Here is a 60948-nt window from a genome sequence, read left to right as displayed (position 1 = left end):
CATCAGTGCTGCTATGCATATGGTTGTATCCACACGCACGTGTTCAAGTGGAACACGGTGAAATGGTCCACGTTTATCAGTTGGAGAGTGTAAACACCGAAGGACTGTTGCCGAATTCTTCCAAATACTGTGTGACAGTCACCCCCTCCCTGCCCCCTCCCTGCTCCCAGGAACAAAAAGACATTTGAGACATGTGGACGGGGAAGACAATCCATAGCGCTCCGGTTTCATAAAGTCCCTGTCAGGCGGAGCGGCGCACTGTTTTTACGCATACAGCCTCCAGTCCTGGGAGGCATTCAGGAGCTGCTTGGTCGCTGTGTGATACCCTGCCGTGAAAGACAGGGCAGCGGCGCAGGCTGGGAACTGGATACCAGAGTCCAAATTATAAGATTAGCTGTTTTAAGTGTGGATAGAAGGACGTGCGATCCTAGAGATGCGAACCGTAGCTGCGTAAACGGTGACGCGTAGACATTTTGTTCTTGAAGTAAAACATTTTCAGTAACAGTGCATCGTATTTTTCGGTTTGAGTTTCTTCAGCTGCAGAAAAGAAGAAGACTTTCATGTGGCGTGGACGCGCACGGTCTCTCCTCGGACGTTTTTCGTAGAGCTGACCTTGACTTCTTTTTAAAAAGAGACGCAGAGGGGAAATTTTCTGTTTTTATTTACGCATTAACCCCACCAACTGTTTGGAGACAAGACTGAACAGGTTGCCGGAGGTAAGAAGAGGAGAGTCGTGCCTGAAAAGCTGGCTTCGTTTCAGCGAGCGATGGTTAGACAAGTCACACAAGTAGAGAGTAAACATTTTTACCCTTCTGTCTGTCTGTCCGTCCTCCTGCCTCTCTCTCTCTGGATTGTTTATGTCACCGCAAACAAACTCCTGGTAGCTGAAGTTTATTTCCCTGGTCCTGGTTCATTCCCCGCCTGCAAAAAGTCACTTCCAACAGCTCGAAGTTCGCCTTGAAAAATACCGAATTTGATATAATTTGAGTTTGAGTTGTAGTTTCTTTTATTTATGTATTTATTTATGGAGGGGTTACAAGTGAAAGAATCCAAAGAAAGCCATTTACACAGAAGCAGAGTCACATTTAATATCTTTGTTTTAAAATGTTTCGTGTAAACCTCATCCCCACCCCCAGCTCATCTAACTCAAGGGTTAACTGCATTAAATTTTAACGCCTGGAAAGAAACTCGCGGGATTTGACTGTCTTCCCCATCCACTCTCCCTTTTCTTGCTCAGGGTGCTGAAGGAGGCCTTGACAGGAGGAGGCGCCTCACGCGCTGTAGCTGCGCCGCTTGTAGATGGATTCTCCATGTTGGCTTCAGCCTCAGAGGAGACAGCCCGCTCTGAACGTGCGCGAGCCGTGACAACACCTTGTAAAACATGACGCATCGCAGCATAAGGACAGGCAAAAACATAAGCGACGCCCAGTCTGGATCAGGCGGCTCTCCTGCCCTCTCCGGCGCGCGCTTGGAGGCCGGTGCCAACGGGACAGCGGGTAAGGCTCCGTTCAGACTCATTAAGCTGCTTCTGATGGTGACTGAGGACTCTGAATGCGGTACAAGTGGATGTTTTATGCGTAATAAGCTCCTGTCCGGCCTGTTTGCTGTGATAACACTCAGGATTGTTTGATGTTTTATTTTCTTTCACTTTAGTAGCTTTTTTTTTTTTTTTTTAGCTGGAAAGCTCCCCGTAAGCACCTGCCAGCGGTTGTTCGGGCTCTTCTGGCTTCGGGTCACTGCGACCTGGATTCTGTTGGTGTGTTTACAAGGTGCGAGAGCGAGTGAACTGAGGAAAAGTATAAATCAGTGTTTTTATTGGCTGTATGTGCTTCCTTCAGGGCGAGATTAAGTCTGTAAAAGTTTTTTAAATCTGTAAAATTGATGCTGTTTTCTGCTTCTCACCATGACACCACAGTCTTTGTTCTTTCTCTCCACAAATAACAAGATTTGTCTGTTCCGATATGAAAAATGAATTAGATGATGACTGGCTGAGTCACACGTGTGTAGAAGAACTTTCATACATATTTACTGACTCAGTGATCTGCTGACTCACCTGGTCAGGTGATGTCACATACAGAAAAACGGACTACTGATAATCAGCCTCTCGTCTTTTCTCTTTCTTTCTCTTCTTTGTATCTCAGTGCGGCTGCATTTGATGAAGTCTATGTTTCTGTGAGCTTTAGGCCTCACCTGAGACATGTTGCACATCCCTCACAGTGAATGTAAAACACACAAAAACCTTGTTTTTCTTTGCCCCAGTTTGAAAATCTCCAGTTTGTTATCAAGTCAAACACAAGGGAATGACCCCTGCTTCAGGCATCTCACACAGCCCTGTCACACCACCACTGATGCTTTCACTTCCTCCAGTCAAAGGTCAGGGGTCAGCAGCCCTGCAGAGGGTCAGGTACAGCAGACCGACCTGCTGATGTGTGGTCTGCTTTGTTTTAACGGACATGGGGCTTTACTGGAGTCAACGTGCTGTTAGTTGGGCCAATGGCTATTTCTTTCATTTTCGCTTTTATTTATTTAAATCTGCAAAGTTATCTTAATAGTATAAGCAGTCAACTAAAAAAAGTCCTGCTGTCCCAAAATTAAAGGTGTTATTTGGATGAAATTAAACTGGGCTGTAGTTACACAACGCTTTAAAATGACTATAAACCATGTTTATGGTACTTGTTTGAGTCCCCTTACCACCTTTATCATTGACTTTGTTAGCTAGTTAGCATGAGAATGATGCTAGCTACAGTGTTTATGAGAATTTCCTAAAATGAAAGGTGTTCACGTTCATATTAGGATCAAATTAAACTGTAGTCAAATGAGATTCTGAAATGACTATAAATCACATTTATGGTGCTGACTTAGCTTGTTTGTGACAACTTAGCATTAGTGCTTTGTTTGCTAGTTAGCATGAGAATGTTGCTCACTGCTGTGTTAATGAAAATGAACAGCTCATTTTATTTATGTTTATGTAATATCATGTTAGCAAAATGGCACCCTAACACATGTTTTTTAGTTTCTCTTTATCTTCTCTACAAAAGCTGGTTAGAAAAAAATTAGCTCACAGCATGCTAGCTCATCTTCTGATTCTGTAAATTCCCAGTTATCCTACACAGTTGGTGTTGTTGATATCACAAGTAAGATTAAAAAAGAATAAAGATAAAAGCTGATTACTGAAGGATGAGCTGCAATGTACTGGTTGCTCAACAGAAAGCATCTCTGAACATAGTGACAGACTCCAGTTTAAGGGCTGCGTTCATTCCATGGCAACACCAACGCTGTACAACACTCCGCCATTAAAGTTTTCCAGATTAATGGAAACGTGTTAAAAGATGGATGTGTGGTGTGTGCAGGGAGCCTTGTTCAGCATTGGTGTGCAGTGTTACTCTGGTTGTTTTGTCCCAGCACTAATGGAAAGAGTGCAGTGAGAGAGATTGATTATGCAACCTGAAGTGCCACAGGGCAACTTCAATCTGGAAGTGCTTAGAGTATGCAGCAAACCACAGAGATCCCTTCAGGGCAAAATGAAGGAGGCATGATCTGACAAAAAGGAATTTCAATTTGTTAGATGTATTCGTCCAGACAAATGCTTCCCATGCTACTTCTGCTTCTCTGGACAGTGTTGTTTAAGTGCATGGGAGAAATAGTTTCTTTCTGTGATCTTGAAATTGTTTTCTTGATGTTGAGCACTTTTCTTCAAGTTGAAACTGCTTTAAATTGTTAAGAACAAAGCCATCGTTTATGCTGATGGAACATAAAGCTAACTTCTGTCCTTATCATCAAATCTCCCTCTTTAAAACAGCTTTTTCCTCACAATACAGAAGAATGTTAACTGGCTTGTGTTTGTGATACAATAAGCTGTATTCTCCAGAAATTAGCAGGTCAGATTCATTAATCATAGCTCTGGAGGGCTGCTTTGAACCATCAGGCCAGGTCATTAAACCCAGCCTGTCTGGGGCTCGAGCGGGCGACACGGAAACACTTTGGAGAGCGCCACTTCAGCCAGACACAAGACACACTAATGACCACGGGTGCGTGCATACATGTGTGTGTGCTTGAGTCCTTCCAATGGCCACATTTTCAACGCTACGCTCAGGTCCAGTTTGGAGGAATTAAGGCGAGCTTGTGAGTGGGAGAGGGGATTTGACTTCCACACTGTGCATCTGGCAGAAAATGTGTTTTCTGTCGATTCCTTTTCATTCCCTGTTCTCCCCTTGTTGCTCCTCTTTCCGGTCTTTCATGAGCTGCAGTCTTACAAACAGCAGAAAGTAAAATCCAGCCCTCTGATCATTGTTCCAACACAGCTAAAATGTGTTCCCATTTAAGGTGAGGCTCGCCCAGCCTCTCTCTGTGTGGCTTCTTTTTAAAACCAACTTAATCAGGTAGGAATTTGGGCTATTAGGGTCATGGACTGTGGGGGAAACGGGGGAAAGGAAGGGGAGTGAGACGGTGAGGACACATGTGTGGTATCTGGAGGCTGTCTTTATCTCAGCTTTCATGAGAAAATGGGCTGCGTAGCAGAAGAAGGTGTCCGGTTTAATTTACCTGAACGGGTCACAAGATGCTGATAAGTCTGTTGCGCTCAGGGGTTCTTTGTGGGTAATTAGCGCTAACTGCACATGAGCTAAACTTTCCAGTGACCCAACACACTTAATCTTGTCTTGAGGCTGTTGGATATTGTGGAAGCTGACATGGAAAAACCTGACGGGTGATTATTCTCCAGTTCTGTAATCCTCATTCTCTCGTGGATTTGCAAGTTTTTTCAATACTTTCCATTTCTTCTCCCAAAAATAAATTTGCTAAAAAAAAAGGGGACAAAGAGAACTGTCTTGTTTAATCATCTTTTTAACCTTTAAACCTCCATCGTATCTCCCCGAAGTCTATCTCTTCCACCACCAGGAAGAGATAGATGTGTAGCTCTGTGGGATAAACTGTGATGGATATTTAACCCTTTAGATGATCTACAGAAGTTTTCCAGCATTTCTATCCCGTCCAGGAGGTTTACAATCCAGCCACTAAATGTAGTTTTATTCAGAGACTCTATCTGGTAAATCCACAATGATCCATGATAACAGCATTATTTATCACATTTCACCATAAAACATCACTATCACTACTATGTTGCTAAGAGACCTCTATTTAGACCTGGACATGATGATGAAGCCACTTCCTGTCAGACTTTCCACCAATCAGAGAGCTTAGATTGACGGTAACGTCCAATCAGGAGCAGCCAAAGATCAACCAGTGAGCAGAAAGTTCTATGTGTGTGTGAAAAGAAGAAAAATAATGCTCCTCTATGACTGGAATAAAGCCAAGAAGACGTTTCTGATGCACGGTGGCGCCACAAAGCAGCTGAGCTGGAGTTGGTTTAGTGAGGATAGCAGGTAAATAGTAGCAGGAATAACTGGAAATGAGGAAAAAGTGGAAACATGGAAATAGTTTCTGTTCTGGTCGGCTGTTATGCTGCTACATCTATTGATACATTCATTTTACATCATTTTAGCCTCAGAATCTAACAGCTGCTACACACTGGTTTATACTGGGATTAAAAGCTGCTACAGACTGGTTTATACTGGGATTAAAAGCTGCTACAGACTGGTTTATACTGGGATTAAAAGCTGCTACAGACTGGTTTATACTGGGATTAAAAGCTGCTACAGACTGGTTTATACTGGGATTAAAAGCTGTTACAGACTGGTTTATACTGGGATAAAAGCTGCTACACACTGGTTTATACTGGGATTAAAAGCTGCTACACACTGGTTTATACTGGGATTAAAAGCTGTTACAGACTGGTTTATACTGGGATTAAAAGCTGCTACACAGTGGTTTATACTGGGATTAAAAGCTGCTACACACTGGTTTATACTGGGATTAAAAGCTGCTACAGACTGGTTTATACTGGGATTAAAAGCTGCTACAGACTGGTTTATACTGGGATTAAAAGCTGCTACAGACTGGTTTATACTGGGATTAAAAGCTGTTACAGACTGGTTTATACTGGGATAAAGGCTGCTACAGACTGGTTTATACTGGGATTAAAAGCTGCTACACACTGGTTTATACTGGGATTAAAAGCTGCTACAGACTGGTTTATACTGTGATTAAAAGCTGTTACAGACTGGTTTATACTGGGATTAAAGCTGCTACAGACTGGTTTATACTGGGATTAAAAGCTGCTACAGACTGGTTTATACTGGGATTAAAAGCTGCTACAGACTGGTTTATACTGGGATTAAAAGCTGCTACAGACTGGTTTATACTGGGATTAAAAGCTGTTACAGACTGGTTTATACTGGGATAAAAGCTGCTACACACTGGTTTATACTGGGATTAAAAGCTGCTACACACTGGTTTATACTGGGATTAAAAGCTGCTACACACTGGTTTATACTGGGATTAAAAGCTGTTACAGACTGGTTTATACTGGGATTAAAAGCTGCTACACAGTGGTTTATACTGGGATTAAAAGCTGCTACAGACTGGTTTATACTGGGATTAAAAGCTGCTACAGACTGGTTTATACTGGGATTAAAAGCTGTTACAGACTGGTTTATACTGGGATTAAAAGCTGCTACAGACTGGTTTATACTGGGATTAAAAGCTGCTACAGACTGGTTTATACTGGGATTAAAAGCTGTTACAGACTGGTTTATACTGGGATAAAAGCTGCTACAGACTGGTTTATACTGGGATTAAAAGCTGCTACAGACTGGTTTATACTGGGATTAAAAGCTGCTACAGACTGGTTTATACTGGGATTAAAAGCTGTTACAGACTGGTTTATACTGGGATAAAAGCTGCTACACACTGGTTTATACTGGGATTAAAAGCTGCTACACACTGGTTTATACTGGGATTAAAAGCTGCTACAGACTGGTTTATACTGGGATTAAAAGCTGTTACAGACTGGTTTATACTGGGATTAAAAGCTGCTACACACTGGTTTATACTGGGATTAAAAGCTGCTACACACTGGTTTATACTGGGATTAAAAGCTGCCACAGACTGGTTTATACTGGGATTAAAAGCTGCTACAGACTGGTTTATACTGGGATTAAAAGCTGTTACAGACTGGTTTATACTGGGATTAAAAGCTGCTACAGACTGGTTTATACTGGGATTAAAAGCTGCTACAGACTGGTTTATACTGGGATTAAAAGCTGTTACAGACTGGTTTATACTGGGATAAAAGCTGCTACAGACTGGTTTATACTGGGATTAAAAGCTGCTACAGACTGGTTTATACTGGGATTAAAAGCTGCTACAGACTGGTTTATACTGGGATTAAAAGCTGTTACAGACTGGTTTATACTGGGATTAAAAGCTGCTACACACTGGTTTATACTGGGATTAAAAGCTGCTACAGACTGGTTAGATAAAGTAAGCCAGGCAGAGTAAAAATAGCAAATCTCTAAGTAATCTAAACTTTAAGGGTTAATGTGAGCTTGTCGGGGAGGAACAACCTGGTTTTGCTGCGTTGATGAGCTGCCTGCAGCTTGTCTACTGCATGGTCGGTGGAGGATGGCAGGTTTCTTCAGTGTTTGTGGTAAAAACATGATGATTTCTGGACCCTCAAAGACAGTCAAAACTAGTAATTACATACATTTACAAATGGTTCAGTTGATTGTAGTGCATTTAATTAATTCATTATATGATCCAGAGTGTAGTAACTGTTTTCATAAAACATAGTGTACTCCTATAGTTCAAATGGCAGAAATGACTCAAAACAAGAATTGTTTTTTTTTTCAATCCTCTTTTCTTGGAATTTACCCCAACAAAAAGTTAACTAAACACAGCTGGACAGAAGGTAGTTATCCTGTTATTGTAAACAACAACAATATGACTAACTACGAGCTAGAAACCATGTCCAACTACCCGGGGGACCGTTTCTGAGAATAAATGCTTGACTAAATGCTTTGTGACTGTGTTTGCACAAAGGGAAAAAAGAGAAAAACGTTTGGATCATAATAATAAGAAAAAACATTTTCTAGCAGATGGCTGAGATAACATTTAATAATACAGTAGGATAATTAAATGCTTAAAGGTTTAAACAGCAACAAACATTTGGCATTTCATTCCCACACCAGGTGGTAAAGATGAATCAGACAGCTTTATTTCCACAAGTTTTAAATCAAATTTATTATAGTCACTGAAACATTTGCTATAGCAAACTTTGGAGCAGGCTGGTGAAGGGTTAAAACATCAATTAATAAAGCCGCTTCCACTTGGAACAAAAAGTGACCTTTTATATGAATTTATGCTAAATACTTAGAAATATAAGATGCCGTTAAGAAAAATAATCTTCCTCACTGGGAAAAACACAGGCTTCATCATATTCATGTTGCTTCATGTAAATGTGTCTCTTTATATAAAACAACCTATGAAGGTTCTGAATAAAGTCTGGCTTCTCCAGCATATAGTTCTGCACCATATTGATATCCCACCCTTCACCCATCTGATCATACTGGCCAGACCGGAAATGATCCTCCTGCTGCTGGTTTGGTTTGTTGGGCCCACCATGATCCACAGAAGCTTTGGTGTTGAGGAGAAAAAGAATCAAGTTTTTGGAGAGGACAGGAAAGCGGGGTCAACCAGCAGCAGAACTCTGATCTAGGGATTGCTGCTGAGAAAGAAGAGAAAGCCCGGTGCGTCATGGGACGTCCCCCAGCAGCCTCGGCCTCTAGCACCAGGACTAAAGGATGGATCAGGATCACCAAGCCAGACCTGCTATAAAATCTATCAGGAAGGAAAGTTGGAAGATGATCTGAAGGTAGAGAGGAGGTCTGATACCTAAGGCCAGACTGGGAGCTGGTTCCACAGAGAGGGGAGAGCAGCGTTCTTAGACTTTAAAAAAGCCTTCGTTACTGTCAACCACAAAGTACTTAGGATAAAACTTAAAACAACTAAATTTCTACAAATAAGAGTAAAACTGGTTCAAATCTTATCTTGAATGTAGAAAGCAGTGCGTCAAAATAAATAATATCAAATCTGCTATACAAAAATGTAACCTAGGTGTACCACAAGGGCGATACTGGGGCCTTTGCTTTTCTGCTTGTATGTAAATGATTTACCTAACATCTGCAAAGATGCTACCTGCCAACTGTATGCAGATGATACTATCATTTATGTAACAGCAGACACTCCTCAGCAGGCTGCAGAATTACTAACTAAGCAGTTGGTTGGAATATCTCAATGGTAGCAGGAAAACTGCCTAACTTTAAACTATACAAAAACTGTTTCAATGTGTTTTTCTTTAAAGAAAAAAAACAGAAAGAGTTTAAAGTATATATAGACCAAAGGGAAATTAAGGAAGTTTCTGAGTTCAAATATCTTGGGGTAATTCTAGATTCTAAACTTAGGTTTGATGCTCATGTTAGGAAAATGTCCAAAACTATCAAGACTAATATAAACTGTTTCCGTATGATAAGGCCCTCTATATCTACCAAAGCAGCTCAAATGTATATGCATGCATTGATATTATCACATATGTCGTACTGCTCTATCATCTGGGGCCAGGCCTCAAAATCTGTCATGAAGCCTTTAATGTCATTATATAAGCAAACTCTAAAAGTATTTGATCAGAAACCAGTGAAGTGGCATTACTGCCAAATTCTTAAAAAAATACTACTTACTGAGTTTTGAAAATTTTCTTAATTTTTCTTTTGTGAAAACAATATATAAGTGTATGAATGGTCTTGCCCCTGATGTGATTTGTCAGTTAATACACAAATATAATAATGAAGGCATGAGAACAAGAGCTGGAGTGAGTGGGAACTGTAGAATGAAAAGGTGCAGAACCACTCTGGGACAATCATCGATCTCAGTCAAAGGATCACAGTTATGGAACACTTTACCACAGGATCTAAAGTCACTGTCAGACATGAGGCTCTTTTCTATAAAACTGAAGCATTGGCTGAAACAACAACACTGTGAACACTGAAAACCTAATTTGGACGTTTTTCCTATCCATGTATTTTACTTTAAATGGAACCTATAACTGGACTGTACTTTTACCTTTGTCGTTAACTTTTAACTCTGTTTATCTAGATCAAAAAGCCTAACCAGGGATGGGGGCTGTAAATTAGCCTTTGGCTAGAAGCCTTGTGTACACTCCATCTGTTACATAATGGGTGATAATGTTAAATTGTACTGTCCCTGCAAAAATAAATAAGTGGAGGTTCTGCCTCCCATTCTACTCTTATGATCCTTTCCCACTAGTACCCACTTAGCCCAGCCTGACACCACCCCTCTCCATTTTTTGATATTCCCATTATGATTTTCCTGGGGTGAGTAGATACATGTTTAGCACCTACTCTGTTGGGGTTCTGAAGGTATGGAGCGGCCAGAATTGTGCTGTGTCTAGATAGCAGGCCAGTATTGGCCAGAATCTGACGTCATGGAATGAGTCATGTGAGCGACTCACGACTGTGGATAACAGCACTGGTGGCAGCAGAGATGGCGTTTCAGAAACGATCACCACGGTCCAACCCAGAGGTGAAGACCTGTCTATGCTTGTTGCTAGTGAAAAAAACAAGACGGAGCTGGACGGTGCAACTCGTACTGAGGTTTTCCAGCAGCTGGTGGAGTTAATGGTGACTCACGTTGTTGTTGTTCCATGTGTGATGCAAACAAATGACTTTACAATACGTACTAGCAGCCTTGCTAAGACAACCTCGCCCACACTGAACGTGGCTTCAATTGCTGTTATGGGAACAATCGAAGTGGGGGTGACGTGGTGTCGGCTGAATTAGGTAGGGCTAAGTGGGTACTAGTTGGAAAGGGCCATAAGAGACTCTGGAACCACAAGTAGACCTGCAGTCTGAGAGCCAAGTGCTCTGTTGGGAATATCTGGAACTATGATATCTTTAATATAGAATGGAGCTTGGTCATGGAGAGCTTTATATGTAGGAGTATCATTTTAAATTCTATCCTGGATTAAACAGGGAGCAGATGAAGAGAAGCTAAAACTGAATAAACCAGAATTCTCCTACTGGTTCTCATCAGAACCCTCGCTGCAGCATCGTGGATCAGCTGGAGACTTTTCAGCGCATATTTTCCATCTCAGTCCCTAGATGTCAGTAATTCTTACTTTACAGTAGTTAAGTAGAGAAGCTGAAGGGAACTTGTTCTCCATTTCCACAAGGAGCTAAACCATAAATAAAGATTCACTTGTTAACTGAACAAACATTCATAAAAATCCACTGACATCAAATATCCCGTGCACGAATGAATCATTTCGCGTTCAACCGGTTTTCTACATCTAGTCACAGTTTTGGTTTGATATGTATAAAATGGATTAACCCAAAGAAGTAGTGTTGATCCAAATTTAAGTTCTACATCATGACCATTCCTTAGTTTCTGCACGTATTTAGCTGGTAGATGCCGCTGGATGACTGTAAACCAGAGCCATGCTCTTTGAGGCTTTTCCAGGTTGAAAAATGCTGACAGATTAACGAGGCACATGGTGAGAGAGGAAGAGCTCTGGGAAATTGCTAGTGTGTTAACCAATAACAGTAGAAGCTATTTGACTTATTTACCAAACACGCAGTGATTAGACAGGCACGCAGAGGCCAAAAACAACAGCAGACATGTTAAAACTAAAGGGGAAAGTCTGATTTGTATATTTGAAACCAGTTAAACAGAAAGAGATATCGAAATACCAACTTTAACATTATTGAGATTATATTAGTTCTTTGCATGACTGCATGCTCAGAAAGGTGGAGCTCTGAGACACATTAAAGGCAGAGCACACGTCCATGCATCTACCACTGTAATCGCTGCCTGTCAAAATGAAGCCATCAGGGCTGCGGTTTCAGGTTAATGGATGATGCTTTCATGGCCCATGGAAAAATGCATTTCACCGTGCTCTTTGGCATCCTGAAGTCAAACGTGTGAGAGTGGTAATCCAGGACGGTTCCACTTCAAACACATTGTTCTCCTCTGAAAGGGTTCACTTATCTCGGTGGATAAGCATTAGGCACGTTTCTTTGAGAGCTTAGCTGTGTAGTGAGACGAGGCTGCAGGGTCAGAAAGTAAAACATTCATCACTCAGATTTACAATTAGGCAGCCCATAAGTTTACCTCTAATAGGTGTTTCTAATCAAGTCCAGATTAAACTTTGCCCATGCACCTTTAGAAGTACCCTATACATAAATGTGGGGATGTTACCCAGCACAGGCTCATAAGAAACTTATTTATTTTGTCACAACAGTCTGTAAACGCATCATTGCTGACGACGCTATGACATTTTATAGTGAATTATTTCTGCACTAGCAGAATTAGCTTTTCTCTATTTGATAATGAAGAATGGCTTCTGTTTTTGGTGCCTGTCAGCTGGTGCAGAGGGCAGCAAACCAATCTTCCTCAGTAGATCTGACCGGTGATCCTGGTGGTGTCTTTTTCATTTTAAAAACGCATTGAATCCAGTCATGGAGAAGATAAATGAATCAAGATTTTTAGAAGCACGGTTGTCTGATTTGGACAGATTCAATGAGCAAACCCAAGGGAGTTTGTACGGCACATGAAAAGAGACAGAATTAATATGATTGATAGTAGCTGCAGAAACCAGAGACCATCAATGAAGGATGAAGCAGTGTGTTCGCTGGTCAACCAGGTTGACAACTCCAAGTCTCTGTGGTCAGATCTGCCTGCCAATGTCAGACCGTGATGGTAAATAAAGCCTTGAAAAGGTGCTGAGGGAACAGGAATCATTTGTTCTTCCACCAAGCTCGGTTGCCAGGACTTTCATCCACAATCCAATACATTAAAAGACATTAGAAACACACAACCGCAAATACTCCACTACAGAACATTTTATACATACATATATGAAGTATATATATGACCGTCTGCGGGTTGTGGAAATCTCCGAACCCATTGGTGGACACCCATGGAGAATGACTTCCGGACAGCTTCGAGAAGATTTTGGTCCATCATCCAGAGGCTCAGGAGGGGTAAGCAGTGCTCCATCATCACTGTGTACAGTGGGGATGGGGGCTGCTGACCTCGACTCGGGGTGAACCTGTTTGTGTTTAAAGACCTCCTCAATCCCACCAACACGTCTTCCGATGAGGAAGCAGAGTCTGGGGTAGCTGGTGCTAGCTCTTTCATCTCTGGGGTTGAGGTCGCTGAGGTGGTTAAAAAGCTCCTCGGTGGCAAGGCCCCGGGGGTGGATGAGGTCCGCCCAGAGTTCCCTAAGGCTCTGGATACTGTAGGGCTGTCTTGGCTGACACGCCTATGCAGCATTGCATAGACATCAGGGACAGTTCCCCTGGACTGGCAGACTGGGGTGGTGGTCCCCCTCTTCAAAAAGGGGGACCGGAAGGTGTGCTCCAACTACAGGGGGTTTACACTCCTCAGCCTCCTCGGTAAGGTCTATTCAGGGGTGCTGGAGAGGAGGGTCCGTCAGATAGTCGAACCTCGGATTGAGGAAGAGCAGTGTGGTTTTTGTCATGGTCGTGGAACAGTGGACCAGCTCTACACTCTCTTCAGGGTCTTTGAGGGGGCATGGGAGTTCGCTGAACCAGTCTACATGTGCTTTGTGGACTTGGAGAAGACATTTGACCCCAGGGACTCCTGTGGGGGTTACTCCGGGAGTATAGAGTGCCGGACTCACTTGTACGAGCTGTCTGGTCCCTGTACGACCGATGTCAGGGCTTGGTCCACATTGCTGGCAGTAAATCAGAATCGTTTCCAGTGCGGGTTGGTCTCTGCCTAGGCTGCCCTTTGTCATCGATTCTGTTCATAACTTTTATGGACAGAATTTCTAGGTGTAGCTGAGGTGATGAGGGGATCCGATTTGGTGGCCTCAGGATTCGGTCTCTGCTCTTTGCAGATGATGTGGTTCTGTTGGCTTCATTGGGCCGTGATCTTCAGCTCTCACTGGAGTGATTCACAGCAGAGTGTGAAGCTGCAGGGATGAGAATCAGCACCTTCAAAATCTGAGACCATGGTCCTCAGCTGGAAAAGGGCGGAGTGCTTTCTATAGATCAGGAATGAGGTCCTGCCCCAAGTGGAGGAGTTCACATATCTCGGGGTCTTGTTCACGTTCCTACCCTCACCTATGGTCATGAGCTGTGGGTAGTGACCGAAAGAACAAGATCGCGAATACAAGCGGCCGAAATGAGTTTTCTCCACAGGGTGGCCGGGCTCTCCCTTAGAGATAGGGTGAAAAGCTCTGTGATCCGGGAGGGGCTCAGAGTAGAGCCGCTGCTCCTCCATATTGAGAGGAGCCAGATGAGGTGGCTCGGGCATCTGGTCAGGATGCCTCCCGGACGCCTCCCTGGTGAAGTGTTCTGGACATGTCCCATTGGGAGGAGACCCTGGGGAAGACCCAAGACATGCTGGATGGACTACATCTCTCGGCTGGCCTGGGAATGCCTCAGGATCTCCCTGGATGAGCTGGTGAATGTGGTCAGGGAGAGGGAAGTCTGGGTTTCCCTACTTAGGCAGCTGGCCCTGATTAGCAGCAGAAAATGGATGGATGGAAATAAGTAAAACCTATGTGAGTATCTTTTCTGGCTGGTACACTGGGGAAAGATCTGGCTGAGCCTCTTGTTGTTGTAGCAGTCTGAACGTTGTATTAACTGGTTTCTTCTACTTTCTGAATGTATCCATACAGGTCACGTTTTCATCTTTTTAACAGTCAATTCTTTCCAGGAAGTCATGAAAACTGCTGATATTGCAGAGGACGACTGTGCCCTACATACCAGCTAACTCTCTTCCTCTGCAGTACATTAAACCCAGTTAGATGTTTATGATGACACATTTCACTTTAACAACTGGACCCAAATGCTATTGATTGTTTCATTGGTTTCCTCAAGCAGTATCTTCACAGTTGTCCTTCTCCTGGTAGATCGCCCATCTTCCCTGGTCCTCCTGTGTGCCTGACCAAGGCCTGAGGACACCTCCAGAGTCAGATGTAGTTGGTGGGTTAATAAACCACCAGGTGGGAGAAGCAGGGGTCGTACAGATTCACCTCGGCTCCCTGTGTGTGGGCTGAAACTGTTGGAGAATTGAGCAGAAATATCCTGTTTTTGTTTGAAGAGAAAGGATTATAGGAAAGACAAGCAGCAGACATGAAGTGTGTATGTGGGGGTTGAGGCCCAGCCTAACCTATCTGAACCGAGGCATGGGACCTGCTATCTGTTTCTCATTTTGCCAGCGCTCTGTGGTTTTCCAGCATGACAGCTCTCAGACTGAACACTGGCACTAACGAGCAATTACATCCGGGCGGGCTGGCAGGGATTATGGGATTATAGAGACCAGGCTCATTCCATCACTTCCCTCTTTTTTCTCTTATCTCTGCTCTCTCATTCTGGACTTTAACTATGTTTTTCTCATTTTCTTCCTCTGGACAAGAACCTATTTTATTTTTCAAATTCTCCTTTTATTATTTAAATGATCTCAGTCTCTTTATCATGTCTGCATCCTTGACTTTGTGGCTCCTTTACATTAAAAACACAGAATATTGTTTACTACTGATAAGTGAAACTGGTTTAGTTGCGAAGTAAAGGGAAGAAAACATCTTGAACAAGAGAGAACTGTTAATTTGTAAAAAGCGTTAACCCTTAATGCTCCAGCAGATCTTCCCGAGGTTGATCATCATCTGCAACGGAAATAGCTAAAAAAAGTGTTGGAGTTTAAGGGTTAAAGCAGAAGAATCAGGCTGCATGACACTTGGACGTCATATGAAGGTTAAATTGAGTCTTTATTGTTGAACCACATCATTTTAGTCAGATCAGGATGAAACCTAATTCAGCCTAATACCCTGAAGCCTCTTGCGTGCCACATTTATGTAAAAAGAAAAGCACCGAGTGACACAAGCTAAATTAAAAGCTAAGTTACTAAACCAGTTTACACACTGGAATCTCTGGAGCTGGTGCTCCGCCGGTGGGGGGACCTTCCTAGGTTTCCAGGTGTCTGGTAGCGATCAAGCGGTTCTCCTGGCATTCAGCCGCCCTCTCCTGCATCTCCTTTTACACCGCAGGTGTCTTTTATTGAGCCGACCCTGATTTACGATTCCCCTGTTTTTCTCCAGCTTCTACAATCAGGCGCCGCCAGTGACGGGTTGAAGCTGGAGGTCAAAACTTTTTACATACGTGTGTGAAGGCAGCGCGCCTCTAATGAAAGACCATTACTGTAGTATTAGAGAAGTCTGGCCTCAGGGCCAGAGGAAGGACCAGGGAGCTTTCTTTCTTTTCAACAGGGTCAGATTGACAATCAGCTCATATTTTCCATCAGATGGTAAAATGTCTCAGTTTCATCATCTGAGATGCTGTTAATCTTCTACTGGGAATAACGTGACCTGGGTCAGTTTATAGATCGTTGAATTCTGTCGGTTTTTACATTTTACACAAACCTAGGTTCTTTAGAACTGGACTTGTATATGGTATATAGTTGGTATTTCAGAGAGCTGGTGTCCCTTTTTTATTTGATCTTCTCTTTTAGAGCTGAAATACCAGTTTTATCCTCTATTCTACCTCAGAAACATCCCCCTGAATGAAATCTCCCTGCATTCCTTCCAGGCACTTACAGAGGAAGTTTCATAGCATCTCACACCAGTTGGAGTAAGCCAGCTCTTGCTTTATGGGCTCTTCTTGCTTCTGAAGAGTTTATTTGCTCAGCTAAGTGTGAAGAACTAGAATGCAGAGGACCAACCATGTAAAGGGGAGATGACATGAAGTCTGCTTTCCCTATTGCAGATGTGCAGAAAGCTTTAATCAGCCAGACAGCAGGAAAACTGCACATGTGTAGGGTGTTGCATCTGAAACCCTAACAGTCAGAAACACTTGTGTCAGTCTTTTAGCTCTTCGTTCTCCCTCTCTCCACCCCTCAACTCCCCTCCTACCTCATCTCCGAAAAGGCTGGAGGCATCAGGCTGTAAACAGCTCCAGAGTGCTGGGGTGAAATGAACCAGCAGACGTAGGCTCCCAGCTTAGTGATCTAAAATGAGCTAAACATTCCCAGCTGTGGCATTAGGGACTCTGAATTGCACCTCTCCAGAGACTCAACGAGGACCTACAGCCCTCCGTCCCGCTTTAAATCAGCTCACGGTTTAATGTCGTCACCATGGCCTTACAGCCTGTCTGTGATAGCCCAGTTTACCTACCCTTGTTCTCCCGGTCCTGGCTCCACTCTGCCTGGACTGGATGGCTGCAGCTGCAACCTGCTGCATAAACGCATCAACAGGTCTTATCGTGTCTGTTGTCAGTCTTCCATCTCACTGCACAGACAGAACTGCTGGGATTGTTAAATAAACATGTGCCTACGTATCACTGAGATCTACAAATGCAGCAGCATCGCAGGCTGCAGAACGTTCCAGCAGTGAGCCGTTCACTGCCAAGTTAAACAAAGACATGATAGATGCTGGAGGTAACTGGGCTGCGTTGTTTAACACAATCTCCATGTCAGATTTAAACAAAGCAAAGGTTTAAATGCTGAACTGATCAGATTAACAGCAAGGAGGTCAGATTATTCTCCAGCTTTTAGTTTCAGCATCTCTTTACTAGAAACTCTGAAGCACCGATGTGTGATCTACAGAAACCAGATAGGTATATAGTCTCAAATATTCATTCATTCATTCATTCATTCATTCATTCATTCATTATCTGTACTGCCATTATGGGTAGCAGGGAAGCTGGAGCCTATCTCAGCATTTAGCAGGTGAGAGGCAGGTACACCTGGACAGGTCACCGGTTCATCACTGGACCCTCAAATAGTCTCAAATCAATAAAGTTGCTGCTGTGGACTGTTGGACCTGGACACTGAAGGTTATTTTACATAGATTTCTTTACTATTAGCCATGCAGTTCCATGAGTGTTATTTCTTTTTTCGCATTAACACATAAACAGCTATGTTATTACTCATGCTAAAGTAAAAATCTGAGTTTTGCATCATCTCTGGGAAATAAGCTAATTATTCCCCTTTTCATATCACAATGGTGAAATGAATCCACGAAAAACTCACTTTATCCTCTTTATTTATCCTCATATATATAGAGAGAGAGAGAGAAAGAGAGAGATGATCGGGGTTGCCTGATGTTGACCCATTTTTGCCATGATCTTATCTATTAGGTCAGTTGCTGCCTCACTAAGCGTGATTGTGCTTATTGGGGCTTCGTACCCAATATCTGGATGGGGAGTTGTTGTTAACTCTCCCCTGACCTGGCGTCCTGGCTCCCCCTTGCCGTAGCAATTGTGTTGGAACGTTGAGCTACTAGTTGTTTGGCAGTGAGTGTTGATTGTGGGTTTCGAAGATTCCATATTTCCCCACATTCTCTGCATGTAACCCCTCTGACTAGGGTTACTGAAGTAGTAACATTCCAACAGAGCCTTGTTCTCACCTCTCTCCCATTTCCATCTTGTTCCAGTAGCCCAGTTCTCGCCAGGGTGCTCTGGTTCCCCAGCACCTGACGCAGACCTTGTTTGACCGGGCGACGCCTGAGCCAGTCATATAAGGTAGGCAGTAGTGCAGAGGGTCTTGCCTAAGGACCCACACTAGGTGTTGGTAATTGCCTGGGCCGGGATGTAGTATATGATGTACCATAGTTAATTAATAGTTAAACCATATTTAAAACATAGGTAAACAGTAGTTAAAACATAGTTAATCAATACTTAAACCATAGTTAAACAATAGTAAAACCATAGTTAACTATAGTTAAGCCATAGTTAAACCATATATAAACAGCACTTAAACCATACTTCAACCATAGTTAATCAATAGTTAAACAATATTTAAAACAGAGTTAAACCAGAGTTGAACAATAGTTAAAAAATAGTTAACCCACAGTTAAACAATAATTAAACCATAGTTAAACAATAGTTAAATAATAGCTAAAACCATAGTTAAACCATACTTAATCAACATTTAACCCACAGTTTAACCATAGTTAAACCATAGTTACATAGTCAAAATTGGACTAGTCCATGTTATGCATCACCCTGCATGTATGCAGAAATTGCAGCACGTAAAATGAAAATACAAACACAAAAAAATACAAATACAAAAAAGAGAGAAATTGAAATGAAGCAAACATACGAAAGTGGCTCACAAAAAAGTAAAAGAGAGACCAAAGGCAGCATTTCATTTTAAAGCTGCCAAAATTTTCTAGCTTTTTAGTGGAACTGGGACAGTGGCAGCCAGAGAAACCTGCAGCGTTTGCTTTCACCACTGGTAGCGTTGCAGCTGAAGCTCTTCCTATCACTGATGACAGTCCTCCTATCAATCCTGCTGGCTCAGCCAGCAGCGATCCACAAATTGATGGAGAAGATGACGTACAAGTTATGGTGAGTGACAGCATTTCTCCTTCCCCAATGACAGCACCTTTGCCCGAGCTGCTCGCTGATAGAGAGGCTGCTCAGCTACGGAAAGGAGCCAGTCCAAGTTAAAGTTAAAGATTTTCCACAAAATGAAAATGTCCGCAGATTCACAAGGCAAACTATTACACATTGATGAATAACAGCGAGAGGCTCAACAGAGCTTGGTTAGTTTACAGGGAAAGTACAGACTATGGTTTTTGCTTTTGTTGCCTTTTTGGAAAACAAAAATAGACCGTGAATCATGGCGGCTGTCAGTGATCAGCTGATCGGCTTTTGCTGCGTGTGTTTATGAATCAGCTGAGAAGGAGGAAACTAGCAGTTCATAATTCACACCGTCACATATTTAGTCTTGTTGTTGGCAGGACCTTCTGTAACACAGTAGCTGGCTGGTGATAGACAGGGTTTATACTTCAGTATGCGGGGGCGGGTCTAGAAAAGTCATAATGGGGGCCATGCAGGAAAGAAGTGTAAAAAAAAGTGAATAAAAGCTAGTAAGACAAGCAGCCAATGATGTATTTTATCAGCAGGTGTTTACTTTGGGTGATCCTGCTGTAGGACTTTTATCACTGCTGCACAAACACTAACACTTCAATGATAAAAGGAAAAAGCTGTTTTTATCCAGATCATCAGTTTTATCAGTTTCTTCATCAATGTCGGCTGTTTAACTTCAGTTGTCACATCTGCTGGTTTTAGGACAGAAATTATCACCATGGAAACGTTTGGAATGATGGGATGATGATATATGAATTCTGAATTATAAAATAGAACATGGTAGAGATAATGCAGAACATGTAGAAGTACATTACATGCTGCATTTACTGACCCTGGGACTTCTGACGTTTACCCAAGGGAAGGTCAGTTAACAGTAAATATTTGTAGCATCAACTCATTCTGGTAAAACAGTACAGTAAAATAGGCCGATTTCAGTCATAGACACGAATGGTGATTAATCATGATCATTTTGAAAGCTGTGATTAATTTGATTAAAAATTTTAATCATTTTGCAGCCCTAATTTTCACACATCCATGCTTTGACAGTTTGCATTGCATTGGCTTTAAACCCAATCATGGCACTGACATGTTTATTTATGCTTTAAAAGAGCTACTAAGCAATTACAAAAATAAGCACTCTACTGTATTCATGTGTTTTCTAGATGCCTCTAAGGCTTTTGATCGCGTAAACCACAAAAAGCTATTTTGCAAACTGAGTCGAGCCAATGTACCGAAATATCTCATTCGTTGTTTGTCCTATTGGTATGCACATCAGACCTTACATGTCAAATAGGACAACTGTGTGTCTGAGCCCTTTCTCGTTAGTAATGGAGTGAGACAAGGAAGTTTGCTGTCCCCAGTTCTGTTCAATTTTTATATGAATGACTTGTCTAAAGATCTGAACAAGTGCAGAACTGGGTGCATGGCTGGAGAGACTGTGGTCAATCACCTTATGTATGCAGATGACCTGGTGGTCTTTAGCCCTAGCTCAGCTGGTCTTCAGGAACTGCTTAATGTGTGTTCTGCATATGGTGAACAAAATGATGTAAAATACAACACTGCTAAAAGTGTCATTGTGATATGTCGCATAAAGGAGGACAGAGCTCTTGTGTTTCCTCATTTTAAATTGTCTGGAAATACTCTCACTGTTGTTAATACAGTAAAATATCTTGGACATATTCTGACTGATTCTTTATCAGGCGATGAGGACATGTATCGGCAGTGAAGAATGTTGTATGCACAGGCCAATGTTTTGTCTCATAGGTTTGGCTCTTGTTCTGTTGAAGTGGAAGTAACTTTGTTTAGAGCTTACTGTACCCCACTATACACAGCTCATCTGTGGGTGAACTTTAAAACATCTAGCCTATAAAGACTGAAAGTTGCCTATAATGATGCCCTGAGGCTTCTGTTAAAAAAGCCCAGATGGACTAGTGCTAGCGAACTGTTTGTGACTCACAGAGTGAACACACTACAAGCCCTTCTAAGGAATCTAATGTTTAAATTTATGTGTTGTTTGAATGCATCAGAAATAATTCTGTTGTTGACAAATATTAAATACAGTGCCATCCGCTATTTCTCTGATCTGTGGAGACACTGGTATAACTGCCTTTTAAAAGATTGAGGAACCTTTTATTTATTTATTTTTATGCCCATGTTGTACATGTTATTTGTCTGTCTGTTGTTTCTTTTTACTATGGACCACGAGTCCGCAATAAAGAATACTACTACTACTACTACTACTACTACTACTACTACCACTACATAGAAAATACATATAAGGTAGACTGGTAGATGCAGGGGCCCCCCAAATGACTGTTTGCCTGGAGCCCCCAAATGGCTAAGTTTGCCACTGGAAAAACCAATCCCAGCTACTTGCTGGGTGGTGATTTTAGCATGAAGCAAAGCGATGAGAAACTAGTTGCGCTGGGTGGAGGATGAGGAGAAAAGAGTAAAACAAAGGCCACGGCTGCTGGTTGCAGGGTTAGCAGAGCCACAAGCAGCCATCGAAAGCGAAAGCTGATTTTCCCACCTGCATGCAACCTCATAGCTTAGCTTCATCTTACTGCAGATTACCCCAGTAACCAGCCAAACCGTGACGTTTGTCCACACAAGTAGCTTCACAATCCAGGTTTAAACATGGCGAGGTGATGGTTCAATTGGCAGTTTTAGTGTCATGTAATGAAAACCACAAGCAATGACTATCAGCTCCTGAAGCCCTGGCTATATTTTCAGAACAGACCCCTACAAAGTAAATGAAGACTTGATCCATAATAACCAGGTTCATATTCAAATGCTGGGTGTCCAGGGACATTTATCTACCACAGAGAAGGTAATGCCAGTGTCAGAGATGTGTTTGTTACTGTACTTCAGTAAATCACAATAAAACAGAGGTGAAATGTGAAATTTCTACCCTTGTTGAAATAGCATAACACCATGCTAATATTGACTCTGTGCACACAGTTTGATCGGTAGATGCAGTTTCTGTAACACTAGTTGCCTTTTCTGTAGCTGTAATTGCCGTTTCTGTAGCGGTAGTTGCCATTTCAGTAGTGGTACTTGCCATTTCTGTAGCGGTAGATACAGTTTCTGTAGCAGTACTTGCCGTTTCTGAAGCGGTAGATGCAGTTTCTGTAGCAGTACTTGCCGTTTCTGAAGCGGTAGATGCAGTTTCTGTAGCGGTAGATGCAGTTTCTGTAGCACTAGTTGCAGTTTCTGAAGCGGTAGATGCAGTTTCTGTAGCACTAGTTGCCATTTCTGTAGTGGTAATTGCAGTTTCTGTAGCGGTAGATGCCATTTCTGTAGCGGTACTTGCTGTTTCTGTAGCAGTATTTGCCGTTTCTGTAGCGGTACTTGCCGTTAATGTACCGGTAGATGCCATTTCTGTAGTGCTAGTTGCCGTTTCTGTAGCGGTAGATGCCATTTCTGTAGTGCTAGTTGCCGTTTCTGTAGCGGTAGATGCCATTTCTGTAGCGCTAGTTGCCGTTTCTGTAGTGGTAGATGCCATTTCTGTAGCGCTAGTTGCCGTTTCTGTAGTGGTAGATGCCATTTCTGTAGCGGTACTTGCCATTGCTGTAGCAGTATTTGCCCTTTCTGTAGCGGTACTTGCCGTTTCTGTAGCAGTATTTGCCGTTTCTGTAGCGGTACTTGCCATTTCTGTAGCGCTAGTTGCCGTTTCTGTACCGGTAGATGCCATTTCTGTAGCGGTAGATGCCGTTTCTGTAGAAGTAGATGCCGTTTCTGTAGCGCTAGTGGCCGTTTCTGTAGCGTTATTTGCCGTTTCTGTAGCGGTACTTGTCGTTTCTGTAGCGGTAGATGCCATTTCTGTAGCGCTAGTGGCCGTTTCTGTAGCAGTATTTGCCGTTTCTGTAGCAGTATTTGCCGTTTCTGTAGCAGTACTTGCCGTTTCTGTAGCGGTTTTTCAGTTCCAAAAGCGGCGTGCTTGAAAACAGACCGCTCGCATGAAAACAAAGCACACACAATGCGATCATCGCGCGCAAGTACGTGATATGAGCGAGTAAATTAGTACCCGCGAGTTAAAACACACGTCGCGAGGAGGCATTTCTGCATTGCGAGGGAATAACACAGTATTTGCAAGCAGAGAATCACTCTCATGAGACCTCATCAGTCCACTGTGTTCACACATGTGGACCAAAGTCCTCGCAGCAGTGACGTGCTGTCACTGCATGCTCGGCTAAACAGTCCTCCCTCCGGAGGCAGAGACTGCAGCTGACGTGTCTTACCCTCTGATTGGTTGGTTTAAATGTTCACACATTTCTCAGCCAAGCTAGTGCGCTTTGTCCACCATGGCGGGAGCCCGGTTATTGTTTACATGCTAATTTAGTGGACAGAAAAATACGCAGAAAAAGATATTGAATAAGAGTACACATAGAATGCTCATTAATCGTAAAAAATTATGGCACAACAAGTACACTTCTAGAGACTATATTTAAAAGTTTCAAGCTATTGTTTTTGATTGCTATACCGCTGTAAAAGTCTCCTCTCCAAAAGGCAGCCAAACATAGTTGGAACATGTATGCATGTATATCACTCGGACTTCACTTTATTGCCACTTGGTAAATCTAGCTAGCTGCCCCTCAATAAAAACTCATAGTCTAATGTGATAAACTCTGAATCACCTAAATTAAACTGCTACTAGTTATTGGTACACATTACCAAAAATGTGGTGTAATGCAAAAATCCTACAATAAAGTGTGGTTTAGTTTTTTTTTTTTAGTTTTTTAGTAAGATGCTAAATTAATATTATAATTTTAAAAGGCAGATTTTTTTAGCAGATTTTACATGGAGAGGGGTTTTGTTTAAACCAGCGATTTACATACAAAGAATCCCCAGTGGGAAATAAAAAGTAATAGAAACAACTGTAGCTTAACATGCTTTATTTACCAGATAAACAGCACCTGTGCAGTGAATTTCAAATGACTTTAAGTTGGTTAAACTAGCTTTAGTTTTGCATAACTAAAGCAAAGCACCTTGACCCAGCTGGCATGTACTAGTATTCACGTTATTTTTAATTGCACTTTTTTCCAATGCATTTTAAACATTCAATTGTTATACCTTAAAAATGTCATGTTTGATATGTGCATCATAACACATATCTTCAACTATGCTTTCTTTTGTCAATAGCTCAAAACTTCTGTTTTTGGGTCGTGGCGCTGCTGAGGATCTGTCTTAGGGCAGATTCTGGTGGACTTGTTTCTTGTGGTTTAAATGTTTCTTTTATTTAGGGTCATGTTCTGGGCTTTTTGGTTTCTGTTCATTAGTTCACCAGGTCTGTGTTTATTCACCTCACCTGTGTCTCATTAGTTCCTCAGTGTATTTATACGCCTTGGTTTCAGTTGTTCTGTGTCACATCGTCTGTCTTGTTTCCCTACCATGTGATTCCTTGGGTTTCTTGTGTTTCTGTTTCATGGAATTAACACTTTTACCTGCATTCCGTCTGCCTCATGCCTCTCCATCCTGCATGTGGGTCCTCATTTCCACCGCACCGGGACAAATCAGGTGTATAAACCACAGGTTTGCTATTGTTTCTGCCTGTAGACCAAAACGAAGTGTCATGATCCACAACTTATTCTGCCTCTGCCCCCACCCCCAACTTGCCTGCGAACAAAAGTGTGAACACACTGAGCGAAATAACATCAGCATTTAGTGGAACATGTGGAAGTAGCTTCTAACGTTTATGCTGTTGCTTACTGTCCAGGAGAATCTCGGCTGGAGGGAGGTTCGAACCTTGAGGGCGTGGCCTTTCTGTGTGGAGTTTGCATGTTCTCCCCGTGTATGCGTGGGTTCTCTCCGGCTTCCTCCCACCATCCAAAGACATGATGTTAGGTTAATTGATGACTCTAAATTCTCCCTAGGAGTGTGTGAGTGTGAATGGTTGTTTGTCCCCTATGTGTTGGCCCTGTGATGGACTGGTGACCTGTCCAGGTGTACCTGCCTCTCACCTGTTAATGCTGGGATAGGCTCCAGCTTACCCCCATCCCATCATGGAATAAGCAGTACAGAGAATGAATGAACAATGATGACTGATTTAAAAAATATTTAACTTTATAAAGAACAGAAATTGTTTTACATATTCTTGAGTTAATATGATTTATATGTTTCTTCCAACTCAGTCTTTCATCTATCAATACACCAAAAAATTTTATTTCTGACACTCTTTCAAGTTCTATTTTATTTATCACAAGTTTCTTATTAGTGTTGATTGGTCTATTCCCAAATATCATATATCATCATTTAAATGTAATGTTAGTTTATTTACATCAAACCAACTCTTCAGTTTATTAAGTTAATTTCCAACAGTCTCCAAAAGCTCATATATTGTTCTGTTCTTCAGATAACTGATAAGCTAGCTGAGGGCCACTCCTCCAACCCCAAACATTTGAACTTTATCAATAATTCATGATCTACTTTTTAAAATCCAAAACAATCCCAGTGGTATGCTCTTTCTTTTCAGCTGTAATAGTTAACTCTTCCAGAACCTCTATGAGGGCTGATGAGGAGGTTTAGTTTTTTCTGAAGTCGTATTATTGATCATGTAAAATTCTGTGTTTAGTTATGAAGTCGTCCAATCTGATATAGAATATTTCTTCTAATATTTTAGACAACTGAGGAAATAAAGAAATTGCCCTGTAGTTGGAAAAGTTTATGTTTATCACGTGTTCCGATGAGGAAGCTGTAGGGCTGTCTGACACGCCTATGCAGCATTGCATAGACATCAGGGACAGTTCCCCTGGACTGGCAGACTGGGGTGGTGGTCCCCCTCTTCAAAAAGGGGGACCGGAAGGTGTGCTCCAACTACAGGGGGTTTACACTCCTCAGCCTCCTCTGTAAGGTCTATTCAGGGGTGCTGGAGAGGAGGGTCCGTCAGATAGTCGAACCTCTGATTGAGGAAGAGCAGTGTGGTTTTTGTCCCGGTCGTGGAACAGTGGACCAGCTCTACACTCTCTTCAGGGTCTTTTAGGGGGCATGGGAGTTTGCTGAACCAGTCTACATATGCTTTGTGGACTTGGAGAAGACATTCGACCGTGTCCCCTGGGGACTCCTGTGGGGGGTACTCCAGGAGTTTGGAGTGTCGGATCAGCTTGTACGAGCTGTCCAGTCCCTGTACGACCGGCATCGGAGCTTGGCCCGCATTGCTGGCAGTAAATCGGAATCGTTTCCAGTCCGGGTTGGACTCCGCCTATGCTGCCCTTTGTCACCGATTCTGTTCATAATTTTTATGGACAGAATTTCTAGGTGCAGCCGAGGTGTTGAGGGGGTCCGGTTTGGTGGCCTCAGTATTGGGTCTCTGCTCTTTGTGGATGATGTGGTTCTGTTGGCTTCATCGGGCTGTGATCTTCAGCTCTCACTGGAGCGATTTGCAGCCGAGTGGGAAGCGGCTGGGATGAAAGTCAGCACCTCCAAATCCGAGACCATGGTCCTCAGCCGGAAAAGGGTGGAGTGCTTTCTACAGATCAGGGAATGAGGTCCTGTCCCAAGTGGAGGAGTTCACGTATCTCGGGGTCTTGTTCACCAGTGAGGGAAGGATGGAGCAGGAGATGGACAGGCGGATCGGTGCGGCGTCTGCAGTGATGCGGACTCTGCATCGGTCTGTCGTAGTGTAGCAGCTTTTAATCCCAGTATAAACCAGTCTGTAGCAGCTTTTAATCCCAGTATAAACCAGTCTGCAGCAGCTTTTAATCCCAGTATAAACCAGTCTGTAACAGTTTTTAATTCCAGTATAAACCAGTGTGTAACAGCTGGAGTTTTTAATCCCAGTATAAACCAGTCTGTAGTAGCTTTTAATCCCAGTATAAACCAGTCTGTAGTAGCTTTTAAATCCCAGTATAAACCAGTGTGTAACAGCTGGAGTTTTTAATCCCAGTATAAACCAGTCTGCAGCAGCTTTTAATCCCAGTATGAACCAGTCTGTAACAGTTTTTAATTCCAGTATAAACCAGTGTGTAACAGCTGGAGTTTTTAATCCCAGTATAAACCAGTCTGCAGCAGCTTTTAATCCCAGTATAAACCAGTCTGTAACAGTTTTTAATTCCAGTATAAACTAGTATGTAACAGCTGGAGTTTTTAATCCCAGTATAAACCAGTCTGTAGTAGCTTTTAATCCCAGTATAAACCAGTCTGTAGCAGCTTTTAATCCCAGTATAAACCAGTCTGTAGCAGCTTTTAATCCCAGTATAAACTAGTCTGTATAAGCTGGAACTTTTAACAGTGTTTCAAGGGTTAATGTAAGAAACACCAACATTGTGACCAAGGATGGATTACTTCTCAGACTTTTTCCAGGAACACAGCAGAACCGGATGACCTCATGTTATGACCTCCTATAATGGCCTGGACGATCCTCCACTCTGCACATACTATATCTAAACATCTGCATCTGTAACATCTCTTATCACCTGCCCTCCATCTCCAGGGTTTTTGTCTTGGACCTCCACAAAGTGTCCTCGATACGCCTGGTTCCCCTTGCTCAAACCTCTGCCACAGGACCAGCCCAGAAGAATGCCTTTAACAAGTCTATCTCAGATGCTGCCTTTTGTTGGCCGACTGGGCCGTTTGCAAGGATGTATGAGCAGACAAGCCGACACTAGCCGTCGGTGCTGGCAGCAAATACTGAGGCAGCAACAACAACACGGTCCTCATGCTTGGAGGACATGATTTATGTGACACTTCGACCTGTTCGGGGCCCACAGAGATGTTTCTCTTTTACAGTATCTGGAAGGTTGTGAATGTACTGGCATCATATCGCCCGCATGTTGCGCTTTTTAGTTTATGTTAGTCTTTGAAAGGAGCATCTGGGATCAGGAACGCTGACAGTTGGTTTCTTCTTGTTCCTAAATTCCACTTTCTGTTTCTCCAGGTGGGACCAGATGGAGGGTTCGGAGGAAGGATAGACACATTACTTTTGTAATGTCAGCAAAGGCCAAGGTTTGTCAGAAACTTTCCTCCTTTTATACTTGTTTTTTACTCTTCTTCAAACTCCAGTTTAAACCAAACTTTATGCAACACTTTTCATACAAAAAGCAGCACAACATGCTCTACATAATAAAAACACATTTTGAATGTTCATATAAGACCTTCACACACAAGTTTAAAACAAAGTTCAATAACACACGTCATACTCTCTCACACACATCATCACACTCAGACCCACACAGCACACCTACAACTCCGCCCCTCCCCCACCCCTCTCTGCACCAACATAAACCCTGACTTCTAGTTTGTGTCTTCTTAACTGGAACATCAACATTAAAACATAACAGCCAGGGCTGCTGTGCAGGGCCCCACCAACCACACCGAGCAGGGCGACCTCCACGGCAACAACCTGCAGACCGAGTAGACATGGCCCCCGATGTGAAGGCTCCTCATGAGAAAAACAATGAAGCCAAAAAGTTAAAACAAGACAAAAATAAACCTAAAAGCAAGAAGAACAAATAAGAACCATGAAAAATAAACACACACACACGCACACACATATCTCTCTCTCTCTCTCTCTCTCTCTATATATATATATACATATATAGATATATGAAGCTTAAAGATAAACTAAAGAGGTCTTGAGCCTCTTTTTGAAAACGCGAAGCGTCTCTGCAGCCCTGCGTTTCTACAGCAGGACGTTCCACACATGAGGAAAATTCTTCTCTGAATATAAAACTACCATCTCTGAACACAACCTGCGAAGAGAGAGATGGGAATCTTTTTTTGTCTTCTTTTTGAATGAATGAATGAATGAAATGAATGAAAAATACTTTATTAATCCCAAAGGGAAATTCAATAAAGGTTGCACTTTGCTGAGGACGGTAAGCAAGACGATGAGTTATGTAGGTAAGAGTTACTAATGAAATCCGTCCAGACCAGGCTTTCATGAAACCCTGTCAGCAGCTGAGTTATAAACCTGCAGATGGACCTGGATCCAGGATGGAAACCAAGACTTATTTGACTCAGGTATTTTTGATGAAAGGGACTTAAAAAGACTGCTGTCTGACCTTTTTTAAAAAATTTCTGTTAAACATTTTCTTATGGCTAAATAGACTATTCTTCTGCTGATGACGGATGTTTATTTGTAATAAGGCTTAAAAGCCCATAAGATTGCCTTTAAAATAAACCTGCGCAGCAAGTCACAATCACAGTGGGCCGTTTTTGGAAACATTTGCTTTCTAATCTGAGAAATGAGACAACTGGTCCCACTCTGTATCTACAAATCTCGAATTAAGACTTAAATGAAGAGAAAACAACACGAGGGTCTAAAGCCAAAAGTAAATATACTAAACACAAATGTTAAATTCCTTTATGGAAGAAGCAAGAAACTAAAGACCACAAATGTTTTTATGGGTTTTTACAGCCACAGTAAGCAGCACTTTCCATGGCAACACGAAGAAATCCATGTTCAAACCCAGTTCCAATAGAGTTGGGACGCTGTTACAAAAACATAATTGATGATTAATGAATCCCATCCATCCACATTTTATCCCCAGTAGCAGATAACCAACATCTCAGAGGATGAAACGGAGACATTTCACCATGTGATGAAAATATGAGCTGATAGTGAATCTGATGCAGCAACACGTCTGGAAAAAGTTGGAACAGGAGCAACAAAAGGCTGGAAAAGTACCTGGTACAAACCAGAAACACCTGGAGGAGCGTGGACAACTAACCAGGTTACCTGGCAACAGGTCAGTAACATGACTGGGTATAAAAGGAGCATTTCAGAGAGGCAGAGTCTCTCTGATGGAAAGATGGACAGAGCTTCACCAATATGAGACACACTGGATCGAAAACTGGAACAGTTTCAGGAAAATGTTCCTCAGACTAAAGATCCAACATCTACAGTGCAGAATATCATAAGAAGATTCAGAGAATCAGGAGGAATCTCTCTGTGTGACCGTGCTGAACATCACCGTGAAACTACATTTTACACTGTGCTGAACATCACTCTGGAACTACTTTTTCTACAGTGCTGAACATCCCCTTGGAACTAATTTTTACACCATGCTGAACATCACCCTGGAACTACTTTTTACACCGTGCAGAACATCACCCTGGCACTACTTTTTACACCGTGCTGACCATCACCCTGGAACTACTTTTTCTACAGTGCTGAACATCACCCTGGAACTACTTTTTACACCCTGCTGAACATCACCCTGGAACTACTTTTTACACCATGCCGAACATCACCCTGGAACTACTTTTTACACCGTGCTGAACATCACCCTGGAACTATTTTTTATATTGTGCCGAAAATCACCCTGGAACTACTTTTTACACCGTGCCGAACATCACCCTGGAACTACTTTTTACACCGTGCCGAACATCAACCTCAAACTACTTTTTACACCGTGCCGGACATCACCCTGGAACTACTTTTTACACCGTGCAGAACATCACCCTGGAACTACTTTTTACATCGTACAGAACATCACCCTAAAACTACTTTTTACATCGTGCTGAACATCACCCTGGCACTACTTTTTACACCGTGCTGACCATCACCCTGGAACTACTTTTTCTACAGTGCTGAACATCACCCTGGAACTACTTTTTACACCCTGCTGAACATCACCCTGGAACTACTTTTTACACCATGCTGAACATCACCCTGGAACTACTTTTTACACTGTGCTAAACATCACCCTGGAACTACTTTTTACACCATGCTGAACATTATCCTGGAACTACTTTTTACACCATGCCGAACATCACCCTGGAACTACTTTTTACACCGTGCTAAACATCACCGTGGAACTACTTTTTACACTGTGCTGAACATCACTCTGGAACTACTTTTTCTACAGTGCTGAACATCCCCTTGGAACTAATTTTTACACCATGCTGAACATCACCCTGGAACTACTTTTTACACTGTGCAGAACATCACCCTAAAACTACTTTTTACATCGTGCTGAACATCACCCTGGCACTACTTTTTACACCGTGCTGACCATCACCCTGGAACTACTTTTTCTACAGTGCTGAACATCACCCTGGAACTACTTTTTACACCCTGCTGAACATCACCCTGGAACTACTTTTTCTACAGTGCTGAACATCACCGTGGAACTACTTTTTACACCCTGCTGAACATCACCCTGGAACTACTTTTTACACCATGCCGAACATCACCCTGGAACTACTTTTTACACCGTGCTGAACATCACCCTGGAACTACTTTTTATATTGTGCCGAAAATCACCCTGGAACTACTTTTTACACCGTGCCGAACATCACCCTGGAACTACTTTTTACACCGTGCCGAACATCAACCTCAAACTACTTTTTACACCGTGCCGGACATCACCCTGGAACTACTTTTTACACCGTGCAGAACATCAACCTCAAACTACTTTTTACACCGTGCCGGACATCACCCTGGAACTACTTTTTACACCGTGCAGAACATCACCCTAAAACTACTTTTTACATCGTGCTGAACATCACCCTGGCACTACTTTTTACACCGTGCTGACCATCACCCTGGAACTACTTTTTCTACAGTGCTGAACATCACCCTGGAACTACTTTTTACACCCTGTTGAACATCACCCTGGAACTACTTTTTACATCGTACAGAACATCACCCTAAAACTACTTTTTACATCGTGCTGAACATCACCCTGGCACTACTTTTTACACCGTGCTGACCATCACCCTGGAACTACTTTTTCTACAGTGCTGAACATCACCCTGGAACTACTTTTTACACCCTGCTGAACATCACCCTGGAACTACTTTTTACACCATGCTGAACATCACCCTGGAACTACTTTTTACACTGTGCTAAACATCACCCTGGAACTACTTTTTACACCATGCTGAACATTATCCTGGAACTACTTTTTACACCATGCCGAACATCACCCTGGAACTACTTTTTACACCGTGCTAAACATCACCGTGGAACTACTTTTTACACTGTGCTGAACATCACTCTGGAACTACTTTTTCTACAGTGCTGAACATCCCCTTGGAACTAATTTTTACACCATGCTGAACATCACCCTGGAACTACTTTTTACACTGTGCAGAACATCACCCTAAAACTACTTTTTACATCGTGCTGAACATCACCCTGGCACTACTTTTTACACCGTGCTGACCATCACCCTGGAACTACTTTTTCTACAGTGCTGAACATCACCCTGGAACTACTTTTTACACCCTGCTGAACATCACCCTGGAACTACTTTTTCTACAGTGCTGAACATCACCGTGGAACTACTTTTTACACCCTGCTGAACATCACCCTGGAACTACTTTTTACACCATGCCGAACATCACCCTGGAACTACTTTTTACACCGTGCTGAACATCACCCTGGAACTACTTTTTATATTGTGCCGAAAATCACCCTGGAACTACTTTTTACACCGTGCCGAACATCACCCTGGAACTACTTTTTACACCGTGCCGAACATCAACCTCAAACTACTTTTTACACCGTGCCGGACATCACCCTGGAACTACTTTTTACACCGTGCAGAACATCACCCTGGAACTACTTTTTACATCGTGCAGAACATCACCCTAAAACTACTTTTTACATCGTGCTGAACATCACCCTGGCACTACTTTTTACACCGTGCTGACCATCACCCTGGAACTACTTTTTCTACAGTGCTGAACATCACCCTGGAACTACTTTTTACACCCTGCTGAACATCACCCTGGAACTACTTTTTACACCATGCTGAACATCACCCTGGAACTACTTTTTACACTGTGCTAAACATCACCCTGGAACTACTTTTTACACCATGCTGAACGTTATCCTGGAACTACTTTTTACACCATGCCGAACATCACCCTGGAACTACTTTTTACACCGTGCTAAACATCACCGTGGAACTACTTTTTACACTGTGCTGAACATCACTCTGGAACTACTTTTTCTACAGTGCTGAACATCCCCTTGGAACTAATTTTTACACCATGCTGAACATCACCCTGGAACTACTTTTTACACTGTGCAGAACATCACCCTAAAACTACTTTTTACATCGTGCTGAACATCACCCTGGCACTACTTTTTACACCGTGCTGACCATCACCCTGGAACTACTTTTTCTACAGTGCTGAACATCACCCTGGAACTACTTTTTACACCCTGCTGAACATCACCCTGGAACTACTTTTTCTACAGTGCTGAACATCACCGTGGAACTTCTTTTTACACCGTGCTGAACATCACCCTGGAACTACTTTTTCCACCGTGCCGAACATTATCCTGGAACTACTTTTTACACCATGCCGAACATCACTCTGGAACTACTTTTTACACCGTACTGAACATCACCCTGGAACTACTTTTTATATTGTGCCGAACATCACCCTTGAACTACTTTTTATATTGTGCCGAACATCACCCTGGAACTACTTTTTACACCGTGCTGAACATCACCCTGGAACTACTTTTTACACTGTGCTAAACATCACCCTGGAACTACTTTTTACACCGTGCAGAACATCACCCTAAAACTACTTTTTACATCGTGCTGAACATCACCCTGGCACTACTTTTTACACCGTGCTGACCATCACCCTGGAACTACTTTTTACACCGTGCTGACCATCACCCTGGAACTACTTTTTACACCATGCTGAACATCACCCTGGAACTACTTTTTCTACAGTGCTGAACATCACCGTGGAACTACTTTTTCCACCGTGCCGAACATTATCCTGGAACTACTTTTTACACCATGCCGAACATCACTCTGGAACTACTTTTTACACCGTGCTGAACATCACCCTGGAACTACTTTTTATATTGTGCCGAACATCACCCTTGAACTACTTTTTACACCATGCCGAACATCACTCTGGAACTACTTTTTACACCGTGCTGAACATCACCCTGGAACTACTTTTTATATTGTGCCGAACATCACCCTTGAACTACTTTTTATATTGTGCCGAACATCACCCTGGAACTACTTTTTACACCGTGCTGAACATCACCCTGGAACTACTTTTTACACTGTGCTAAACATCACCCTGGAACTACTTTTTACACCGTGCAGAACATCACCCTAAAACTACTTTTTACATCGTGCTGAACATCACCCTGGCACTACTTTTTACACCGTGCTGACCATCACCCTGGAACTACTTTTTCTACAGTGCTGAACATCACCCTGGAACTACTTTTTACACCCTGCTGAACATCACCCTGGAACTACTTTTTCTACAGTGCTGAACAACGCCGTGGAACTTCTTTTTACACCGTGCTGAACATCACCCTGGAACTACTTTTTCCACCGTGCCGAACATTATCCTGGAACTACTTTTTACACCATGCCGAACATCACTCTGGAACTACTTTTTACACCGTGCTGAACATCACCCTGGAACTACTTTTTATATTGTGCCGAACATCACCCTTGAACTACTTTTTATATTGTGCCGAACATCACCCTGGAACTACTTTTTACACCGTGCTGAACATCACCCTGGAACTACTTTTTACACTGTGCTAAACATCGCCCTGGAACTACTTTTTACGCCGTGCAGAACATCACCCTAAAACTACTTTTTACATCGTGCTGAACATCACCCTGGCACTACTTTTTACACCGTGCTGACCATCACCCTGGAACTACTTTTTACAGCGTGCTGAACATCACCCTGGAACTACTTTTTTAACCCTGGAACTACTTTTTCTACAGTGCTGAACATCACCGTTGAACTACTTTTTACACCGTGCTGAACATCACCCTGGAACTACTTTTTCTATAGTGCTGAACATCACCGTGGAACTACTTTTTACACTGTGCTGAACATCACTCTGGAACTACTTTTTCTACAGTGCTGAACATCCCCTTTGAACTAATTTTTACACCATGCTGAACATCACCCTGGAACTACTTTTTACACCGTGCAGAACATCACCCTAAAACTACTTTTTACATCGTGCTGAACATCACCCTGGCACTACTTTTTACACCGTGCTGACCATCACCCTGGAACTACTTTTTCTACAGTGCTGAACATCACCCTGGAACTACTTTTTACACCCTGCTGAACATCACCCTGGAACTACTTTTTACACCATGCCGAACATCACCCTGGAACTACTTTTTACACCATGCTGAACATCACCCTGGAACTACTTTTTATATTGTGCCGAACATCACCCTGGAACTACTTTTTATATTGTGCCGAACATCACCCTGGAACTACTTTTTACACCGTGCCCAACATCACCCTGGAACTACTTTTTACACCGTGCCGAACATCAACCTCGAACTACTTTTTACACCGTGCCGGACATCACCCTGGAACTACTTTTTACACCCTGCTGAACATCACCCTGGAACTACTTTTTACACCGTGCAGAACATCACCCTGGAACTACTTTTTCTATAGTGCTGAACATCACCGTGGAACTACTTTTTCTATGGTGCTGAACATCACCGTGGAACTACTTTTTACACTGTGCTGAACATCACTCTGGAACTACTTTTTCTACAGTGCTGAACATCCCCTTGGAACTACTTTTTCTATAGTGCTGAACATCACCCTGGAACTACTTTTTCTATAGTGCTGAACATCACCGTGGAACTACTTTTTACACTGTGCTGAACATCACTCTGGAACTACTTTTTCTACAGTGCTGAACATCCCCTTGGAACTAATTTTTACACCATGCTGAACATCACCCTTGGAACTAATTTTTACACCATGCTGAACATCACCCTGGAACTACTTTTTACACCGTGCAGAACATCACCCTGGCACTACTTTTTACACCGTGCTGACCATCACCCTGGAACTACTTTTTCTACAGTGCTGAACATCACCCTGGAACTACTTTTTACACCCTGCTGAACATCACCCTGGAACTACTTTTTACACCATGCCGGACATCACCCTGGAACTACTTTTTACACCGTGCTGAACATCACCCTGGAACTACTTTTTATATTGTGCCGAAAATCACCCTGGAACTACTTTTTACACCGTGCCGAACATCACCCTGGAACTACTTTTTACACCGTGCCGAACATCAACCTCAAACTACTTTTTACACCGTGCCGGACATCACCCTGGAACTACTTTTTACACCGTGCAGAACATCACCCTGGAACTACTTTTTACATCGTGCAGAACATCACCCTAAAACTACTTTTTACATCGTGCTGAACATCACCCTGGCACTACTTTTTACACCGTGCTGACCATCACCCTGGAACTACTTTTTCTACAGTGCTGAACATCACCCTGGAACTACTTTTTACACCCTGCTGAACATCACCCTGGAACTACTTTTTACACCATGCTGAACATCACCCTGGAACTACTTTTTACACTGTGCTAAACATCACCCTGGAACTACTTTTTACACCATGCTGAACATTATCCTGGAACTACTTTTTACACCATGCCGAACATCACCCTGGAACTACTTTTTACACAGTGCTAAACATCACCGTTGAACTACTTTTTACACTGTGCTGAACATCACTCTGGAACTACTTTTTCTACAGTGCTGAACATCCCCTTGGAACTAATTTTTACACCATGCTGAACATCACCCTGGAACTACTTTTTACACTGTGCAGAACATCACCCTAAAACTACTTTTTACATCGTGCTGAACATCACCCTGGCACTACTTTTTACACCGTGCTGACCATCACCCTGGAACTACTTTTTCTACAGTGCTGAACATCACCCTGGAACTACTTTTTACACCCTGCTGAACATCACCCTGGAACTACTTTTTCTACAGTGCTGAACATCACCGTGGAACTACTTTTTCCACCGTGCTGAACATCACCCTGGAACTACTTTTTCCACCGTGCCGAACATTATCCTGGAACTACTTTTTACACCATGCCGAACATCACTCTGGAACTACTTTTTACACCGTACTGAACATCACCCTGGAACTACTTTTTATATTGTGCCGAACATCACCCTTGAACTACTTTTTATATTGTGCCGAACATCACCCTGGAACTACTTTTTACACCGTGCTGAACATCACCCTGGCACTACTTTTTACACTGTGCTAAACATCACCCTGGAACTACTTTTTACACCGTGCAGAACATCACCCTAAAACTACTTTTTACATCGTGCTGAACATCACCCTGGCACTACTTTTTACACCGTGCTGACCATCACCCTGGAACTACTTTTTACACCGTGCTGACCATCACCCTGGAACTACTTTTTACACCATGCTGAACATCACCCTGGAACTACTTTTTCTACAGTGCTGAACATCACCGTGGAACTACTTTTTCCACCGTGCCGAACATTATCCTGGAACTACTTTTTACACCATGCCGAACATCACTCTGGAACTACTTTTTACACCGTGCTGAACATCACCCTGGAACTACTTTTTATATTGTGCCGAACATCACCCTTGAACTACTTTTTATATTGTGCCGAACATCACCCTGGAACTACTTTTTACACCGTGCTGAACATCACTCTGGAACTACTTTTTACACCGTGCTGAACATCACCCTGGAACTACTTTTTATATTGTGCCGAACATCACCCTTGAACTACTTTTTATATTGTGCCGAACATCACCCTGGAACTACTTTTTACACCGTGCTGAACATCACCCTGGAACTACTTTTTACACTGTGCTAAACATCACCCTGGAACTACTTTTTACACCGTGCAGAACATCACCCTAAAACTACTTTTTACATCGTGCTGAACATCACCCTGGCACTACTTTTTAACACCGTGCTGACCATCACCCTGGAACTACTTTTTACACCGTGCTGACCATCACCCTGGAACTACTTTTTCTACAGTGCTGAACATCACCCTGGAACTACTTTTTACACCCTGCTGAACATCACCCTGGAACTACTTTTTCTACAGTGCTGAACATCACCGTGGAACTTCTTTTTACACCGTGCTGAACATCACCCTGGAACTACTTTTTCCACCGTGCCGAACATTATCCTGGAACTACTTTTTACACCATGCCGAACATCACTCTGGAACTACTTTTTACACCGTGCTGAACATCACCCTGGAACTACTTTTTATATTGTGCCGAACATCACCCTTGAACTACTTTTTATATTGTGCCGAACATCACCCTGGAACTACTTTTTACACCGTGCTGAACATCACCCTGGAACTACTTTTTACACTGTGCTAAACATCACCCTGGAACTACTTTTTACAGCGTGCAGAACATCACCCTAAAACTACTTTTTACATCGTGCTGAACATCACCCTGGCACTACTTTTTACACCGTGCTGACCACCACCCTGGAACTACTTTTTACACCGTGCTGAACATCACCCTGGAACTACTTTTTTCACCCTGGAACTACTTTTTCTACAGTGCTGAACATCACCGTTGAACTACTTTTTACACCGTGCTGAACATCACCCTGGAACTACTTTTTACACCCTGGAACTACTTTTTCTACAGTGCTGAACATCACCGTTGAAGTACTTTTTACACCGTGCTGAACATCACCCTGGAACTACTTTTTACACCGTGCAGAACATCACCCTGGAACTACTTTTTACACCGTGCTGAACATCACCCTGGAACTACTTTTTCTATAGTGCTGAACATCACCGTGGAACTACTTTTTACACTGTGCTGAACATCACTCTGGAACTACTTTTTCTACAGTGCTGAACATCCCCTTTGAACTAATTTTTACACCATGCTGAACATCACCCTGGAACTACTTTTTACACCGTGCAGAACATCACCCTAAAACTACTTTTTACATCGTGCTGAACATCACCCTGGCACTACTTTTTACACCGTGCTGACCATCACCCTGGAACTACTTTTTCTACAGTGCTGAACATCACCCTGGAACTACTTTTTACACCCTGCTGAACATCACCCTGGAACTACTTTTTACACCATGCCGAACATCACCCTGGAACTACTTTTTACACCATGCTGAACATCACCCTGGAACTACTTTTTATATTGTGCCGAACATCACCCTGGAACTACTTTTTATATTGTGCCGAACATCACCCTGGAACTACTTTTTACACCGTGCCCAACATCACCCTGGAACTACTTTTTACACCGTGCCGAACATCAACCTCGAACTACTTTTTACACCGTGCCGGACATCACCCTGGAACTACTTTTTACACCCTGCTGAACATCACCCTGGAACTACTTTTTACACCGTGCAGAACATCACCCTGGAACTACTTTTTCTATAGTGCTGAACATCACCGTGGAACTACTTTTTCTATGGTGCTGAACATCACCGTGGAACTACTTTTTACACTGTGCTGAACATCACTCTGGAACTACTTTTTCTACAGTGCTGAACATCCCCTTGGAACTACTTTTTCTATAGTGCTGAACATCACCCTGGAACTACTTTTTCTATAGTGCTGAACATCACCGTGGAACTACTTTTTACACTGTGCTGAACATCACTCTGGAACTACTTTTTCTACAGTGCTGAACATCCCCTTGGAACTACTTTTTACACCGTGCAGAACATCACCCTAAAACTACTTTTTACATCATGCTGAACATCACCCTGGCACTACTTTTTACACCGTGCTGACCATCACCCTGGAACTACTTTTTCTACAGTGCTGAACATCACCCTGGAACTACTTTTTACACCCTGCTGAACATCACCCTGGAACTACTTTTTACACCATGCTGAACATCACCCTGGAACTCCTTTTTACACTGTGCTAAACATCACCCTGGAACTACTTTTTCTACAGTGCTAAACATCACCCTGGAACTACTTTTTACACTGTGCTGAACATCACTCTGGAACTACTTTTTCTACAGTGCTGAACATCCCCTTGGAACTAATTTTTACACCATGCTGAACATCACCCTGGAACTACTTTTTACACATTGCAGAAGTAGCTATAGTACCCAGATTATGACTTTATCTGAAGAACATGCTCTTTGGTCTTCTGCCTGTTTTAGGTGTTGCTGTGGGTTCTTGTGTCTCTGCTGCCCCTGGTGGAAGCATCTCCTATGAGAACTACTGCTGCTGGTGTGGGACCAGATCCAGGCCATGCTGTGGGCCTGCTGGGAGGCCAGGAGGAGAGAGAGTTTCCTGTGACGCTACCAGAGGTTGTGGAGGACAAGGAGCCGGAAGATGACAGCGACCCTTACTCTACTGAGCATGCTCTATATGGTACCACAGCTCTTCTGAGAGTTGGATTTAGTGGCTGTCTGAAATAAAAAGGCTGTGAAATGGAATTTTTAACTCATCATTTCTTTCTCTGTCTGTGCTTTCCTTTCTATTTCAGAGCCCTTTGTGACAGGTGAGATGGCCGACCATCCCAGGATCCGCTGGTCGAGGCGTTCTCCACGCTCCTCTGACCCCACAGAACTGCAACCCAAGAAGAAGAAGAGGAAGAAGAAAGAAAAGAAGGCAGAAACGGGGAAAGGGGATAGGAAGGGTAAAAGCCGGCGGCTGAAGCAGAGCAGCAAGGAGTGCCATGTGGAGAGGAAACAGATGCGGGTTCGGGACCTGGGGCTGGGCTACGACTCGGACGAGATTGTCCTCTTTAAGTTCTGTGTGGGCTCCTGCCAGTCCTCCAGAACTAACTATGACCTGGCACTGAAGGCGCTGCTGGAAAATGGCTCGCTGCCTCTGCGCACTGCACGCAAGGTCAGCAGGCACCCCTGCTGCCGGCCAGACCGGTACGAGCCGGTCTCCTTCATGGACACCCAGACCACATGGAGGACGATCCAGTCCCTGTCTGCCGCTAGCTGCATGTGCATGGGCTGAAGAGACAAAGGACGGACAGAGTGGCCGGAATGTTGTATGGAGGAGGTAGGACTTGATCAGAGGGGGCGCTATCACGCTCAGAACACAGGAAGTCATGGAGGCCACATGTTGGGTGCAGCTGGACTATTAAGAGGTCAAAGTTAGAGACTGAGGCGGCAAATCATCTGGGGATCCCAGACTTGATGTGTTTTTTCCTGCAGGATACCTGGGGGGCCGGTTCTAGTGGCCACGGTGACACCATGTTTGGATTTTATGTGGGAGAAACCTAAAGGATGAAGCTCATGAAGGACTTTCTGCTCACAGCAGAAACAGAAAGCAGCTCTTTCCAGACTTCATGTTACATGGATGAACTCAGCCTAATGGATGCCATGCATCTTCACGTATTACTGTGTAAAAGTAAAGTATATTTATTTCAGATAAATTATTTATTTATTATGGCTTGATATGAGAGCTGTTTTCTAATGTAGATAGAAATCTATTTATTGCCAAGACTCAGATTTCATTTTGACATGCTCACTTACAGAATGTTGGTCTTTTCTTTATCTTTACGAGGAGCTGATGTTCATGTTTACACAGACAGGAACTCGGGACAAACACTGGGAACAGAAACAGCTCAGCAAGCCGCGTACGGAGAAAAACCACTGCAGTGTGTTCGTAACCCTCTCCATTTCATACAGACATGCTCCTTTTCTTTTCCAGAGCACATCACCATAACCTGTTTATTTCATTTAGTTTTCATTTCCAAGGCACATCAGGTAATCTGTTTTAAAATTTTATTTTTTCATTTTATTTATTCATAGTGCATATCAGGTAAGCTATTTTCTTTTTTCCCCAGTTATTTTTCTTTCTGGTGTCAGTTTTTTTAAATAAAAAAAAAAAATCATTGATGTAACTAAAATGTAAAAATCTGAATCAATTAAACACCTGAAAATATGTTAATGTGGTTCCAAAATTAAATTCAGTAACACCTTCTGTCACCCATCTATTATTATTATTATTATTATTATTATTTTTTTTTTTTTTTAAATTGCCTTTATTTTTGTATGGCATTATCCTAAAAGGGAATAAAGTTTTTAAAGTATGGAACTTGTTTTACTGAGTGGTAACTAACACCTTTCACTTTTCAGCCTGATTTAAAATGAAGTCATGTGGTGCCACCTGCTGGTGAGAATGAAAAGTAAACTGCTTTCCAACCCACCACTCACACACCTGACAACTTGTTTTTTCATGTTTATAAGTGCAGTTATAAAACACACCTTTATGTTAAATAGTAAAGTACATTTCTCTGTTACATGAACATGCAAGCAACATGTTAAAGTAGAAAAACTGACCCTTCACAGTGACAGAAATACAGTTTCACATCTACATTTCATGGGTCAGCATCACTACTGATGGCACCAATGGATTTATTTAGAATAACAAACTCACAGATATCACACAGTCCATTTGTACCCACAGGGTATAATATTCCATCCTGCGTTCCATATTTGGAAAGCAGCACCATAAACGTCCTGACGTCCTGTTTACACCCCAGCAACATTTAATTCAACACTTTTTCTTCAGTTTGGAAAAGATCCTCCATCTTCTCCAGCACCTGGTGTAGTTTCAAGCTGTCTGTGCAGGACCAGCACGTTGTATATTTGGGCCAAATATGATGATTTTCCAGGTGAAATCAAATAAATGAAAAACCAGAGCTAAACAGAAGTTCAGTCTAGGTGGTGGATGAACATCAAGATAAAAACATACACCCTCCTTCATTTCTACCGTTTCAGCTCCTCACCAGGTCTGAACATCTTACATCCTCCACTGAGTCACTGTTTGTTTCACATAAACTAAGGCTGAAGAGGAGATGTAGGGAAAGCTACAAGCCACAGATCAGCAGCTTGGAGCCCCCCCAGCAGCCACAGCTTTAAGCCTTTTTCTGATGTTTTCAGCCTCACATTTTTACCCTTTTTTCTTTCCAATGTTGCTTCAGGTCATTCAGGTCTGCAGCATCTGAAGGTCCCACCACAGCACCCCAGTATGGATGAGGTCTGGACTCTGACTGGACCAGGTCAACACCTGGTTCTGTTGTAGATCTGCTGCTGTGTTTGGATCGTTGTCCTGCTGCATATTGGACAGATTTTACAGTTCCTAACAAGTCATGCTTCTTCAGTCTCTTCTAAGTGGACTTTAACGTTAGACGTGCTAAATGGAATTGATGATGCAGCTCTTGGTGTTTTTTTTTTTTTTTTTTTTTGTAGTGTTGGATGATTACATGTCTAATTTTGGACTGAACTTGCTGGGACATCCTCTCCTGGAAGATTGGCAGCTGTCTTCCACCCATAAACAACCTTTCTCTTTGTAGAATGATATACTCCAGATAGTCTGGAGATGACCTTATAACCCCTCCCCGATTGATGGGCAGCAACAACTAATATATAATATGCTGTTAGAATCAATCAAGGAATCAAGGAATCTTTATTATCCTGTGAGGGCAATTTGTTGTACAGCCAGCAGTAAAAAAAAAACAATCAGTCACAAACACACAAATAACACAACGTATTTAAAAAGACTATAATAAAAATAATAAATAATAAATAAATTAAAAATTAAAACTCCCTGTTCAACAGGGCAATGGCTGCAGGGACAAAAGAATACTTGTGTCTGTTAGTCCTACATCTTGGTAGGATGTACCTGCGCCCTGATGGAAGCAGCAAAAATTCATGAGCCAACAGGTGGCTTTGGTCTGTAAGGATTAAAGAGCCTTCCTGAATGACCTCAGCTGCTGTGCTTGGACTGTTGGACTAATGACCTGAATGACCTTTCAGCCCTGCATCAAGCCTCTGGTTTGATGCAGGGCTGAAAGGTCATTCAGGAAGATCCATGCAATTTTCCCACATAGTCTAACAATCCCCTGTAATCTGTTCTTGTTCTTGAGAGAAATGAGCCGTACCAACATATAAAAGAGAATAGAGCAAAAGTCCCTCAGAGGCATTTTACGGACTGACTGGAGCTTGATGAAGTGAACGTGCACGTAGCCATGTCCACTCTTCTGATGTGCGCAGCTCTGCTGGGTCCAGGAGAAGCTTTCTCCTCCATGTCCTGGTTCAAATGAGCCTCCTCTTCCTCCTCGCAGCCAATGATTGCAGTGGAGTGGATGCTGAACGGGTGAAAGTTGGCCAGAGCGGTGTCGTACTCCCACGCTTGACTCACCACAAAGTCTGTAAAAGACTTGTTCCTGACTGGGGCCTGGTGCGCCAAGTCCGTCCTGAAGCCAGCCGTGCGCAGCGACGCGTAACTGGTGTCGCTGCTGTGTAAAGATGGAGAGTAGTATTGATCCTCCACCAAGTCACTTCTGTCTCCACGACCGTCCCTTACCCAGGCAACTACCCTCTTTAGCCTCTCACAGCCCTTCAACAGCAGATTTTTCCTGCATAAAATGTACACCCAGGGGTCCAGTATCGGGTTGAATGAGGCGAAGCGGATTGCCATCAGGTCGCTCTTGTAGTCAGGCTTCCCACCAGCAGAAATGTAGGCAGGGTCGTATAGCTGATTGACAAAGATACGCACCTGTCAGACAGAAACAACAGTTAACACATTGGGAAAATATGTCTGGAAACTACTGTGAAAGATTAGGTCCTTACCACTAAAGGGATGGAGCAGACCAGGAACACGATGGTCATGAAGATCAAGAGCCAGAACATTTGAATCTCTGCTGCAGATGTGACTGATGGCAGACGGGGGAATCGGCGGCGCGAGCCGCCGTGCTCACACAGCTCACTCCTCACTATCCCGGTCCTCTGGTTCATTCCGACCAGAGACCTACACACCGCCAGGTTACACAGAACCGTCACCGCGATCAGCACCAACATCGCGCTGCCGTACAGAAAGGAGTAACAAGCTCCGACAGGATCCATCGCCCTCCAGTCCAGAAAGCACCAAGTTCCGGGAAAGTGTCTGACGTGCTGACCGAAGCCAAAGCTGGGCATGATGCACAGCGCGATGTTGACCAGGTAGGTTACAAGGAGCGCAAATCTCGCCATTGTTCGGTCTACGTGCTGGGAGTAGAAATACGCGTGGTTTATAGCCATGTAGCGTTCCACGGACATCGCACAGAGGATGGACATGCCAGCGGAGCCGAAGAAGAGCATGGAGAAGGAGAAGAAGTGGCAAAGCAGCGCTCCTCCAGGCCAGCGGTTGGCCACATATGTGGCGATCACTACCGGGCTGGTGAAGCAGGTCCCCAAGAGATCCGTGATGGCCATCCCGCAGACCAAAGTGTAGAAAGTGGTTTCCTTCTGCTCCTTTTTGGAGACGCACAGCACAACTATGGCGATTAGGTTTCCTAGGACTCCAACAGCGAACATGGTGGCTGAAGTGACCAGAGACTTGGGCTCGAGCCGAAGCGCTGGGAGAGAACTGAGATTGTGGCCGAGGGAGAGACGCAGCAGCGGTTCGGAAACATTCATGTCCAAGTCTCCGAACGCAACAGTGTCGTTGATCATTATTAAAGTCTGAAGTACACCAGCGTGGAAGCGGGGAGACATAAACGTGAAAATGGGTCGCTATCCAGAACAAACCATTATTTGCAGTAACAGAAAGACTACATGGGCTGAAGACTGAAGTAACTCTCCAGTTTCCTGCATGTGAAGGCGCGCGTGTTTTTGTTGCCACCGCAGGAGCTGCGGGTATTGCAGCTGGGCGCTGATGTCAGGAGAGTGACGCACGGGTCGGAAGCGTTGCATACAGGTTTCCACTGATCCCACCTCTGCAGTCAGCATGGATTCATTGTCCAGCTCACTTCCACCTCACTGGCATAAATCTGCAATCATGTAGTAAAAAATGTATAAGAAAACCCCTTTCTGTCGATTTTGTTGGTATATTTTAGAAGGGACAGATAAAATACTTTCTGAGGAAGGTGTAAGGTTTCTATGATCATTAGACACACCGAACCCAGAAAAAGAAATCAATAAGATAATCTATGTACAACCCCAATTCCCAAATCGTTGGGACTCTAAAATGTGTAAATAAAACAACAAATTCAATTTATAAATATCATCCATCCATATTTTATCCCCAGTAGCAGATAACCAACATCTCAGAAGATGAAACGGAGATGTTTCACCATGGGATGAAAATATGAGCTGATAGTGAATCTGATGGAAAAAGTTGGAACAGGAGCAACAAAAGGCTGGAAAAGTACCTGGTACAAACCAGAAACACCTGGAGGAGCATTTGACACCTAACCAGGTTACCTGGCAACAGGTCAGTAACATGACTGGGTATGAAAGGAGCATTTCAGAGAGGCAGAGTCTCTCAGATGGAAAGATGGACAGAGCTTCACCAATCTGAGACAAACTGGATCTAAAACTGTGGAACAATTTCAGAAAAATGTTCCTCAAACTGAAGAGCCTCCATCTACAGTGTAGAATATCATCAGAAGATTCAGAGAATCAGGAGGAATCTCTGTGTGCTGGGGACAAGGCTGGATGCTGGTGATCTTCTGCATTAAAAGCAGACATGATTCTCTACTGGAAACCACCGCATGGACTCAGGAAGACTTCCAGAAACCACTGTCTGTGAACACAGTTCACCCTGAAACCCACAAATGCAGGTTAAAGCTCCATCATGTAGAGAATAAGCCAGATGTGAACAGGATCCAGAACCAGCTTCTTCCGTCTTCTCTGGACCAAAGCTCATTAAAAATGGTCTGAGGCAAAGTGGAAACCTGGATGAAGATGTGAACTAGTTTGTGGAAAGCATGGACGGCGTGTCCTGCAGACTAAAGAGGAGAGGGAGCATCCAGCTTGTTATCAGTGGACAGGTGAAAAGCTGCATCTCTGATGGGATGGGGCTGCATTAGTGCCTATGGCGTGGGCAGCTTCCACATCTGTTTAGAAGAAACTATTGGAGAGCGGTCCAGAAAGATGGATTCTGCTGTCTCATACAGCCATTTGTTGTACTTTAAATGACCCCTTGTATAATGATCATAATGAGACATTTCCTCATACGGAGACAGACAAAAAGCAATATGCTGGTGTTATGAGGAACTACACAAGTAGGTTGATTAGACCAAAGAAATGATCCTCTTTGCTGTGGTTCAAAGATGTCATGAAGTTCAGCACCGAGTTCAACAATGTGAGCTTCAAACCCTCCTCTTCCTCACCTTTAACCTTTTGGTTGGCATTAACCACTGATGACTGATTAACCAGCGTGTTTAAGCTTGATCTGAAGACAAACCCTTTCCATTAAACCTGCCCTCTCTTCAGCTTCATCTAATCAATTTATCTTATCACATCCAGTATGTGACTGAAAAGGCCTGCAGTGTTGTAGACGAGGACTCGCTGTGATCACAGTGAAAATGTTTCAGCCTCTGAAGCCCCTCAGACCGCCGGATGGAATGTTTCCGTCTGCACGCGGCCGATGAAAATGCCAAACAAGACTTATTTCTGGCTTTGCTTTAAACACATTAGCCTTTTCTTTTCTTTCCTTACCTGAACCATGACATCTGTTCCACAGCTTGGACAACACCTGCTAATGTTGCTGCTTCCGTCTATCCACATGGCTCCAGTGAAAAGAACTAGTGGAATATTAATTTTTCACCATTAAATCTGAGCTTGAACCAGTTTATTATCCAATCGTGGATGATTCAGATGGATCTTAGTAGTTAAACATGAATGTGTGGTCAGTTTTATGTAGAAAAATCTTCAGCCAATCCGATAGTTATTCAATTCAATTCAGCTTTATTTATACAGCACCTGTTAACAACAAATTCATCACTTTTACAAACAGTCCAATTTAGTCCAGTTCATTTTATTCCATTTATAAGAAATTCAATTCAATTCAGTTCAATTCAATTCAATTCAATTCAATTCAATTCAATTCAATTCAATTCAATTCAATTCAATTCAGCTCATGCACATGGCAACACACAGTGCTGTACATGATAAAAACAAATTGTGCATATTCAATACAAGATTTAAAAGCCTTCACATCAAAGTTATAACATAAAATAAAAAAAAATCACCCCTCATACTTGTACACACACAGTTGCACACAAACGCACACACATACAAACCATGCGTCATGCACACTCGCCTCGCCCACCCTGACCCCATTTTGTACAAAGATTAACGGCCATTGCTAATAACTGTCTCTGAACTTAAAATAAATATAAAAGTAGTAAAAAAATGCAAACATCTGGCTCAACGATGCTGGGAGGAAACGAGATCTTGGGGATCCAGTAACACTGGAGGCCAGCCCACCCATGACCATAGAGGGAGCCACCACAGAAACCACCCAGGTCAGGGCAGGCACCACACCACAGGGCTGCAGGCAGAGCTACCGGTGTGGAGGATCCCCAGGAGGAAAGCACTGGAGTTAAACAGTAAAAACAAGAATAAATAAACTTTAAAACAATAAGAACCGATAAGACTGACAAGATAAAAGTGTAGATAAAAGAGTTCAGGGAAAATATAAAATAAAATAAGATGGAAAAAAAGGTAGATAAAATAAAGTAAAAGCGTTTATAAAACTACTTGGGTAAAACAATAAATAAAAATAAATAAAACAATAAGTAGTAAAACAATAAAACAGAAAGCCATGTAAATAGTAAAAATATAAGAATATATGATTAAATAAGCAAAATTCTAAACAATAACAAATAAAAATCAGCTATAAGCTAGACTAAAAAGAAAGGTCTTGAGCCTGTTTTTAAAACCTCAACAGTCTCTGCAGCCCAGAGGTTCTCTGGCAGGCTGTTGCATAGTTGAGGCCCGTAGTGGTGGAACAAGGCTTCGCCATAAGGCTTGGTTCTGACTATGGGAACGACTGAAAGGCTGATACCAGACGACCTCAGGGTCCGCAAGGGTTCATAATTTAAAAGCAGATCTGATAGATAAGAAGGCCCAAGACAATAAATGGTTTTAAAAAGGAATTTGGGATTGTTTTTGTTATCTGTGGTGAGGTTTGAGAAGTGGAGGGTTCTGGCCTGTTTAAGTGTTATTGTAGAGTTTGGGTTCACATAAAATTTCATAATGGATTGTTAATTTAGTTTTTCTCCATTGCCTCTCTGCTCTCCTGCAATTTATTTTCAGCTTCACATTTTTCTAATTTCTCCACGGTGTTTTGGATGTTCTTTTTAAGGTTTTATTTTTGATTGGAGCTGCTGAGCCAATAGCTCATTTTAATCTATTGTTAAAATTAACTACAATAAAATCACCTGATGCAGGTAAAATCTGAGCAGGAGTTTGATGTAAAATATCAATAAAATGTGCAGCCACTTCAGAGGTAATATATCGTTTCCTCACAGTTCTCACTGGGGCCTCCTGTTGGATAAAACTGATGATATTAGAAAACCCACAGTAGTGGTCTGACACAGCCAGGTCGACAACAGAGGACACACTAGCGGACAGACCATAGGTTAGGACCAGGTCCAGGGTGTGTCCTCTGTTGTGTGTAGGCTGTGTGACATGTTGCTTAAAATCCATACTGTTTAAAAGGTCTAAAAAGTCACAGGCATATGGACCATTATCTATATGCAAGTTAAAACCACCAGTTATTAAAATCTTAGTGTATTTAATGTGTATGGCTGAAAAGAGTTCAGAAAACTCTTTAATAAAACAAGAAGGTGGGGTTGGTGGTCTATAAACTGTGATCCATAAAACAGGCGGATTATTAAAAACAAATGAATGATGCTCAAATGTTGAATAATTAGTAGATGCTGAGTGCTGTTGTGGAATTTTATTTATCAAAGATCACACACTAAGTGAGAATCAAACAAAGTATTTTTAATAAGAGCTGATCAGCAATGAGAAATCCACAGTCAAAGACATTTTGGCTGTGCAAGTCTGAACAGATGCATTTGGGTTTGGTTTATATAAACTAGCATGAGCTGATCACATCAAGGTAAATCATTAGTACTCTGTTTCAAAGGAATGTTAGAAGATTGGAAGGGGAGGTAAATGGAGCTCACTCAATTCTTATCTGGGTACAAGTCATCCTCCTTCCTCAGTAAAACACAAGACAAGGTTTTGTAACAATACAAAGTGCATGTGTATAAAATTTTCCATTACAGTGCCAAGCCAGGTTTCAGTTAAAAAGATAGTCAATGTTGTTATCTAAGATCAAATAATTAAAAATTAAAAGATTTGTTTGACAGTGATCTGATGTTTAAAAGAGCCATGCTGAGTGCTGCAGGAAAGTTTGGTTGTGAGATCATTGATGTGGGTATTGTACCTGAATTTGTATTAATGGGAAGGAGACATCTAACAGTATAAATGTATTGATATGAATTATATTGTCTACTGGTGATTGTCTACTATGTGATGTTTAAGTGGGGAGGATCTGACTGGGGGAGCTGTGCTTTGGCTGGACCATCAATCTGAGAGAGCTTTACAGGAGTGGAGGGTGAGTTCAATGTTGAATGTGAGGAGATGAGGATTTGAGTGTAAACCACCAGTTATAGCGCCACTTCACATCATATCAGGGCTTTGCAGAGAAATCACTTGGAGCAAATTCATAATAAATAACAGCCTAGTTGAAGAAAACCACCAGCTTGGACAACCAGACTGTGAAAGAAGAAATTACAGATTTGTCCAATTTATAATAATAAATCAGTTCATAACAATGATCTGGCTAGATCAAACAACAGACTGGATCAAAAATTAATGTATTCAGTCCTTCATCAGGAGCAGAGTGGAAAGAAAAACCTCCATCAGAATCTAAATTTGGAAGGGAAACCTCCATCAGAACTACAACTATAAAGGAAAACCTCCATCAGAACTACAACTATGAAGGAAAACCTCCGTCAGAATTACAACTATGAAGGAAAACCTCCATCAGAACCATGAACAAAAACCTCCATCAAAACCCAGAATGAAAACCTCCATCAGAACCTGAACCTTGAAGGAAAAACTCTATGAGAACTAGGACTGGGAAGGAAAATCTCCACCAGACCTACAACAACAATGGAAAACCTCCATTAGAACCAGGAAGGAAAACCTCCATCAGAACCTGAACCTGGAAGGAAAATCTCTATGAGAGCTTGGACCAGGAAGAAAAACTTCCACCAGACCTACAACAACAACTGAAAACCTCCATGATAACCAGGAAGTTAAACCTCCAACAGAATCAGGAAGAAAAACCTCCATCAGAATCAGGAAGAAAAACCTCCATCAGAATCAGGAAGGAAAAACTCTACCAGACCTACAACTACAAAGGAAAACCTCCATCAGAACCATGAAGGAATACCTCCATCAGAACCTTGAACGAAATCCTCCATCAGAACCCGGAATGAAAACCTCCATCAGAACCTGAACCTATTTTTATTTGCAACATTAAACAAATTTGGGTTTGGGTCATCTTTCATAGATTGGATAAAGATATTATATAACAACCCAAATGCATGTGTGAAGACCAATGATCAAACTTCTCCAAGCTTCTGTTTGCAGAGAGGAACCAGACAGGGCTGCCCACTTTCTCCATCACTCTTTGCTATTTTTATTGAACCCCTAGCTGCTGCCATAAGACAAAATAAAGAGATTAAAGGAATCCATGCCAACAATATAGAACACAAGATAAGTCTTTATGCTGATGATGTATTACTTTTCCTCCAGAACTCACCGACATCTCTCCCCCAGACAATCACACTTATTAACACATTCTCATCAATATCTGACTACCCTATTAACTGGTCTAAGACTATTGTTATGCCCATTAACTGTGACCTACAAAACACACCCAATACTACAGTACAGTCTGGAAACATTAGATATTTAGGCATAAACATTTCCCCCAGGTTATCTGGGTTAAGTCATTGGACTCACATATATCTAAATTTTTATGGAAAAACAAGCCATCATGTATCAGTCTAAAAACTTTACAACAGACTAAAGATAGAGGCGCATTGGAGCTACCCAACTTTGATCGTGTTTTCTTAGCTAACAAGCTACAGTATATCTCCAAATGGCTTAAACCTAGCAGTCTGGATGAAACATGGTTAGATGTAGAGCAAGCATTATGTGAGGATCTGGTTATCTCTGACCTGCCATTCATCAGCTCAACCATCAAAACACATCAGTGTCTTAAAAGCATCAACATCAGTTCCTCTTTAATGTCTTGGTGGGAATTTCTAAAAATAACCAAATCCTCACTCTTTCCATGTAAGTTTACACCCCTCTGGAACAACCCTGACATCCTGCAAAACAAAAAGCTTATCAATTTTACTCAATGGAAAAATAAAGGAATAAAACAGTTAGAACATATAATAGAAAATGGAAACTTCTTATCATTTAATATTCTCACTTCACAATATGGAATCAGTAGCAAAACATTTTTAGAATATCACCAGCTTAAATCTATTATATGTAAAAAAATATACCATTAATCAATTAAACTTACAGCTACCTATTAGGGTGGCAGAATTCATGAATCTCAATGCCCCAAAGCTATTATCAAAAACATATAGACTATTATCTAAACTAGAAGACTCAATCTGTCTTCCAACTTCAAAATAGGAGGGTGAGTTATCCAGTAACTTAAAGATGACTGGTCACAAATATGTTTAAACACCTTTAAAATTACTAAGAATTCAAATATGCAACTGAGACAATTAAAATTCTGTATAGAACTCATTATACAGGACAAAGGATGTTCAGGATGGGTCTGTCACAATCAAACATCTGCCCACACTGCAAAAAAAACAGAACTGACCTTGCCTTGTGGTCCTGCACACCTGTCCGCAGGTTCTGGCTTTAGGTATGTGAAGACATGTCAACATGGTTTAAATGTAATATTCCTGCAAACCCCACACTGTGTCTACTAGGTGACTTGGGTGACATGTATGCAGAGTTAATTGCCATATTAATGATACGCACAGCATTATGCATGGCAAAGAAAGCTATCCTTGTGAACTGGAAAACCAAAATAATCTGTGTATTCAGCAGTGTGTATTAGTTCCTCAAAGAACTATTTAGCTGAATCTCATTCCCTCTGGTCACCTGTGCTTAGCTCCATCACTTAGTGTAGGTGGAGGACTGTGACCTCGTTGCTGTGGGGGTTGGAAAATGGCCGGGAGTGACTGGTGGTTGCGGGTTCTTTGTGGTTTCCCGTGGTGCGGGACCGGGCTGCTCTGCGGTAGGGGTGGCTCTGGGTCCAGCCTTGTTGGGGGTTGGGGGTCCCCTCGTGGTGGGGGTTGAGGCCACAGGTGGTGCCTGGGTCGGTGGGCGTCAGTCCTGGGCCATGCGGCCGGGCTATTCCGGGGCGGGCTGGGCGGGAGTTCTGGGCTATGGTGCCTGGGGATGGTCCTCCTCCCTCCGAGGTGGTGGGGTCCAAATGTGCCGGGGGTCTGGGCCTGCTCGGATATGCTGCCATGGTGTGGGTTGGTGCTTGCCATGGTGTCTGGTTGCCGCCTTGGGACCCAGGGTATGGCCCCGGGGCAGGAGGGGTGTAGGGGTTTGAAGAGGGGCTGAGGAAGGAAAACCTCCATCAGAACTACAACTATAATTATAATAATATATAATATTTATTGAATTTCCCTTTGGGATTAATAAAGTATTTTTCATTCATTTCATTTCATTCATAAGAGTAGATCCCATCCGGTCGGTTCCGGAGCAGAGAGCACTGTAACAACGTAACAGCGTAACAACATGACAACGTAAACTAAATTGGAGCAGGCTTAAAGCTAACCCACATAGACCAGCTCTGTCCAGTGTCCTCTGTAACACCATGTCTCTTGCCAACAAACTGGAGGAAATCGTGTGATGTAAGACTGACAGCTGTGTGGCAGTCTTCAGCGAGACCTGGCTGGACAACAATATCCCAACGTAGCGGTGGAGCTAGCGGGGCACTCTCTGTACCGACCAGACTGCAACTTTGGGTAAGACCAGAGGCAGAGGTTTGGTCCTGAATGTCCACAACTTGTGGTGTACATTACTGGAAACTTCTGCTCCTCAACCTGGAATATCTGGCAGTGAAGTGCAGACCAGTTTAAACCAGTTAGAGACCGGTTAGCTGATCCAGAGGCGGCTGAGATCGTGGCTGGAGAATTTAACCATGTGGAATTAAAATCTGTCTTCCCCAAATTTTATAGATTCATCAACTTTCCAACAAGAGACTTTAATATACTTTAGCAGGTGTACTGGAACATTCCAGGAACATACCAGGCTGCAGCAGCTCCTCACCTCAGGATGTGATCCCTGCCCACAGACCTCTGATCTGCAAGACCAAACCCAGCACCAGAACCATCCAGGTCTGGATTGAGGAGGCAACCTCAGCCTTCCAGGACTGCTTTGAGCACACAGACTGAGGGTTCAAAGAGGACGCTGATCTGGAGGGAAACACATCATCTGTACTGTCCTATGTTCACTTCTGATGCTGTCCTACTCAAAAAGACCAACCTGGTTTCCCCAACCAGAAGCCTTGAATGACAAAACAAACGTAACATGTGGAAAGGCATCAAGGCTATCACAGAGTCTGAACCCAGAGACCAGCAGGTCAGCAGGACCCCACTCTGCCTGACACCTGAAACAGCTTCTTCCAGGCTTCGCCTCTCCAGCAGCAGAAGTACTGCTCACCTCCTAAGCCAGAGGCAGCACCAGCCTCTTACCCTGCAGCTGCACCAAGTCACCTCCACCCTGAGGCGGATCCACATCAGCAAGGCTACAGGTCAGGTCAGACACTAAAACCATGTGCCAGCTGGCAGAAATTTTTCTGGATCTCTTCAACCTGTTCCTGCAGCTTTCCAGGATTCCTGTCTGCCCTGAAGCTCCACAACCTGGTCTGCCAGCATCTGCACCTAGATCAGGGACTTCCTCAACAACAGGCCCAGGTGGTGAGGATAGGGTCAGCATCTTCACCACTGATCCTCAACGCTGGAACGCCGCAGGGTTGTGTGTTCGTCCCCGCCCTCTTCACCCTCTTCACACAGGACTGCTCTGCCATCCACCCACCACCATGGCTGGGAAGTCTGTGGACAATCATGGCTCATATCATGAGACCACTACAGAGAAGAGGTCCAGAGTCTCACAGAATGCTGTTCTAACAACAATCTGGCTCTTATCAATAAGACCTAGTAGATTCCAGGAGGTCCAGGAAGACTGAGCATGCTGGTGGGGAGGCAGTGGAGCATGTCGGACAGCATGAAGTTCCTGGACATCCACATTTCCTCTGACCTCACCTGTACTGAACACTTCCCTCCTGGTGATGGAAGGCAACAACTGCTCTTCTTCCTCAGGAAGGTGAAGCGACGGGACTCTCTTCTCTCAGCTGCTGGTGAACTTCTGCAGAGGTGAACTTCTACATGGAGGCATGGAGAGCATCCTGTGTCTCTGTGTGCACAGGGCCAGAGGAGTTTAGCCCAGCTGGTGAGGACAGCTCAGGGGATTGTGGGCTGCAGTCTACCAGATCTGGACTCCATCTACACCACCCGAGTCCAGAAGAGGGCCAGACACATTGCAGCCGACCCCGCCCACCCAGGCAATGCCCTGTTTGTGCCGCCTCCATCAGGAAAGCTGGACATTAGCTGCATCACGCTCCAGCGTGTAATGAGGCATCTACGTATATTATGTCTATGGCGGAGGGTACCATCTATGGCACGGATGATCAGCCACTTTCTGTTACACAGAACCGCCCTCAGACCCAGCTGGGAGGAGGCCGACCCAGACCCCGGTCCAGGTCCACACGCCCAAGTACCCACTGCTGAAAAATAAAACAATACAAATAAAAATAAATAAATAAATAACAGCCAAAAGAACAAACAAAAAAAACAAACAAAAAAAAAAACACAAACAAAAAACAACAACAATAACTAAACTAGAATGATTAACAAGAGAAAGACAATATAGTTGTGAAGTATAAATCTTCACATACATCCTCAGTATGGTAAAAATGTAAAGAAGATTGTTAATGCTAGTAATAATAATAAAAATAAATAATAGGGATAATAATAATAATTCAAGGAGAAAAACCAAATAAAACTGCAGCAGTGAATGAGGGGAAGGGGATTTTCACTGCGGTTCAGCAGAGGTGTGGATGACTCGCCGTGTTATAATAGAAAGCACAAATCTAAACTGTGACAGAGTCTCGTACTAATTATGCCATCCTTTGCTTCAAGCATAGACTCTGGCAGCTAGATCCTTTTGGGGGAAGAAATGTAGAGGTGGTCAGGCTTGAAGGCCACCAGAGAAAACAGCAAAACAAACACACTTTTTTTTTTCAAAAGACGTCCAGAACAGAGCTGAGCTTTAAAAACACATTTAATGCACATTTGGATAGTGGATAACACATAAAAAATCATTACCTCTGCAAATATGTTGATATCAAAATACACAAACCCAGAGTATTGTGGAAGTAATTTTAATACATACGGCAATCAATCATATTTACTCATACAATAACTACAAGTGTAATCATTCTTGTAAAATGCATTTATTCATTTGTTATTCGCAATTACATCTCGTGACTTATGTTTTCTTTTCCTTTTGATATAGAACATTACTGACATAATTGACGTTATTATTCTCCTGTTGGGTCATTGTATGTGAGGACAGACTGATCATTCTTTCAGATTCATGATGTGGGAGAAGGATGAGACTGATAGGTAGGTGATAGAAAACAGTTGTTTAGAGAACGACAGCCTGATTGGGTGAGAATGGCACCTCGCAATCTCCTTTCTCCTACTATCTGTCTGGGAGACTGATCTTCAGCTGGAACCAGGTTGAATAAAAACTGATGCTAATGATGCAGAGTGAGAGTCTCTTGACTTCACGCAAGTCTAGACGACACTCTCAACTTGCAAGTGAAATTGTTTGTATTTTATACTTCTCCTGTAATAAATCTTCTAATTATTTTTACTCATTCAGACTCTTGGTAATTTTTCTATAACAACTGGCGTTGTCTTGTGGCAGGATTCCGAGAGTGACTATGGAGAACCAAAGCAACAGTGTGTCTGATCAACCTGAACACGATTCAGCCTCCAGTTTGAAAGGGGGCCCCCTCGCTAAGATTCTCTGAACCCACCTTCGGAATCAACGAACCAAAATATAGTCTGAAATAAGTCTGGTGAGTCGGAAGTATCTTGTTTAATTAAGCTGTGAAGCTGGTTTGGGAGACAGGTGGGTCTGTTTGGGCTTGTGTGAGTCTGACCGCCTGGGCGTATGCGGTGGTAGCTGCGGGAGACAGGCCTGCAAGCTGGTAATTCCTCTGTGTCTGCAGAGGTCCCCCGGTGGAGAAGGCCACCGGGCAAGAGTGGCCGGGTAAACTTATTACTCGGTCGGAGTCGGTGAAGATGTTCACAACTGTTAAGGGGTATCCAATCTGCATCAGGAATAGCAACCGGGCACCAATGTCTCAGTAACATCTCATCTTGCAAAAAGAAACCACTGTTCACTGCAGCCAACTCATCAGCACTCACCACTTTCTCAAAGCCTTTGTGCAACATGGGATCCTTCCTCTGCACGTCACACAGGCAAGCACGGGTGCAGATGGTGGCAAAACCTCCTGAGCTTTTATGTCAGCCTCTGCATCTCCCACACGTTTACCTTCCTTCTCATCTAAAGGAGAAACAGTGAGAAATGTGTCAGACAGATCAATATCATCTTCTTTATTTCGCAATTTGTTTTTGCGTGCTTGTGCTTTGTGTTGAGTTCCAGCTTATCAAGCACTTCCAGGGCAGGGGTTATGCTGCCTCCGGCAATGTCATTCCCTAGAAGAACAGAGACATTAGCGATAGGCAATTCTGTGCAAGTTTTGACTTCAATTGTACAAAATGAACAGGACGAGGGGAGTATCCCATCTCCACACCCCGCAGCATGACGCTGTAACCAGCATAAGATTTCTCTGAGAAGGGTAGCGCATCCGCTTGGATGAGAGTCTAAGACGCTCCTGTATCCAGTAACACGCAGATTTCCTGCTTTTCAGGGTCATCCTCAGACAACGACACAGTGCCATCCATCAGGAAAGGCTTAAAGCAAGGATCAGGACCTGAACTAAGTTCTGTCGCCCTGCTGTTATTACTTATTGTTACGGGCACTGCCGATTGCTGGCAGCTGCAGCTTATTCTGACGCTGATTGGGGATTGTAGAGCGCTGCCTGGATTGGCTGGAGCCGGCACACCTCAGTTTCTGCTCCTCTGATTGGCCATGTCTGGACCTGTCAGGCTGCAGTTTGTAAAGAGCTGAGGCTAAAAAGGCTGCAGCCGAGGCCAGTCTGGAGGGGAAGCTAGATTGGCGCAGGCCGCGTCCCCTCACTTTATTCACTGTGTGTGTTCAGGTTGTAGGAGCGAGGCTGGCCAGCGCAGGTGGCCTCGGCTCTGAGTTTGGCAGAAAATTGGTAGCATGGTTTGCTGGGTGTCCGCTGCGCTAAGTGGTAGTCTGTTTGGTGTGTGACTGTTCGAGAGTGCAGCAGGATAAATCCTGGCTGCTTGTGTGTGTTCCCAGTGGGGGACGGTAGATCAGTCCTTTTAGTCTGGACTTACCTTTTTGTTTTACACTCAGTTTTAGTTGAACCTTTGCTACACCTTTGTGTTCTGCCATTGTGTTTATCGTTTGTTAGTTTGGTGTTGGGCTAGTTTAGTATTTTGTTTGTGACGACGGTCACCTTAGTTTATGGAACTGCTGGTTTTGTTTGGTTTTCACACTAAGTTCTGTACATTCTTTTGGTTTCACTCGGTGGGTTTTATACAGGGTTTTGTTCATTCCTTTGTATTTATTTCAGCAGTTTCTCTAACCCCAACACTTGGTTATTTCTTTTACAGGTTTTATTCGGTGTTTCACTGGTGTGCCAATAAAATGTGCTGATTATAATTTTACATCTGTCCCAACATTTTCTTTTTTTGTTACGCCCAATCATACCCCTACTTTGGGTCGTAACGAGTGGGGTCTCGTCCGGGATCTTCTTTCTGGTAGGGGTAGACTCCCCTTCGTCTATCACCTAGAAGGATTCCTGGGATTATCATTACCTTGTGGATAAGTCAGACATTTTTGTCACGGATGTGGGCGTGGGTAGAATCTCTTACTTTGATAAGGCTCCTTCTGGCTGCGTCCTGTGGAGACCGTCAGGCGGGTCTCATGCTGAGTGGTGAGTTTCACTCTCTGTGATTTGGAGGTTGGCTCCTGGAGGCTGATATGGCTCCACGGAGAGTGTGTGGGAGAAAATATGGTGTTGGCTGAACGCTTTGGATTTGCAGCTTTCTGAAAGGGAGCTCTGGCCTAGGGGCGACCCATTATGTGGAAGGAATCCTTCCGTTTGTCGGGAGTGCGACGCAGGAAGAGTGCCTGCAGGTCTCCTCTGTTTCACACTGCTTTCTGTGTGTCGACACCCGTGAAATGGGAGAAGAAAGTAGTGGACTCCGTTAATGAGCTGCTTGTGTTCAGACACCGCTCCCCTTTGTGGCTGCTGGTTGGCAGCCTTCGATCACCTCCTGGGAGGAGCCGCATGTTAGTCCTTGGTGCCCGTTTTCTGAGACGTGGAGGTGGACTCGCCACCAGCCTTTTGGTGTTTTATGGTGGCCGGATGGTTTGTTTTGTTGTTTGTGTGGGGATGGCTGCTTTGTGTTTTGTGCACGTGGTTGTGGCTGTGTTTCCCTTCCATTTTGTGAGGCAGTTGTGTTTCCACACGTTCTGTTGTGTGTAGGGGGATTTGTGTGTGTCTTATGCCCTCTTAGTTTGGTGGTGGGAACGAGCTGGCCTCTCTTTGTATGTGTGGTGGTGGCTGGGTGATGCCCTGCCTTTTGGATTGTGTGTGGGGAATGAGCTGGCCGTTTTGTGTGTGTTTGTTTCAAAATCCTTGAGAGGATTTTGAAACTTAAGGGAGGGTGTGTTATGGCCACTGCCGATTGCTGGCAGCTGCAGCTTATTCTGACGCTGATTGGTGATCGTAGAGCGCTGCCTGGATTGGCTGGAGCCGGCACACCTCAGTTTCCGCTCCTCTGATTGGCCATGTCTGGACCTGTCAGGCTGCAGTTTGTAAAGAGCTGAGGCTAAAAAGGCTGCAGCCGAGGCCAGTCTGGAGGGGAAGCTAGATTGGCGCAGGCCGCGTCCCCTCACTTTATTCACTGTGTGTGTTCAGGTTGTAGGAGCGAGGCTGGCCAGCGCAGGTGGCCTCGGCTCTGAGCTTTGGCAGAAAAATTGGTAGCATGGTTTGCTGGGTGTCCGCTGCACTAAGTGGTAGTCTGTTTGGTGTGTGAGACTGTTCGAGAGTGCAGCAGGATAAATCCTGGCTGCTGTGTGTGTTCCCAGTGGGGGACGGTAGATCAGTCCTTTTTAGTCTGGACTTACCTTTTTGTTTTACACTCAGTTTTAGTTGAACTTGCTACACTCTGTGTTCTGCCATTGTGTTTTATCGTTTGTTAGTTTGGTGTTGGGCTAGTTAGTATTTTGTTTGTGACGACGCGTCACCTTAGTTTATGGAACTGTGGTTTGTTTGGTTTTCACACCGAGTTCTGTACATTCTTTTGTTTCACTCGGTGGGTTTTATACAGGGTTTTTGTTCATTCCTTTGTATTTATTTCAGCAGTTTTCTCTAACCCCAACACTTGGTTATTTCTTTTACAGGTTTTATTCGGTGTTTCACTCGGTGTTGCCAATAACATGTGCTGATTATAATTTTACATCTGTCCCAAACATTTTCTTTTTTTTGTTACGCCCAATCATACCCCTACTTTGGGTCGTAACACTTATAAATCCGATTACCTTTTCTCGAGGAGGAGATTGTCTTTTCTGTTTCAGCTTAAGTGGGGCCTATTAAGTGCCCCTCCTCATGGCAATAAAAATGTCACACAATAGTGTGAGGGTTCTTCTAAACACACACAGCAAAAGGATTTCCACTGTTGAAAAAGGCGTACACAGAGCAGGTTTACAATTTTTATAACAATAAAAATAGCTTCTCTTTTAAAAAGAAAACCAACT

At 43.1% G+C, this 60948-nt stretch overlaps 2 protein-coding genes across 4 annotated transcripts; one reads left to right on the top strand and one right to left on the bottom strand.

Moving 5' to 3' along the window:
- Nucleotides 1-260: 260 nt before the first annotated feature.
- On the top strand, nucleotides 261-41868 carry LOC121645237 (artemin). Of its 3 annotated transcripts, none has more exons than XM_041993625.1 (5): nucleotides 261-716; nucleotides 1238-1496; nucleotides 28183-28250; nucleotides 40249-40462; nucleotides 40578-41868. In XM_041993625.1, the coding sequence occupies exons 2-5, from the start codon at nucleotides 1382-1384 to the stop codon at nucleotides 41060-41062; spliced, it is 882 nt and encodes a 293-aa protein (XP_041849559.1). In that variant the 5' UTR covers nucleotides 261-716; nucleotides 1238-1381; the 3' UTR covers nucleotides 41063-41868. The 3 variants fall into 3 exon arrangements, with proteins under 3 accessions (XP_041849559.1, XP_041849558.1, XP_041849560.1); XM_041993624.1 differs by having other exon boundaries at nucleotides 261-769; XM_041993626.1 differs by lacking the exons at nucleotides 261-716; nucleotides 1238-1496 and adding an exon at nucleotides 12877-12953.
- A 2084-nt stretch (nucleotides 41869-43952) lies between these two features.
- Nucleotides 43953-45549, bottom strand: ptger4c (prostaglandin E receptor 4 (subtype EP4) c). The gene is made up of 2 exons (XM_041992141.1): nucleotides 44689-45549; nucleotides 43953-44614 (listed from the first exon to the last, which is right to left on the bottom strand). The coding sequence occupies exons 1-2, from the start codon at nucleotides 45547-45549 to the stop codon at nucleotides 44030-44032; spliced, it is 1446 nt and encodes a 481-aa protein (XP_041848075.1). The 3' UTR covers nucleotides 43953-44029.
- Nucleotides 45550-60948: the final 15399 nt, after the last annotated feature.

Source organism: Melanotaenia boesemani, chromosome 8 (genome assembly GCF_017639745.1).
Source record: "Melanotaenia boesemani isolate fMelBoe1 chromosome 8, fMelBoe1.pri, whole genome shotgun sequence".
NCBI classification, from domain to species: Eukaryota; Metazoa; Chordata; class Actinopteri; order Atheriniformes; family Melanotaeniidae; genus Melanotaenia; species Melanotaenia boesemani.
Note: the sequence above shows the minus strand (reverse complement) of the source record. Positions and strands in the feature narration are given on the sequence as shown.

Excerpts from the sequence above, each read along its gene's own strand:
- ptger4c (XM_041992141.1), bottom strand. The coding sequence starts at position 45,549 with ATGATCAACGACACTGTTGCGTTCGGAGACTTGGACATGAATGTTTCC. Across the intron at positions 44,615-44,688 it reads TCTGCTCCATCCCTTTAGTG|GTGCGTATCTTTGTCAATCA; the intron begins GTAAGGACCTAA and ends TCTGTCTGACAG.
- LOC121645237 (XM_041993625.1), top strand. The coding sequence starts at position 1,382 with ATGACGCATCGCAGCATAAGGACAGGCAAAAACATAAGCGACGCCCAG. Across the intron at positions 28,251-40,248 it reads TAATGTCAGCAAAGGCCAAG|GTGTTGCTGTGGGTTCTTGT; the intron begins GTTTGTCAGAAA and ends TGCCTGTTTTAG. Across the intron at positions 40,463-40,577 it reads TACTGAGCATGCTCTATATG|AGCCCTTTGTGACAGGTGAG; the intron begins GTACCACAGCTC and ends TTTCTATTTCAG.